The following is a 72,089-nucleotide window of genomic DNA, read 5'->3' on the forward strand; positions in this document are numbered from 1 at the left end:
CCGAACACTGTGTGCACAGAAGTTATATTATGGGTGAGACTGGTAGTAATGCCTATAGTTAAGGTTGACTGATATTTTCCATTATAAGATCCTATTTTTAGTTGATTAGTTGATTAGAAATTTTAACTGGTCTTAAATTTCCCATGCTGGGTGTCTGCCTCAGGCTGAATCTTTTTTGGAAAGTTTCAGCTAAAACAGTTCAGCCGTTTCTGAGAACAAATGTAGAGAAAGTACATTGCTTTCAACATTTAAAAAAAAATTCTTATGCTTTGTTGAGAACTTTCTCTAGTACCTCCATGCTTTGGGCCAGGCCCTTGAAATTTGGCAGGGGATAGCATTGGTTCCAGGGAGGAGCCTGTAACAATCTTATCCCACCACCAACACCATGTAACGATTGTGAGGGTTCATTAAAGACTAAACTTTTTGAATGAGTAAGGAATAAAACTTTTATAACACTAACAGGAGTGATTCCCAGGTGTGCAGCTGGGAGCAGCCATGTTAGATCTGATGTAAGGCACATCTCCCAATTTACCCAACACTGTCCTATGCTAGAGAGCGTCTCTAAATCACAATCTTCTACAGGCATATCTGTACAGAGCATTTGGCCATCCCTGTGAAAAGCCATTCAGTCTTAGCCAAATTATAAACCTCCCCAAAATCTCAGTTCACACATGCTCAGTAGAGAGCTGGTAGAGTTTGGGAGCTAAATTCTCTGAAGATCCCATCTGCACTGAGCATGCTCCATCCCAGGGATGCAGGGCTCAGCTGAACCTTGCCTGTAATTGCTGTGCCTGCATCAGGCAACCGCTTTGGTGCCAGAACTGAGACTAGGGAGCCTGTCTCTCCTGTGCTCTCAATGCCCCCTCTGGCAGAGAGGAGGCAGAGGAAGCAGCCTGATTCAAATTCAGAGGTCTGAGGATCAGGGGGTGGCGGAGAGTCAAGAGCTATAGTGAGAGGGGACAGAGACTTGAGCAGGGAGGAAGAAACATAGGTGCCAGTGCGTGATTGGTTAAATTTTGTTACCTAGGGGTATTGGATAATGTAATGGATTTAGAAGAGTTAAAGGAAATCGCTAGTTTTACCTATATAATATAAATGAAAAACAATGCTCTTTGGGAACCATCTCACCTGTTCTGCCAGAACTTGTACTCCTCTGCACAATGGCGATGTGCAGAGACATCACCGGCACCCCCAGATAAGTGGATCCTGACTGGCCATTGCGTGAAATTTGGAAGTGGGGAGTTTAACAGATTTGCTTGGCATATGTATAACTCTGTGTGTGGCTAATAAATAGATGTTTGGAGCACAGCTGTGTATGACTCTTTCACTGGGAAAAGGTCCCACGGACTGGTAGATCCCTGAGCCCCACAGGTAAGGGCAGCTACTTAAACTGACCAGGTTTCTCCCTGAGCCACGTGGGTTAGGGTAGATTCCTTACATCCAAGCCCTCGGAAGGGAAAGAGTGTGTGTGTGTGGGGGGGGTACCTAAATTAACCGGATCATGCCTTGATCCCCTGGTAGGGTATATGCAGGGTGCCCTAAATTTTTGCTGATAACAATACTATATCAGTGTTTTTCAACTGGGGTTCACGAACCCCAAGAGAGTTATGGGATGGGCTTATCAGGGTCGCAAGGGTAGGGCCGGTGTTAGGGCGGGAAAGCAGGGCAAATGTCTGGGGCCCCACACCACAGGGGGCCCCATAAAGCTAAGTTACACGCCCCAGCACTGAGCGGCAGGTCTCCAGCTTTCGCTTCAGCAGAAGTTAGAGGGTGTGTAGTGAATGAGGCAGAGGGCTGCAGGAAGAGAAAAGATGGCCTCCTGGTTAAGGCAGTTGCCAGTGAGTTCCTGTGTAATGCTGGGCAAATGGTTTAAAGCCAGCTTTTCAGAGGTGGCCACTAATTGTATGTTCCTCGTTTTCTGAGTGCCTGGCTTGAGACCCCGGGGATTGGTTTGCAGAAGTGCTGTGCACTCACAGTGGCAGCTGAAGTCACTGGGGGCTCTGCTTTGAATATAGAAAGTGCTATATAATGCTAAGTACTCTGGAAAGCCAGGCCCTAGGGGTCTAAAATCGGGCACCCAACATTAGTAGACATTTCTGGCAATTTGGTTTGAATATGTTTTGCCTCAGTTCCCCATGTGTAAAACAGCTATAGTCATGCTACATCACCTCACAGAGGTGTTATGAGGATAAATTCATTAATGTTTGAGAAGGGCTCATATACTACAGTGAGGATCACAATAGAAAAGTCCATGAGGAAATTAATAATTTTGTATTCAGAGCAGGGTTTGAAGGATGTGCAGTGAATAAGGCCTGGGGCAACACACTGCATAAGGAGAATAAAACAAAATATTAAATACCCATTCCATGGGAATCATCCTTCCTGTGCACTGATTGAGGCAAGGATCCTGTTGAAAACATAGGATGAGATTATGTAATTAAAGGCTGTACTATAATGCATACACACAATGTGGCAATTTAGGATGTACAGGAAACCTTAATTCTGGCATTTTCTAACTTGGAGTGCTTGACTATGCAAACTTAACATTCTTTAAGCAGAGCCTTTTGTGTGTGCGTACACACACACACACACACACATCTCCGCCACAGTTGAGGTTGTGTTACAGATTTCAGCATCACGGTATATTAATTTTTATTATGTAGAAATCTCACTGAAATGGCAAAAACCAAAATATAGAATGTAAACTCTGGATGCTATTTGAATTTTCCATGGCGGTGGGATGAAAATTGGATTGACATAGAGAACAGGAAGAGTTAAAATAACTGCCCTTTGGACATTTTTCACTTAATTGTTTCATTTTTCTTTGTACCCCTTTTGCAATAATCTAAAGCATTCTACGATCTGTCCTTTGACTACTCGGTTGTTCCTCATGTGCAGATTTTTAGAATACCAATTATACATAGGTAGTTGTTTGTTTAGATAGCATTTTACAACTGTTTGGTCATAAGCATAATATGTGCCCGAAGCCAAACTTTTGCATTGGATGATGTATCTGCCATGGCATGAGTGCAATCACTGACTCAGTTTCTACCCCACACCTAAAAGCATGAAATAAGAAGCTACGGGAAAGACTCATGCATTCCTTGCCACCTTCGTATTGCCCGCAACCCTGGACAATAAACTCCGGCACTCTATAGGGCTTTCACGTTCATTTCAAACCATGCTGAAAAGCAATACATAACCAATTCCAACAAACTTGCATTCTAATCTACAGCCTTAACAGTGACCTCAGCAGTGTTAAGACAAAGAAGTGTTCAGAGAAGAGTTATGGGAATGATTAAAAGCTTATAAACCTGCCTTATTGTGATAGATTCAAAGAGCTCAATATATTTATCTTAACAAAGAGAAAGTCAAGGGGTGATTTGATGACAGTCTATATGTAACTACATGGTATTTAATAAGTATTTAATAATGGGCTCTTCAATCTAGCAGAGAAAGGTCTAACGTGATCCAATGGTTGGAAGTTGAAGCTAGACAAATTCAGACTGGAAATAAGGCATATATTTTTGACAGTGAGAGTAATTAACCATTGGAATCATTTACAACGGGTTGTAGCTCTTCATCACTGCCAATTTTTAAATCTAAATCAGATATTTTTCTGCCTGGGATGTGGAGAGTAAATGAAGAATATATGTATTCCTGTGCTGGCAATTTATTTTATTCAAATTTCTATCTATCTATAGAAGAATCGTAGAATATTAGAAGATTAGAGTTGGAAGGGACCTCAGGAGGCCATCTAGTCCAACCCCCTGCTCAAAGATGGACTAATCTCAGCTAAATCATCCCAGCCAGGGCTTTGTCTGTCTATCTGTCTGTCTGTCTATCACATTGCTATTGTAATTTAATCAGTGTGCGCCTTTAAAGGAATTGGAAGGCTCTAACTGTATTTCCCAATCAGCTGCCCCAAACCATCATTTCCCCAAGAAAGTGTAAAGAGTTCCAGAGTTGTTAGAAGGAATATGTGCAGAATTGTCCTTCGCCAACATATACATCAGGAAAAAGTGTAGTTAATGTAGAGAAGATAGAGCCCAGAGTTATCCATCACTGCTGCTTGGAACAAAATAAAGGCTCCGATTGATTTTGTGTTACAAAGTAATTAATTGTTGTGCAAAGAATGGTTTCGAGTTTAAAGGCCACATTACTACAACTGGAACCTCTGGCTGTGTCAGCAGCATCTGGCAACTGTGAAATGTTAAGATCATCACAGAGAGTGCCGTGGGCCAGTGGGTGCTCAGAAAACAGACATAATTTGCAATAAGATGATAAAAGATGTAGTGAGTTAGATGTGAGAATTGGGAAGAAGTTGCACAAGGCATAAAGCAATAAGAATTAGGGAATTAAGAACATAAGAGCTGCCATACTGAGTGAGACCATGTTCCCTCTTGCCCAGTATCCTGTCTCCAAGAGTGGTCCATACCAATGTTTCAAGGGGATTGTACAGAACAGGGCAGTGGGAGTGATCTACCCATCTTCCACTCCCGCCTTCTGGTAGACAGAGATTTAGACTCACGCATGGCTTTGTGTCTCTAACCATCTTGGCTAATAGCCATTGATGGACCTGTTCTCCATGAACTTATTTAATTCTTTTCTGAACGCAGTTATACTTTTGGCCATCATAACATCCCACGGCAATGAGTTCCACAGGTTAACTGTGCATGATGTGAAAAAGAACTTCTTCTTTGTTTTAAACCTGCTGCCTATTAATTTCATTGGGTAGCCCCTAGTTTTTGTATTGTGTGAAAGGGCAAATAACACTTCTCTAGTCACTTTTTCCACACCGTTCATGATTTACTAGACCTGTATCATATCCCCCTTTCGTCGTCTTTTTTCTAAGATAAATAGTCCAAATCTTTTTAGTCTCTTCTTGTATGGAAGTCATTCCATACCCATGATCCTCTTTGTTGCCTTTCTCTGAATCTTTTCCAGTTCCACTATGATTTTTGGGTTTTTTTTAATGGGACTGCCAGAACTTCCTCACCAATCTATTGGATTAAAATATTCAAGATGCGGGTACATCAGGAATTTATGTAGTGGCATTATGGTATTTTTGTGATATTATCTATCCCTTTCCTAATAGTTCCTAACATACAGTTAGCTTTTTTGGCCAGTGCTGTGTATTATGCAGAAGTTTTCAGAGAACTGTCCATGGTGATTCTTTCTTGGGTAGTGACAGCTAATTTATAACCAATCATTTTGTATGTGTAGTTGGGATTATGTTTACCAATGTGCATTACTTTACACTTATCAACATTGAATTCCGTCTGCCATTTTGTTGCCCAGTCATTCAGTTTTGTGAGATCCCTCTGTAACTCCTCACAGGCTGCTCTGGACTTAACTATCTTGAATAAGTTTGTATCATTTGCAAACTTTGTCACTTCACTGTTCACCCCCTTTTCCAACTCATTGCTGAATATGTTGAACGGCACTGGTCCCAACAGAGATCCATGGAGGACCTTGCTGTTCACCTCTCTCCATTGTGAAAACTGATGATTTATTCCTACCCTTTGTTTCCTATCTTTCAACCAGTTACTGATCCATAAGAGGACCTTCCCTCTTATCCCATGGCTACTTTGAAAAATTCCCTCACTAAAGGCTCTCAAGGAAACAAAGACTTTCTGAAAATCCAAGTACATTATATTGACTGGATCATCCTTATCCGTATGCTTGTTAACTCCCTTCAAGAATTCTAATAGATTGGTGAGGCATGACTTCCCTTTGCAAAAGCCGTGTTGACTCTTCCCCAACAAATCATGTTTATCTCTGTGTCTGATAAATTCTGTTCTTCACTATAGTTTCTACCGATCTGCCCAGTGCCAAAGTTAGTTTCCCCATTCTATAATTGCCAGGATCTCATCTGGAGCCATTTTTAAAAATTAACATTACATTAGTTATCTTCCAGTCATTTGGTATGGAGGCGGATTTAAGTGATAGGTTACATACCACAGTTAACTCTGAATTCTTGGGTGAATATCATCTCCTCTCACATGCGCGAGCTGGGGACCTATTTAGTAATTTTGTGATAATGGGGCACTGACTCTGCAAGGGTTATTCTTGAGAGTTGTCCTTAGTTATGCAAGTCGTCACAGAGCCATTGAATTCAGTGAGCCTGCTCTCACAGTTCAGGATCAGAGAGGAGGGGTGGAAAGATTTGTCCCTGTATTTGTCATGGAGGCTCATAAAAGTGTGTGATGAGTAGCTGAGCATAGTGAAGGAGGAGAGATAAGGCGGAATTTCCTATTGGTTATAGCTCAACATGTCTTCAGCAAGAAGAATCTGCGCCTTTTCCCATTATTTTCTGCCTTTCTCCTATGCCCTCCACTCAGCCACTACCTGGCCAAGGAATTATTCAGATCTGCATGGAAAGCTAGGAGAAGAAAGCAGCACCGAAAATATGAAAATAAGGAACAGCTTCCTGGGTAGAGCAGAAGAATGTCAGCTGTTGTCTGTAAGATGCTAGTCCTGTAAATTAAAAGCACAGATGACAATTCAGAAGACAGTGAAGTTGGAATCAGGTTAATAATGATGCAAAAGATAGCTGGTGTCATAGACCTCTGATGGAAATGAGCTTATGGCTGAATGTCAGAATCTTTACAAGGCAATTAAAAAAGTTGAGAGTGTGACTTGTAAGACATCCCGAAATTTCTGGCATTTCTAAACACCACAGTTAATATATTCAAGTGATGGCATAACCCCAAAGAGTGCACAAGAGATGAGAAGATCTTTAGATGAAGTATCTTTCCTCCTACTGTGACTTTTAAATTAACCAGATTTTGGCCTCAAAGTCTAAATAAGACTTTTCTGAGTTCTCTGTTTTCTATTTGTACAATGTCTCTCATTAAAGTACCAGCCACCAAACACATGCTGTCACATACTGCACCACTTGGAAAGATTGATTTCAAATTATCATATGCAAGAGACATTGTCTGCTGTACGGCCATTAGTAAGTTTCACTTTCAAAATGGATCGAGATGGGCTGTTAACTTCAATTCAGGTGGTTTGCGCTTTTTTTTTTTTTTTAAGGATACTATAAAACTGTCTCCTCTATTCCCTGGTTTGGATGAAATACGGTGCAAATTTCAGGAGAAGACTTTCTCTGTCATACGTTGATGAGAATTTGTCAGTTTATCGTTTGATTAAATAATGAAGTATGTGGCGTGAGTGATTCCCAAGCATTCTAGTTGCCTGAACAAGTTACTTTATAAACCATTGTAATGTGGGAGGAATCTCTCACATTGCGATGAGGATGTAAAACTGACCACCTAGGATCTATAAAGTTCCCGGGACACCTTTTGGAGGAATGAGCTCCTTTGCCAAATTCCAGTTTTGGTCGTTACATTTTGCTTGCATAAATTTCCTCTGTAGTTCAACTGGATAAGTTCTTCTTCACCACCCACCACCTCCCCAAAGAAAAACTGCTAGGGAGTGGAACGGTTGCCAGTTTCCAGAAGTGGCTGCATTTTGGTGATAAGTGAGTGTCGATCCCTGTGTACCAAAGTGATTTAGGATCCATCATTCAGAATGCAAGTTAATCTCGTAAGAGTTTTTCCTGTGTGCATGTACTGTAGGGCTACCTCTGTAGTCACTAGTATTGTCAGGTTTTAGTAGTATTAGCTAAGAAAATGAGTTCATGTTTGGCCATTTCTGAACTGGAACATTTGGACATATGCACAAAACTAAGGAGGAAGCGAAATGAAATGCAGATACTTCACAGGAAAGAATCGGGGTCAGAGATGCTCAACTGACCAAAACAATGATCTCCAAATAGAGAACTTGTTCTATTAACAGAAACGCTAGTCCCTTAAACCATGTTATTTCACTGGTTAGGTTAAATTAGGATATATCATATTCATTGCATGTGTTAGAAGCGATCACCTGTTTAATGGGGAGCATTTGAGTTGGGGTAACGTATCTTTTTCCTTTGTTGGCCAACTCCTTCAATAATCTTATGGGCCTATTTATGAGAATGGTCTCAGCAAACCTCCCTTTTTGCACCACCACTACTAATTTAATTTTATAATGTGATTTATTAATGCACTGTTTGTTTGTTTGCTTGTTTATTCCCACATGGATTCAACTCTGCCCCTGCAAATCAGGCTCTTGGATTTCTAATTTGCATCCATTGAACCCATAAGTAGCTGCAGACAATGAATTACCTCTTGATGGACATGTCCAAGGTTCAAGAAGAGCTGAGGCTCAGTTAGCACAAGAGGGGACTTTTCTGCCCTCAGTTTCAGGACACTGGATTTGAAGGTTATGCTCCAGGTCCCACCAACAGTTACCAGCACAGAAGTGATGGTTGTGCTCCAATCACTCATTAAATAGTGAGGCTTCCCAGACTACGGACGTCCCGTTCCCTGCAGCAGGATCTGCAGAAGTAATGTCATGCAGGTCAAGGAAACATTATTCGCCAGCAACTAAAGGCTAGTCTGGACTAGGATAAAAGTTGCATTTGTAAAATGTGTTAGCTACAACTTTGTAACCAACATGCTCAACTCCTAGCATAGGCAGGGCAAACTGGGTTTGGACGTATTTTGACTGTCAGAGGTGAACAGTAGATCTGCTAGGGTGGTCTTGCCTGGCAAAATAGAGGTTTAAAAGGTGTTAACATTGGGAAAATGTCAAGTTTGCACATGGCCAACAATTATTATTATGCTCAATAATCAGTAATCAGGCCTCTAAAGTGCCTCAACGTTGATTTTAAGCTGATCTCATTATTTTTATTTGCCTTCACCTTTCTGAGCTGTTAGGTCAAACTCACCTCAGGTTTTCATAGTTTTCTGGAAACTGCTTGTTGAATCAAACAGTGAGATTTCTTGTAAAGAGTTAAAAGCAGGAGCTGGGGATTTAAGAAAAATACCACAGATTGCAAAACTCAAGATAATATCTTGAGAGTCGGGAGCTGTGATGTTAACCTGCAGTGTTAGGAACTACATTGCTGCATGATGAAAGCCATTTGCACTGAGCCGTAACAACTTCTACCGGTCCTAGAAAAACTGGGTACAACACTGTGTATTCTTGGGAGCTGCCTACTGGCACCTTGTCTGCTAACTAGGTTCCTATTTACAGACATCTCCTTTGTAGGGCATTTTTGTAACAGGGGGTGGATAATATGTGTTAGCTAACGCCAACCTATCCTCAACCACTTCTCTAGTCTAGATGAACCCTAGGCTTCATCTTGCCAGCTCACACATGGGAAAATACGAGGGTTTTAAAATATGTTAGTTAAAATGTTGAAGCTAACAGAGTTGGAAACTACCCTTTTTATGCTCGTATAGATAAGTCCTAGAGAAGAACTGAAGGTTGGTCGGGGGAGCTCATGTTCCTGCCCTGAGATGAAATTCAAGCATAGAGTTTAAGGACAGAAGGGACCACAATATCATCTAGTTTAACCTCCTGTGTATCACAGGCCACCAACCCCACCCAACACCCACCCTACACCCAACAAGCAAAATGAGATCTAAGTATTACAGCCAGGGCACAGGAGCACCAGTGCCTGAGGATCCTGCAGTGATTGAGAGAGAAGTGACCTGCACGCCACACTGCAGAGGAAGGTGAAAATCGCCAAGGGTCATGGCCAATCTGACCTAGGGGAAAATTCCTTCCCAACTGCACATAGGGTGAGCAGTTAGACCCTGAGCATGTGGGCAAGAACCAGCCAGTCCAGGACCTGAGAGAGAGAACACTTGGTTCCATCTCTGAGCCCTGGCCCTTCCTGTCCTAAGTCCCATCCTAGGATCACGTTTGCTTTTCTCACAGCCGCATTACATTGGTGGCTCAGAGTCATCCTGTGATCGACCCACATACCCGGATCTCTCTCCTCCTCCGTTGTTGCCAGCTGATGAGTTCCCAGCTTGCAGCAGAAATTCTTCTTATTCGACCCAAAGTGCGTGACCTTGACCTTTGTACTATTGAATTTCATCCCACCCTCTCCTGGGATCTCCTGGGTGATGCGTGTGCAAGAGACGCCCTGAATATGCAGTCTGGGGGAGGGTCAACTGACAACTTGTGTGACAGCAGTTGGCTGTCTAGCCTAGGGGGAACCTGCAGTAAGAAATTAAAAGGGAGTGAGGGGGCAGGAGCTGTAGTGTGATTCAAATGCTTTGGAGGTGTTAAAACTAAAAATAGTCTCAAAAGCCCTGAGGCCTGTAAAGTGACAGAAAATACCATGTCCATCCTGCAGCTGCTATTCTTCTTCTGACAAATCCTCCCCCCTCCTCCCCCACACACACTCAAGCTCTCACACACACTAAGGGATCCATTATAGATTTGTGTCAGAGTCTGCGTAAGGGCATGTGACTCTGTGCGTGTACAGGCATGCACATGCGTGTGTATACACTGGCATGCAGAGCTCTCTGTGTGTTTGTGTGCGCACAGGCAAGCCAGGCTCGTTGTGTTTGTGTGTGTACAGGAATGCTGGGCTGTGTGTGTGTGTGTGTTTGTACACAGGCACGCTGGTCTAGCAGCGATGCCTACGAGCCTTTGTCCTGCCAACCATGTGTGAGTTGTCCTTCAAATTGCTTTGAAAACTCTCTTTTGTTGTGGTGCTGCAGTGGCTAGGCAGCTGGTGAGCTGTGACTGCTACTTATCTCCCTCTCGTGCTCGCCACCTCTACTGGCTGTATCGACCTGGCGTCTCTTACCTGCCCTTAGACTGCAAACTCTTTGGGATACGGCCTGTGTCTTTGTTATGTTTGTACAGCGCTTAGCACAGTGGGATCCTGGCCACTTCATGTTACACTTGAATGATAATCAGAATAATAAACATAATTGAATCCTAGAACTATCGGGTTAATAGGGTCGCAAGGGTCATCTAGTCTAACCTCCTACCAAGATGCAGGATTTGTTGGGTCCAAACCATCCAAGACAGGTGGCCATCCAGCCTCCTTTGGAAAACCTCCACTGAAGGAACTTCCACAACCTCCCGAGGCTGTCTGTTCCATTGGCCTGCTGTTCTCACAGTTAGGAAGATTTTCCTGAGATTTAATCCAAATCTGCTGTGCTGTTGTTTGAACCCATGGCCTCTTGTCCTGCCTTCTGTGGCAAGAGAGAACAACTTTTCCTCATCTTTTTTATGGCAGCCTTTCAAGTATTTGAAGGCCGCTATCATGTCCCTCCTTAATCTTCTCTTTTCCAAACTAAACATCCTCAGCCTATGCTCACATGGCTGCATTCCATCCCTTTGATCATCTTTGTCACTTGCCTCTGGATCCTTTCCAGTTTCTCTACATCCATTCTATACACTGGTGACCAAACCTGGACACGGTACTTCAGCTGGAGTCTAATCAGCACCTAATGTATCACCGCTTGTGACTTGCATGTCATGCCTCTGTTGATGCAACCCAAAATTGCATTTGGTTTTTTGCAACAGCATTGTGTTGCTGACTCATGTTGAGACTGTGATCCACCACAACTCCCAGATCCTTCTCAGCAGTGTTGCTGCCAAGTCAGTTATCCTGTATTTGTGCATTTGGTTTTTCTTCCTTAAGTCTAGCATCTTACATTTGTCTTTGTTGACTTTCATTTTGTCGTCCACAGAAGTGTTTCTCAACCTTTTTGATACCAGGGACCAATCTCCTATTCTGTGTCAGGGAGATCTTAGGGACCAGTGATGGTCCATGGACCAGTCATAGAGAAACACTGTTCTATAGCCCAGTTCTCCAATTTATCAAGATCCCTCTGAATTTTAGCTCTATCCTCCAAAGTGTTGGCTTTGTGTCATCTGCAAACCTCCTCAGTGTGCTCTCTATTCTTACATCCAGGTCATTAATAAAGATGTTAAATTACACCAGACCCAGAACAGATCTCTGTGGAACCCTACTTGAGACTTCCCCCCATCTGACATCAGTCCATTCATAGTTACTCATTGTTTGCAGTTTTTAACCAATTATATATCTACTTAATGGTAGTTCCACTGAACCCACGTTTCTCCAGCTTACCTATCAGAAAGTTGTGTGGGACTGTGTCAAAAAACTTGCTGAAGCCCAGATATGTTATGTCCACCGCCTTATCCCCATCCACCAAACCAGTTACCCGGTCAAAGAAGGAAATCAAGCTGGTTTGGCAGGATTTGTTCCTGATAAATCCATGCTGGCTGCTAGTGATCACCCCTTCACCCTCCAGACATTCACAAATTGATTGTTTAATACATGGCTCTAGCAGGTTCCTAGGTATGGAAGTCAGGCTGACGGGCCTATAGTCCTCCGGCTCCTCCTTTCTCCCCTCTGTAAAGACAGGCACTACGTTAGTCCTTCTCCAGTCTTCCAGGACCTCTCCTGTCTTCCATGAGTTCGCAAATATTATTGACAGTGGCTCCGAGATTTCTTCAACTAATTCCTCAAGCACCCTGGGCTGAATAGCATCCGGCCCCACTGACTTGAATTCAATCAAACTAGTAAGAAGATCTCTTTACTTATCCCGATCTGCATCCTTTTCCCTTTATTGTCTACTAATTTCACTAGTTATCCGGTCACTTGCTATTTTTTGCAAGAAGACTGAAGCAAAGTAGGCATTGAGCATCTCTGTCTTCCAATCATCTTCCATTCCCAGCTCACCTTCTCCATTGAGCAGCGGACCCACACTGTGCCGGACCTTTCTCTTTTGTGTGACATATTTATAGAACCCCTTCTTGTTCTCTCTAAAATTCCCTGCCAGCTGTAACTCATTCTTTGCCTTGGCATTCCTGACGTTGTCCCTACACACTTGCGCTATTCCCATGTATGATATGCCCCTCCTTCCATTCCCTGGATGTATCCCTTTTGAGATAGGTAAAAAACTCCTTATGCAGCCCACGTTGGCCTCCACAATGCAGTGAAGCAAATGGGCAGAGGGCGAGCAGCTGGGGCTTTGCGTCAGTACTGGTGCCTGTTTTGTTTTCTTTGGCAGACCAAACGGCACCGGGCCGGCAGGCAAGCAGCTGTTGGCTTATATCTGAGTCTCTGCTGTATGTCTCATGCTGGGTCCAGCCTGGTCATTGTCCATGTGCCACTGCTCCTGGCCCCACGGGGATTCGTTCACAGCCCTTGAAGTGGCCACTTAGTCTGTAGGGAATGGCTAGTGCGGCATAAGGCAGGACCCGGGATAGCTTGGCTGCAGCAGACTGGTGCATGCTGCTTGGAGCACGGGTGAGATGAGAGAAGCCGGCAGCTGCCCGGGAATGAGCAATGGGAGTGTAGGCTGAGCTCTGCAGTGTGGTTCTCTTGAATCCGGGTTCCTTTGGGTCTGACGGCTCGGCGAGAACGCTCCGCGCGATGGTCCGGATTCGCTCTTCTTCTTTGACAAAAACCACAGCCATTGTGACCGCAAACCAGGAGCTGAGCCCGAAACCCTCTGCTGCCGGGCAGAGAGCATGCACGCCACAGCCGCTCTTTGCTGCAGGCGCTGTGTTTATCGGATGGGCCCATCAGAATGCGGCAGGCAGGCTGCTCTCTGGCAGCACATTGCTGGGCAGCTCGGATATGTGAAAGGCTTGCACGGTGCTGTAAACACGGGGTAACATTAGCTCGGCGGGAACAGGTTCCGCAGTTCATCTCGTCGGCACTGCAACTATGTGCAAAGGGTTTGCTCCGCTGAAAGCAGAAATCCCGGGAGGAGGGGCCATTGTGCAACACGGCAGGCACATTCCTTCTCTGCAGAGGGCCAGGCCCATGCACCACTCCGGTCACACTTTCAGGGCTGCAGAGGAACTTGGGTGGTGCTGGCTCTGTAGAGGGGGAATGCTTCTGTAGCAAGGGGGGGGTCAGCCCTACACACTCAGCTGGTTGGCATCCCAATTGCTAATTATCTGACCCGGAATCACTAAGCAGATCCCTTCCTCAAATCTTGCTTGATGTGTAGCCCACCTGCGAGCAATTTGTTGTGAGTATTCGACACTCCACAGCACGGCTCCTTCCGTCCATCTCCAGCTCGCTCTGACTGGTTCTATAGCCTATACGTTGTGTGCCAAGACGGGTGTAGTTCTTAGAAACAGGTTTGGGGGATTCTCATGCTGATGAATTTCCAGTTTGCTCTTCCTCGCTCTCCTGCAAGATTGCTGTCCCCACAAACCTTCCTGCCAGTACGCTTGTTCCTTAGATTATTTACGGCGAGTGAAATCCAGCCTTGTGCCGGGTCAGGATCAAAGTCTTTGCATGGCTTACGCCCCACTTCTGCCCTTTTGTCCCCTGAGCGCTGGAGACCCACCGTACACCACAGGCCCGAGTGCAATCAAAGCAAACTCCCCAACAAAACCCAAACGGCCATTGAGGGTGATTGTTTTGCAGGCTTCTCCTGTTCTCAGGAAGCAAAACAGAGGGAGGTTCTTAGCCACCTTCACAGCTTCTGGACAGGAAAATGAGCAGACGGGTGAAGGGTACAGCCCACCAAGGAGAGTGTCCTCTGCAGTTAAGTTCAGCACTCACAAGTTAGGAGCAGCTAGTACATGATTGTGTTGTTATAGACTGTATCAAAATGCAGCTGGATGGAGGAGTGTGGCAGGTGGGGATTGGGAATTTAGGTTGCATAGGCCGTCTGGCATTTCCTAACTTTGGGTGCTGGACTTCACCATCTTAATAACATTCTTTTACCATAGTTCTTTGTGTGTAATCTCCACGGTGTTCAAAAAAGCAAACTGAAAAACCAGAATTTCCTTCATGTGGGAACCATAACAACCCCACATGTGTCATCACAGTATTCTTATCAGCAAGTTAAAGAAGTATGGGTTGGATGAATGGACTATAAAATGGATAGAGAGCTGGCTAGATCATCGGGCTCAATGGGTAATGATCAATGGCTCCATGTCTAGCTGGCAGCCAGTCACAAGCGGAGTGCCCCAGGGGTTGGTCCTGGGGCCATTTTGTTCAACATCTTCATTAATGATCTAGAGGATGGCGTAGATTACACTCTCAGCAAGTTTGCAGGTGACACTAAGCTAGGGGGAGTGGTAGATACACTGAAGGGCAGGGATAGGATACAGAGTGACCTAGACAAATTGGAGGATTGGGCCAAAAGAAATCTGATGAGGTTCAACAAGGACAAATGCAGAGACCTTCGCTTAGGACGGAAGAATCCCATGCACAGCTATAGACTGGGGACCGACGAGCTAGGCAGCAGTTCTGCAGAAAAGGACCTAGGGGTTACAGTGGATAAGAAGCTGGAGATGAGTCAGCAGTGTGCCCTGGTTACCAAGAAGGCTAATAGCATATTGGGCTGCATTAGTAGGAGCATTGCCAGCAGATCGAGGGAAGTGATTATTCCCCTCTATTTGGCACTGGTGAGGCTGCATTTGGAATATTGTGTCCAGTTTTGAGCCTCCCACTACAGAAAGGATGTGGACAAGTTGGAGAGAGTCCAGCAGAGGGCAACAAAAATGATTAGGTGGCTGGAGCACAAGACTTATGAGGAGAGGCTGAGGGAACTAGGCTTGTTTAGCCTGCAGAAGAGAAGAATGAGGGGGGATTTGATAGCAGCCTTTAACTACCTGAAAGGGGGTTCCAGGGAGGATGGAGCTAGGCTGTTCTCAGTGGTGGTAGATGACAGAACAAGGAGCAACGGTCTCAAGTTGCAGTGGGGGAGGTCTAGGTTGGATATTAGGAAAACGTTTTTCACTAGGAGGGTGGTGAAGCACTGGAATGGGTTAACTAGGGAGGTGGTGGAATCTCCATCTTTAGAGGTTTTTAAGCTGAGGCTTGACAAAGCCCTGACTGGGATGATTTAGCTGAGGTTAGTCCTGCTTTGAGCAGGGGGTTGGAGTAGATACCTCCTGAGGTCCCTTCCAACTCTAATATTCTATGATTCTATCAGCAGGGTTGGACCCTGAATTTGAACCAATGGAGTAGCTGATGAGTTACTGTGACTGGTAACAGTAGTAGGTTGTCACCCTCTATGTGGATCAGTGAGTGACTAGAGGGAGATGAGGATAACCCTAAGGTAACTGGTCTTCAGGGCTGTTGCGGGGGAGCCAGGTGGTGAAGGTCCAGGTCTCACATTATATAAAACAGAAGTACTCCTGAAATGGCTGGCATGCCCTGATTGCAGTTCCACCTGCTTCTCAGCCCCCGTGGGACAGACCAGTGATGCTGCGTGAGTGAGTGATTTTTCTTTAGCAGGGGAGAACAGAGAAGGAATGAAAGGAAAGCAAACTTATGCCTCTCTTTAAAGGATGAACTTGAGTTGTAGGCTCTTATCTTGTCTCTCTTGATGTCACGTTAAGAATGTGCTCTGCTGTGAGACATCGATGAGGCTTTGGAGTCTTTCTAGCACCCTTTAAGGAACGGAGAACACATGTTTGAGTTGCTAATTAAAGCCTGAACCAAGGTCTTTTGTAGAAATCCTGATCATTCTCATGTCATGAGCTACGAAAACCAAAGCAGCCTCCTCCTCTGAATGCTGAGTGGCTCCGGGCTTCTTCGCAGGTCTCCGGAGAGAGCATCTGTTCAGCTGTGATGATAAAGTTGCATGGGGAATATTTCCCCTCTACCGCAGCGAAATGGAATGAGAAAGGTACCGTCCGGGGGAATGCAGTAAACTGTCCACAAACACAGTCAGCTGGCCCCCAGATAGGAAGGAGTGAGCTGGCTCTGGGTTTTGCTGACCTGAAGCAGATTTTCTGCCCCCGTGTGCCTCCCTGCTAGTTCAGACTTCTGCCCCCGTCAGTAATAAGACAGTGCCACAAGATGCGTGCCCAGGGGAGCACTCTAGCTGCTGCTTTGTTCAGAGAGTAAGCACCTCCCGGGAGGAGCCAGAGCTCTGCAGAGACCTTCTCCTTATTACCATGACATTGTAGACTCTTGGGAGCCAGGATTGTCTACTAGTCTGTGTGCAGCACCCAGCACAACGGCGCCCTGATCTCGACTAGCCCCTGGGCGTGGCTGTACCGAAGACAACTCAGCAGCAGCATCCTAGGAAACTTCCTGAAATGTAAAAACAAAACAAAAAACCACGTGTTCAGGTTTAGATCTGAAACCTCTGCCGCACACGTGTCATGTGTCCATTGGTCCGGACTGGGACTCCAGAGAGCTGAGCTCTCTCTTCTTAACCTCTGCCAGAGACATCCTGTGTGAACGTGGATGCAGTGCACAAAAGCTTGTCTCTTGCATCAGCAGGAGCTGGTCTAAAAAACAGTATCACCTCACCCACCTTGTCTGTGTGGGCAGATCAGAGCCTCTCTGTGCCTCAGTTTCCCCTTCTGTACAATGGAGATGGCGTCTTTCAACTTTTCAAAACCGCCAGACAACTGGAAATTCAGTTATTCACCCAGCTCTTGTCCTCTGCAGCAGTCAGCAACCAGAGTCCCTCTCACTGGGCCTAGAAAGAGATTGTAATGCCAGGATGTTTTATGGGGGTGGAAAAATGGGAGACATGACAAGGCCGGGAAATACGTATGCTGTGTCTGTGAGGTTCAGAAAAGAGACAGACGTCCTTAGGAGACCAGGCGCCTGTCTGACTCATCTGGGCAGCTCCCATGGGGCTGATATGCATGCGTGTGGGGGGCAGAATGAGATCTAGGCCCCTCAGCCCTATGTGGGACTGAAATGGTGCCGATGGCTTGTTCTGGGCATCTGTGCAGGGCTCCTGCTGTCCCTGTCTGAGCTACTGTCTTGTTTCTCAAAGCAGGGTTCCCCTTTCCAGGCAGAAAGAACTTCGGGGCCTTTTCCAAAATTCTCAAGCCCAGACTTCCAAGAGTTTAGCATCCACAGAGGGGGTATTGAGGGACTCAGGCCTACTGCTGGGGCAAGAGGAGAAATGGGCCTGAACTCACCCTGCCTCAGCTTGGAAGGAGTGTCGGAGGCTCCCACACAAAGCCAACAATTGCCAAGAGCCCCACACGTTTTGAAACAAAATGAACGTGTTGGTTTTATTTGCTCTTAAAACTGAAAAACATTGTGAACCTTCATGTTTGTGGTTTTTTCCTCTCATTTTTCCAGTCTTCTTTTCGGTCCTTCATGCAATAGCACGAAAGACGACAGGGGGAAGAGGGGTTCTGTGCTTTTCCCATTTCCTGCTTTTCATTTGTCCTTTTGTCACTCCATTGCTTTTCCAAAATTGGAGATGTTTGCAAAGAAAGAAAGATACCTGGAATTAGTCCTGCCATCACATTTCAGGAACAAAAAGGAACAATTATGGTGGAAAAGAAAACCCCTAAATATTTTTTTTTTTAAATTGACATTTTAAGAACTGAAAGAAAACAAAAATTTCAATTCCAAACAAAGCTAAGCAGATATTTTAGTTTGTTTCATTTCAAAATTTCTGAATGAAAATTTAAAAAAATATTAATTGAAAATGGCATTTTCCTGAGAGAGCTTCGTTTTTCTTAAAACCCCATGTTTCAAGGGGAATAGTTTTCATTTAAAAAAACGCCAAACATCTCTCGTCCCCGGCATTAGATGGAATGGTCTCTGATGGGTCTGCCTGTGCAGCAACAGGGCCCTGAACTACACCGACCTCACCCCTCACTGAATTGTCGGACAAGGCGGGGTAGGAAGGCTCAAACACCTGCTGTCACAGTTAATCCCATGGTCCAGATGCCAGTGGCCTTGGTCAAGATCCAGCTCCCGCTGCCCTGGAAGGGGAAGCACTTTTGCTACACTTCATAGCTCAGACTTTCAAATGCTTAGCACCGGCCTTAGGGCCAGATTTGCACGTTGGATCGTGATGGGAGCTGCTGGCTGCTGGACACTTGGGAAAATTTAGCCCTGAAATAAATAAAAGGTGACCTGCAAAGGAGTCTCAAAATACTGGCTCTGTGCCCTTTTTGCTTCTTCATGGTGCATGAGAAAGGCCTGAGGAGGGGGGGTGGTTCTGCTTGTTTGATTAGCTTAGAAGTATCAGGAAAGTCCACCTTCTTCGCCCCTGTTTTCCTGCAAGGGTTGCAGCAGAAGGGAATATCCCCCTTTAACCGGAAAGGCAGGGCATATTTAATCTCCAACAAAGACTGCCTTTCTCCCGAGTGCCATTGGTCATTGCAGTTGTAGGGTGTTAACAAAATAAATAAAAAAGAGCTTTGAACAGTCCCTAATGAAAGGCCTGGCTGGGCGTGATTTGCTTTTCACAGTATTTGGTGGGCTGTGAATTCTGAAGTCAGGTGTCAGGTGAAACTCAGGTGTCCCCTCAGAGGGGACAGGTTGCAATTTCATCACCACAAAACAATGGAGCAATGGTCTCAAGTTGTGGTGGGGGAGGTCTAGGCTGGATATTAGGAAAAACTTTGTCACTAGGCAGGTGGTGAAGCACTGGAATGGGTTACCTAGGGAGGTGGTGGAATTTCCATCCTTAGAGGTTTTTAAGGCCCGGCTTGACAAAGCCCTGGCTGGGATGATTTGGTTGGAGTTGGTCCTGCTTTGAGCAGGGGTTGGACTAGATGACTTCCTTTTGGTCCCTTCTATCCCTAATCTTCGATGATTCTATGAAAACACTAGTTCAATGTTTCCTGGGGGAGGTGAAGTCAGATTTCTGCACAGCCTGTTTTCTCTCTGTCTCACTCCCCCAACTCAGCTATTAACACTAATAGATTAGGGAAAACTTGAGCTGGATCAGATAAATATATTAGCACATCATCTGCATATGGCATTAGCGTAAAGCTCTTTGATCCCACATAATGCCAGGGATATTTTTGTTTTGGCACTTACCTGATGCCAGCAGTTCAGATGCTAAATCGAACTATCCAGGGAGCGACGATGCTGTTCTGGTGGGGAGGTCGCTGGGGTGTGAGGCCACGTGTTGTTGCTCCAGAGAAAGTAACCGAAATAAATCTGTTTGCAAAGCCACACAGCATGCGGCTGCTCATGAAGCTCGGGCACTGTCAGCATCGCACTGCCAGCATCAAAGGGGGATCAGCATCACGGAGAAATACTCATCAGGATGCGCGGTGACGGTTGTCTAGCTCGAGGGCAAAGAGGGTAAAGCGAGGACAGCCAGAGGGTCCATCACGACGCACATTGATAAGTGAGTGTGTGGCCAGGGCTATGATGATGCAGAGCGCAACACGGGCCAGACTGGCCACAGTGCTCAGCACCCAGCAGGATGCTTACATCCAGACTTTCACATGGTCACAGCTGCTCAAACGCGCGGTTCTTCTGGAAATCCAAACAAAGGGGTGTTGTTAGTACCTGCCTTTGTCTGTTTCCACTGCCATCCACCTGGAGCTGATCCATTCACCTACCTTCATTATCTAATAGGCTAGAGTGGAAACATCATCTGATTGGCGAAGAACTGGTCTGGGATCCAGGACTCCTGGGTTCTATTCCTGCCTGTGCCATCACTCACTCTGTGGATAAATCCCTCCCCTTTTCTGTGCCCCAGTTTCCCCATCTGTAGCGAGGGGTAAGGAGCCCAGCTGACCTTCCTCCATGCGAAAGCTTCATTTACTGCACTTGCCTTGTGTTCTCAGACCCTTGCATGGAAGCGGCACAGCCTGACACACTGGGGGTTACGGGAGGCTTACAGTCCAAGGGTCGGCATGTCAGTAGCAGGGCCTGATGGGATTTGTGTAGCTGGAGCATGCTGGCTCCTTCCACTGGGGAAAATGAACCAATACAATCATACCCACAATGTCCCCGTTCCTGAGCCTCATGGGCTCCTCTGGTCTACCCCTGAGCTCTCCTACCTGACTCCTGAACTCCCCCAGGGCCAACCCTCCTCCCCAACCTGGTCCCCTGGCTGTTTGTGCAGGATTGTTCGGAGATGTGCTATTACAGGAGAAAGATCTTTGTATATTTTTGCACTTCCGCGTGACTTCCAGACTCCTTGATATGGCACCTCATTGGATGGGGTGCTCTGTGATGTCAGAGTTTACTGAGCCAATCAGCATTACGTACAAAGAGAATTTAAAATTGTTGGACACAGAAATTCTACTGGTCAAAATAACATGATTGTTCTGACATTTCCCTGCCCTTTAACTAACTGCTGTCCTATTTGGATGAGTTCCCAGTCCACATGTACCACATGGTCACTTTTCAGAATGGAGAGCACTAATCAGTGGCGTCCCTCAAAGATCTGAACTGCGACCACTGCTGTTCAACATATTCAGAAATGATCTGGAAAAAGGGGTAAACAGTGAAGTGGCAAAGTTTGTAGATGATAAAAAAAAATTGCAGCTGGATTTGGACTTCCCTATCTTGAGTAAAGGATTGCAAAAGGGGTCTCAGCAAAACCAGGGGCCTGGGTAACACGATGGCAGATGAACATCAGCGTTGATAAATGCTAAGTCATGCACGTTGGAAAACATAATCCCAACTACACATACACAATGACGGAGTCTAAATTACCTGGAGCCATTGTGGACTGTTCTCTGAAAACATCCGCTCAATGTGCAGCAGCAGGAAAAACCTAACAGTGTTAGGAACTATAAGGAAGGGGGAAGATAATAAGACAGAAGATATCATAAGGCCATTATATAAAGCTATGATATGCCCACACCTGGAATAGTGTGTGCAGTTCTGGTTGCCCCATCTCAAAAAAGATATATTAGAACTGGAAAAGGTTCAGAGAAGGTCAACAAAAAGGATTAAGGGCATGGAACAGCTTCCATATGAGGAAACATTAAAAAGACTGGGTCTATTCAGCTTGGAAAAGACACGACTGAGTGGGGATATGAAAAAGGTCTATAAAATCATGAATGGTGTGGAGAAGGAGAAAGTGAATAAGGAATTTACCTCTTCATGTAACACAAGAACCCAAGAACCAGGAGTCACCTGATTAAATTAATAGACAGCAGGTTTAAAACAAACCAAAGGAAGTACTTTTTCACACAATGCACAGTCAACCTGTGGAACTCATTGCCAGGGGATGTTCTGAAGACCAAAAGTATAACTGGATTAAAAAAAGAATGAGAGAAGTTCATAGATGATAGGTCCCCCAATGACAATTAGCCAAGACAGTCAGGGATGCAACCCTATGCCCTGAGTATTCCTAGGCCTCTGATTGCCAGATGCTGGGACTGGATGACAGGGGATGGGTCACTCAATAATTGCCATGCTCTGTTCAGTTCATCTGAAGCATCTGGCATTGGCCACCGTCCGAAGACAGGACACTGGGCTAGAAGGACCATTGTTCTGACCCAGTATGACCGTTCTTATGTATGTACTTGTCCCCCACAACTTCCTAGCCAGTCAATCAGCCTGTTTGGGAATGGTCAGAAAACAATGTGCTCACACCACCCAGGGCAGTTCAGTATTGATTCACTCCACCAGTTGTTCAGTCTTATAGGCTCAGGATCATCCTGAATGTCCTGTTTTTTTGGACCTCAGAAATAGCGATGCTAGTGTAGGTCAGTCCCCATTCTGCAGTGGGCAGGGACAGAAAACCAGAGTCTGAGAGCTGTACAGAGCAGACTAGACAAGGAACCAGGTTGGTGTTGGGAGGCGGGGGAGACTGTCCATAGGGGACAATCCTGCCCTGATAACGAGGGCAAGCACCAGAATGGACTCTATATACTCCCCACAGAACGAGAGTCGGGTTTAGACACCAGACTGCTGGGTCCAGTGCTCTGTTTGCTGGTGACAGGCACCTCCCTGATGTCCCAGAAGCCGAAGTGATCTGTGTGTTGGCAGCCCCGATGGGGCAATCAGACAGGATTGCTCTAAATGAAGTCAGAAGAGTCCATGGCCTTTCAGTATCTGCTAGTTAATTATTTCTTCTCCTTCCCTTAGATTAACTGTTTTACTCTGGCTGGAAGCACAGATGAAGTTGTCCTTCTGCATCAGGCTAATCTGAGTTGAACTCTGTTGTCACAAGTCAATTACCTGCCATGCTGCGTAAAGCAAGCCTGGAGTGTTTACTATGGATGAATCCTCATTTGGAAGAAATCATCTTGTCAGACCTGCCCCGCGTCTGCCTCCTTGTTATGCCTTCAGCTTAATCCAGCAAGTAAAAGGGACGGAGCTGCTGAAAAGCAAAGCTGGACATGTCCAATAAGAACACTGATTGCAGCAGCCTGTCTGGAGTTACCCTAAAGCCATGAGGGAGGGGGACTCTGGAGATCACCCCAAAGCCATGGGGGCTGAGGAACTGTTGCAATAACTGGGGCCTAGCAGTCCCACTCCAATTGTGAGTTTAGCTGGGGAATAGGGCTGCATCTGTTTAGCTTTTCCTAGGATATTCCCTCTTTTGGAGGTATCTGTCCTGGGAAACCAACAGGATGCTCAGCCATACTGCCAGCTGTTCAGTTGTATGGGCTCAGAATCGTTCCAGCTGTCCCGGTTTTTTGTACCTCGGAGGTGGCGACCCTACTGGTGGAAAGTGGGGAAAAGTTCATGAATGTGCCCTGTTACATAAAATTGTTTAAGAAAAGACGTCAGAAAGAGACTGAAAGTCTGAATTAATTTAAACAGAAAGGGTCTACTAATGCCCCCCCCTCCCCCGAAGAACTGTGTTAAAATTATGTCTGGTAAGCAAAAGGAGTCCGGGACCAGAAATCAATGGACCAGAATCCAGAATTAGTGCTTTAGAAATTAGGCCTAATTGGTGGACAAAATAATGAGAGGATGGGCAATTCTGCCCAGCACCCCTTCTGGGGGCCCTTAAAAAGAAACTTGGGGGCACTGAGCAAGACAGAACTACCACTGCTGCACCTGTTGATTTTTCCAAGTGATACCCAACCTTGGCAAAAGGCAGAAATGTTCAATAAATATTTCTATTCTGTGTTTGGGGGGGCAGGGGGAACCATGATGTAGTCTGATCATATGATAATACTCTTTCCATTCCATTGGTATTTGAGGAGAATGTTAAACAGCAGCTACTAAAGTAGATATTTTTAAATCAGCAGATTCAGGTAATGTGCAGGTAAGAGTTTAAAAATAGCTGGCTTGGAGTTGACAGGACCAATAGTTCTGATTTTCAATAAGTCTCAGAACACTGGGAAAGTCCTGGAAAACTGGAAGGAAGCGAATGTTGTGCCAATATTTTAAAAGGGGAAGCAGGATGTCCCCCCATAATTATAGGCCTGTCAGTCTGAAATTGATCCTGGGCAAGTTAATGGAACAACTGATATAGGACTCAGTTAATAAAGAATTAAAAGAGAGTAATATAATTAATGCCAATCAACATGAGATTATGGAAAATAGATCCTGTCAAACTGTTATATTTTTTCTGAGATTACAAGTTTGTTTGATAAAGGTAATAGTGCTGATGTACTAGACTTAGATTTCTGTAAAGCATTTCACTTGGTACCACCTGACATTTTGATTACAAAACTAGAAAGATATGAAATGAACATGGATTAAAAGATGACTAACTGATAGGTCTCAAAATGTAACTGTAAACAAGGAAAATCAACATTGAATGGGTGTGTTTCTAGTGGGTCCCGCAGGGATCAGTTCTTGGCCCTATGCTATTTAACATTTTTATTAATAGTTAAAATCATCACTGATAAAGCTTCCAGATGACACCAAAGTCAGGGCAATGGTAATTAATGAAGAGGACAGGTCACTGGTGCAGAGAGATCTGGGTCGGTTGGTAAACTGGGCACAAACAAACAATATGTGTTTTAATATGGCTTAAACATCTAGGAGCAAAGAACGTAGGCCATACGTACAGGTTGGAGGACTCTCCTGGGAAGTAGTGACTCCAGAAAAAAAGTGGGGGAGTGGTGGATAATCAGCTGAATGTGAGATCCCAGTGCGATGCTGTGGCCAAAAGGGCTAATGCAATCTTTGGATGCATACGCAGGGGAATCCTGAGTAAGAATAGAGAGATTATTTTATCTTGGTATTTGGCACTGATGCCCACAGTTCAAGAAGGATGTTGATAAATTGGAGAGGGTGCAGAGAAGAGCCACAAGGCTGATTAAAGGATTGGAAAACATGCTTCATAATGGTAGACTCAAGGAACTCAATTTATTTACTTAACAAAGAGATTAATCGGTGACTTGATTGCAGTCTCTAAGCACGTATATGGGGACAAATATTTAATAATGGGCTCTTCAGTCTAGTGGAGGAAGGTCTAACATGATCCAATGGCTGGAAGTTGAAACTAGACAAATTCAGACAGGAGATAAGGTGTAAATTTTTAACAGTGAGAGTAATTAACCATTAGAGCAACTTATCAAGGGTCGTGGTGGATTTTTCATCACTGACCATTTATAAAGCAAGATTAGATGTTTTCTCTAGGTCTAGGTCTAAAAGATCTGCTGTAGGAATTACTCTGGAGAAGGTTTATGGCCGGTGCTATACAGGAGGCCAGACTAAATGATCAGAATGGTCTATTCAGGCCTTGGAATCCAGGAATCTGAAAAAACCAACCCTACTATTCTCAATCCATTCTGCAGTTTTTGTGGCTTACAGTAACCAACACAGCACACGTCTCTGATTGCACATTCCATTGTAAATTTGCAGCTCACCATTTGCATGTGTTGGCTGGTGACGTCCAATCAAGAAGCGGAAACAATACCATCTGGGGTATGTCACTCACCAACACTGCCCACAGGGTCAATTCTGCAGTCAAAAACATTATTTAAAACGAGCTTTAAAGGTAACATTTTCCTTTTCATTTTTATCACAGTAGCAAGCCCAAGATCTTGAATGTCAGTGAACAGCGAACAGGAAAAACTTGTGAACAGGGCCAAAATAACATTTGTTTTTGAATCCCAATGACTGTTATAACCTGCTCCCAGTGTCCCCTCAGCTCCAGTATAACGTCAGAAATGCTGCATCCACGTTTTCCTGCTCTGGTGTTCAAGCCTCAGGCGCAGACTCCATCCCCCCGCTCCCCCAAATCACATCTGTTCCGGCCTCACCAATGCACTATTCGAGCTGTCTCTTTATTGCAAGGAGCTCTCTCTGTGGGCTGCAGCAGTTGAAAAGACATCTGCAGGAACTGATTTGTGGGGTTTCTCTGGACTAGCACGGGAGCTGGACAGACAGATGTTTTGCTGACTCAGCTCCTTAGTTCCTAAAGTTTCTCAGGCTATAATGGGCAGGCTGCTTCCACGGAGCTTGAATCTTTGATGAAGAGCTGGCCCCCGCACTAACAGGCTGTAAAAGCCTGTATCACGCACGGTGGCACGCTCACGGTGTCCGGACCACTTGTGTTGTGCACATAAAACCCAGAGTGCAGTAAAGGCGCCAAGATTTCAAAAGTTGGAGTGTCTGAAAGAAGAAGTGTGAAAGACAGGGCAAGTCAGTCTGGGGGCAATCCTGATTCCTTCAATGGGAGGCTAATTGTGGGACTCAGCATTCAGATCTATCATTGCACTGGGCCGTGCGGTCTCCCGAGGGATGTTAATATCTCTGCTGACTACTTGGAAGCAGGCTGCAAGGTTCACCTGCGTTATTTGGGGGGATAAGGGGGGACTGGGCCCTGGGAGTGGAGGTGTTTGGCTCTGCTGTGGCGCTGGGGTGCTGTATTTATATCACAGTCGCACCCAGAACCCTCAGCTGGGATGGGCTCCATTGTGCCGGGTGTGGACAAACACATAGGAAGATACAGGTCCCCGCTCCCAATAACCAATTAACTAAACGAAGCGCTGACCTAGGAAACAGAAATGGTGGGCTCTGCTACCAAAGTCAGCCACAAAGGGATACTCAAAGGCATGGCGCCCTGGATCATTCTGCTAGTCCCGCCGCGCTCAGCTACCTGCCAGGCTGTGACCCTGTGTCTCTTCTAAGCCTCTGCCCGCGTCAGTGAGAATACGACACCCGCTCCCAACCGCTACGCCAGCATCTCCGCCACGTCTGCGGAGTTTTCTCCACGGATGTTTGTGATCATTAAATGTATTATGATAAAGAGGCTGGAGAAGAAAGGAAAGAACAGAGCCCAGGTATTTCCCAGCGCCAGCTCCGTGCCCGTGCCGAGGAGCTGCCATCTGCTGCTTTGAGGCCTGTTTCATTTACAGCATCTGCCTCTCATTCGATCAGAAAAGCTTCACAATGACAAAGAACGCCCCCTCTCTTGGTCTCTCATTGAAAGCCCTGAGCATCAGCGCTCGGCATGCCCTCCCCGCCGCCATTGAAGCAAAGGGCCCCAGGAAGGAGGGTTTGGAAACAGAACTGGAGAATCACAGCTGGGTCTCAGCACAGGGGAGCAGCCTGGGAGCTGTGATTCTCACCTCTGGGCTGCGGAGGCCCTGCCTGTGGTCCGTCCAGCAGCAGCTGTCCAGCACTCAGCCCGTTAACCTTTGCCGGGCACTGAGGGCTTTGCTTCAGTTTTTCAGCAGTGGGGTTGAATCCCAGCTGAGGAGTAAAAGCAGGCGAGCCCGGAGCTTATGGAGCAAATCGATTCCTGCCCGTCACCTTCGGTTTTCACTTTCACTTCTTTCCTCACCTGTGTTTCTTGTCTCTGTCATGTTGAGTTGTCGCCTCTGGGTGCCAGCCCCATCCTGCTCCTGCTTTGGGTTTGGCTCCTGGCTTTGAGCAGGGGGTTGGACTAGATACTTCCTGAGGTCCCTTCCAACCCTAATATTCTATGATTCCAAGGAACCTCCTCAGTTTTAGTGGCTGAGCTTTGTCTGCAATTTCTGCTGCCCCTTTCTCTTGTGTTTAGATGTTGTGGTTTGTATTGCAGTCTGGGATAACGCTGGGACAGGAGGGGGCTGGTTAGTCTGTGTGATCGTGAAACCCTAAGAGGCCACTTAGTCCATGTGGGACACCTGGCACAGTTGTTTTGTTCTTTACTTGTTTATTGGTGCTCATTTAGTCACTTTCGTTGGTTTTTGTGTGACCAACCGGGGGGGACTTCCCTTTGTGTTTTCAATGCTCGGGTGTTATATACAAGAGCTAGCTGTATAGGCATCATCAGCCCCACCATTTTCTTCTTCTTCTTTTGTCTTATGCATTGGGCTCTGGTTCAGCCGTCCAGCCTTTTTCAGCCAAGCAAGTGCTTCGCATTGGGCAAATGCTGGAATCCATTGAATTGAAGTCAGTCACTGCTTTCCTGAATCAAGATGGCCCGAAGCATGTGCTTAAAAGCTTTGCTGCAGAGGGCCCTTAGAGACCTCAGCGAGCCCTGCCGGGAAATTGTTCTTCAAAACTGAACACGTGCGGTTTGATGTTTGACTCTGGCCAATGCGGAAACGAAAAAATCACCAACGAAACCCTCAGGAAATTTCCAAACGTGAACAAAAATCAGCCTGGCTCAAAAATATATCAAATGAAAACACTGGGGAGAATTTGGAAACAGTCACGCTGTTTTAAACTGTGCTAATTTATAAATGAGAAAATGCCAGAGCCAGATGATATCGGTGCATATGTCAATCTGGAGCCATTCCTGGTGTCACCTTGGATTCTCATTTGCTCATCCATTCTTCCTGGGCTAGTCTCTGGACATGTATATTTGGGAGGAGTCAAGAACGAGTCCACCATAAGATTGGTGTTGGGGTTTGCCCTTTAAAGTATGATTAGATTCATGGAATCATAGAAGATTAGGGTTGCAAGGAACCCCAGGAGACCATCTAGTTTTAGTCCAACCCCCTGCTCAAAGCAGGACCAACCCCAACTAAATCAAGCTGGGCCTTAAAAACCTCTAAGGATGGAGATTCCACCACCTCCCTAGGTAACCCATTCCAGTGCTTCACCACCCACCTAGTGACAAAGTTTTTCCTGGTATCTAACCTAGGCCTCTGCCACTGCAAGACATCTCACTTGCCTTGCCGACCATCACTGCTGCACTGTTAGCTGCTCCGTCAGCTGCCCTGCTGGTGGCTCATGCTCCGCCAGCCGCTCCGCTACCACCTGCTTCTGCTCTGACCTCGGCGGGACGGCCTCTCAAGGTTCCCACCAGCTCTCAGTGATGTCAGCTCTTAGTGGTTGTCAGCTAGCGGTGGAGAAACCTCCCTGCTGAAGCAGGCAGGTGCGCTGTCCCACAGTAGAAGACGTCAGCTCCAGCGAGGTCTTAACAAAACAAAAGACTCCCAATGTCATCTAAATTAGCTCCATCTTTGAACAGTGGGTGCGGGAGGTTAAACCAGGTCTGCGGCTCATAGGCAGAGCCCATGCTCCCAGGCAGGAATATGTGTTCCCACTCCCTATCCATCTTCCCAGGCCTCTGGCACCCGAGCCCCTGGCTTAGCCAGTTCTGTTCAGATGAGAGCGACTCTTCCATCAGACCAGGCAATGCACAATTCTGCTGCCATTTCTTCATACGATGTGTCCCTGCGGACCGAGTGCGAGTTATCTGGAGTGCGCGTGAGAGGAGCTAAAACTGCCACCTGTGACACGAAGGCCATGTGGGTGAATATGTCTGGGGCCTTCAGTCAGTTTCAGGAACTATCTCCCCCTCTCCTGGAATCCAGCCAGCCGAGAGGTAAATCCACACTCCAGGCAGACCCAGTGGAGTGTGGGCATCCAAGCAGGGCTGGCTGAGAGCCTGGGCCGCAAGCACTGAGCACCCAGCAAATTTCAGAAACCAGCCTCCCAGTGACTCATGCCTCCCGCAAGTGTCACCAAGTCCCATGAGTTTATCACGAGTCCCACGATATTTGGGGTTTCCTCCCCAGCCCCATCTCCTGGAGGCAGGATTATGCAGCAATCAGCTTGCACGTGAAAAGAAAAGCATCTAGCCCTCGCAGGTGCAGAGAAGAGCTGGAAATCATGCCCTTGTGGTTGGGTGCCTACCCCCATTCAGGCGATGAAAAGGTTAAAGTGACTTGACAGGGTAATTAACCTACCAGGCTGCACCTGATAAGGGGGTAGGCATAACTGGGCTCAGAGAAGCCTAGGAGGCTGAGGCCTGAGCTGGAAACCTAGCTGGAGCCAGGGGACAGTCAGGACTGCCGCCTGCCTGCAACCCAGGGTAGAGGGAGAGCGTGGCAGCCCCCAGGCAGTGGGAGTGTGTCTCAGGAATTGAGGTCGGCATTGGGAGAGTTTGGGCCCTGCCTGCCAAGCAGGTCACCAGCTGAGTGCAATGGGTCCGAATGATTCAGTTGTTTTGCTGTTTCTCTTGGCCTCTAAGTGAAGGGCTTTGAGGGCCTGCAAAAGGTGGGACTCTGTTACCTGGCTTGGCTTCACACCAACACTGAAATAGGCCAAAGAAGGCACAGGGGAAACTGAGGCAAGCTGTCACAATGTCATATCCGGCCACTAGGGGGCATGGTGCAGCAGCACATTTGCCACAGACCCTGAAAGGCTCCAGCCAACACTTAGTATTTTAAAACTCCCGGCATGTTCAAGCCAATTGGGTGATTTTTCAGGGACTGGCCTGTGGTTTTGTGGGCCTGGGCCTGGCTACCCGGCTCTCCCCCTGGCCAAATGTCTCTCTTCTCCCACGGGTGTCCAGGAGTCACCCTAGCAGGACGGCGCTAGTGTCCAGGAAGCTGCCGTGGCGTAGTGGCTCGGGTACGTTGTTGCGGCCCCCAGCCCCTGTTCATGGGGAGCCGCTCTTGCCACCTGGTGCTGCCACAAAGGATGTGTAGCCCTGAGCGATGAGCGTTTGCATGGCAGATTAATCGGCCTGTGCCTTTAGATGCCAGAGGCTGTAGGCCCAGTCCTGTTCCCGTTGAAACCACTGGCCCAGCTCCCATGGAGAGCAGTGCTGTAGGATCAACCCCTAGGCACCCCCAAGGCAGGAAACCCTTAGTTCTGGGCCATGCACCCTCTCCTTTGCCTCTGCCATTGTCACGTCAGCTTCATGCCAGCTCTTTGTTTCACCCACACAGCTCTCTGAGCGTGGCACGAGGAGCCCTGGCAGGGGCAGCTTCCCACGGGGCTGTGATTGTGCTATTAGCCAGGATCATTAATCCTGGCCTCCACCTGGGCGTTGCATTTGACCTTTCCTCGTGCGGCGCCTCCTGCCAACATCAAGACGGAGCGGCCATCGTTAAGCGGAGAAAGCAGCTCAAGAGCCTGTCTGCTGGCTGTGCAGGGTGCAGGGCTGCTCCCCGCACGTCAGCACGCTGATTGCACGGCTTCCACGGAGCCACCCCAGTGCCTGGCGCTGCCCTCACAGTCCCCGCAGCACTCTGGCCTCTCGTTAAGTGGGTGCAGAGCAGGACCGGGCTAGTTGAGGCTGCTGCCAACTAATAGCACTCCATGCCCAGGGGGACGGCTCTGCTGGGCGCTGTGCTGAGCTCAGAGAAGGGAACACCCTGTGGGGACGCAGGGTGGAGAAAGGCCAGGCCAGGAAATTCAGGCAGGCTCTGAGCTGAGATGCTCCGGAGGACTGCATGGGTGTGAGACAGTCCATGGTGTGTGACCTTGGAGAGGAAGAGTCCCGGAGGTGGGAGAAAAGCCAGCCAGCCCCTGTGACACGCTGTACCCCATGTACACCCTTAGAGTGTGATTTGTGTAGCATTCACGTTCACCTTACAGTGTAACTGTGTATGGTCTGAGGCAAAATAGGTGTTTTTGGCACGCTCATGGCATGCTGAACACTAATGTCATGGTAGCATGTTTCCTGCAATGTCACACATATGCACAGATATGAAACTCTGCTATGTCATATCCCCCAATGTGTGTCTCACGTGGCTTGAACAGATGCAGACAAACACAAAGCTGTGTTTCCACGCCCAGCAGAGGCATGCATACAGGAACCACAGACTGGCCTATGCCTCTGTGAGCACTTTGGCTCAAGTGGAAGAAATCATGTTCATTGCCGGACAGGGCTGATCACCTGACCCCAGGGGGTGTGGGGGAAACTTGTTCAAAGCTGAGGCGTCTTTGTCTCAGGGCTCTCCCCTGGAATCCATCTTCTAAGCAACATCAAAGACTGAGACTCTACCCACGGGGGGGGGGCCCTGGGCTGCAAGACGCATCACAGCCAGCTGAGGGTAAGCTGACATCACAGAAGCTACTGAAATATTTATTAATCTTAGTTTAGGATGCAAATTTCCTTTTAGTTGATTGTGACAAACTCCTTGACTTGTTATTAATCCCTTGATTTATAGTAATCTGACTTAGAATCACTTAAAATCTTGCTGTAGTCAATAAATGTATTTGTTTGTTTTATCTAAAACAGTGCATGTGGCTTGAGTGTGTGCAGAGACCTCACTTAAATTGATATGCACCAGCTCTGTCACTCTATTTGATAAATTCACAGAGAAATGTAAATGAGCTTGCAGGGTGCAGTGTACAGCTCTGAACCCTGCAAGATGGCAGTTCCCGGGTTTGCATCTGGGACTGGGGGTGTTCAGTAGGTCAGGGACCGATTACTCGCAGGAGGCTGGGCGTGAGCTGACCCAGGAGTGGGTGGTTCACACAGCAAAGTGAAGTAAGTCAGAGCCCAGGAGTGAGGAATTGGGGTGACCTAACTGCATGCCAGTCCAGATTGCAGGGGGGAAATGCCACACCCCCTCACACAAACATATACAGAGAGAGACTAACACACACAGCTACACAGAGACACCCAGCATTGCCAGCCACGAGAGGGCAAGGAACATGAGTCTGACCCCAAAAAGCCATGAGATTCCCCCCCCAATATATATATATATATATTTTAAAAACAGCTCCTGTTTTAACCTGTCTTTTGACTTATTAACGCCCCTTTATCCTCCTATAGACCCATAGACCTTAAGGTCAGAAGGGACCAGTGGGTGGATGAGGACATCAGGGTGGATGAAGACTCCCTTTACCCTCCCCTCATCCCAAGGCAGGGAACTGCCTTCTGCTTCTGGGGTCTGCCCTGACCCAGAGTACCATGGCTCTACCTCCTGCTGCCCCCCGACTTCACACCAGCTCTCCTGCAGTGCCAAAATCCCCCAAATCACCATCTTATCAGTGGCACACTCCTCATTGCACAGCAGTACACACTCCCCCCACCCCTGCAGGCTGGTGACACACGTGGCCCTGGCAGCCTGCCCTGGACAGTACAGATGCGAGTTCTGCTGTTCGATAGAGAAGGTGATTCCTGGATTCCAGGAATCTCCACTGAGACCATGTCACCAGCTGCTTTCCCGGGGGTTGCTAGACCACCCCTTGAGTGGATATCTGCACACTGCCAGGGGTATCTCAGGGATATTGCTGTGAATTCACACATTGGTGAATCAGACTAATACCATGGAGAGCATGGCACAGTTTTGGGGTGACAGGGGCTTCAGATAACTGATGCCATCTGCTCCTTCTGGCATGGCACAGGGGGCTCCTGGCACCAACGTTGCTGAGTGTGTGAGCTGCTGCATTTGGAATCATCTAGGACTTTTTAAACATCCGTGCTTTCATTCCATGCACTACTCGGTAGCAAACGCGCTGCTGACCAGGGCAAGCCAGAATCCAACATGGCAAAGCAAGGCCCCCTCGTAACCACAGAGATCCTGGGTACCCAGCGCCACGGCCAGCCAGTGAGACTGGGGAAAGGTCAGGCCCCATTGCTGTCAATTGCTGACCCCATCCCTGAATGAGAGAGGTGCAAAGAGTACAAAGGGTTTCACGTACAACTCAGATGTGAAATTGCAGAACTACTGACTGTGGTATGTAACCTGTCATTTAAATCAGCTTCTGTACCAGATGACTGGAGGATAGTTAATGTGACGCCATTTTTTAAAAAAGGTTCCAGAGGCGATCCTGGCAATTACAGGCCAGTAAGCCTAACTTCAGTACCAGGCAAACTGGTTGAAACTACAATAAATAACAGAATGATCAGATGCATAGATGAACATGACGTTTTGGGGAAGAGTCAACATGGCTTTTGTAAAGGGAAATCCTGCCTTACCAAACTATCTGAATTCTCTGAGGGGGTCAACAAACATGTGGACAAGCGTTATCCAATGGATATAGTGTACTTGGACTTTCAGAAAGCCTTTGACAAGGTCCCTCACCAGAGGCTTTTAAGCAAAGTAAGCAGTCACGGGATAAGAGGGAAGGTTCCCTCGTGGATCAGTAACTGCTTAAAACAGAAAACAAAGGGTTGAAATAAATAAATGGTCACTTTTCAGAATGGAGAGAGGTAAATAGCGTGGTCCCCCAAGGATCTGGGCGGGAACCTGTGCTGTTCAACCTGTTCATAAATAATTCAGACAAAAAGGGAAAACAGTGATCTTGCAAAATTTGCAGATGATACAAAATTACTCAAGATAGGTAAGTCCAAAGCAGACTGTGAAGAGTTACAAAAGGATGTCGCAAAACTGGGTGAGGGGGCAACAAAATGACTGATGAACGTCAGTGTTGATAAATGAAAAGTAATGCACATTGGAAAACATAATCCCATCTATACATGCAAAATGGTGGAGTCTAAATTACCTGTTATCACTCAAGAAAGAGATCTTGGAGTCGTGGATAGTACTCTGAAAACATCTGCTCTATGTGCAGCGGCAGTCAAAAAAGCTAACAGAATGTAGAGAACCATTAGGAAAAGGATAGACACTAAGACAGAAAATATATCATCATCATCATCATAATGCCACTATATAAATCCATAGTACGCCCATACCTTGAATACTGCATGCAGATTTTGTTGCCCTGTATCAAAAAAGATATATTAGAATTGCAAAAGGTACAGAAGGTAAAGGTAAAAAGAGGCAACAATAATGATTAGGGGTATGGAACAGCTTCCTTATGAGGAGAGATTAAAAAGACTGGGACTTTTCAGCTTGGGAAAGAGAGGACTAAGTGAGGATATTATAGAGGTCTATAAAATCATGACTAGTGTGGAGAAAGTGAAAAACGAAGTGTTATTTATACCTTCACATAACACAAGAACCTGGGGTCACCTGATGAAATTAATAGGCAGCATGTTGAAAACACACATAAGGAAGTTCTGCACACAATGCACAGCCAACCTATGGAACTTATTGCCAGGGGATTTTGTGAAGGCCAAAACTATAACGGGGTTAAAAAAAACCTAAATAATTTCCTGGAGGATAGGTCCATTGGTGGCTATTAGTCAAGATGGTCAGGGATACAACCCTATTCTCTGACTGCCAGAAGTTGGGAGGGGATGACAGGGGATGGATCACTCGATGATTGCCTGCTCTGTTCATTCTTTCTGAATATCCTGGTATTGGCCACTGTCGGAAGACAGGATACTGGGCTAGATGGACCATTGGTCTGACCCAAAATGACTATTTTTATGTTCAAGAGTCTGTGACTCAGCTCTGGTTGAGCAGCTGTGCATGAACAGCTCTGTGCACGCCTCGCTATACAATCTCAGGCATCACTTTCTTCACAGGACACAGACTGTATCACCATTTAACAGCTGCATTATTTAGAAAAATTAACATCTTGAAATGGGAAATGCCTTGTAATTACAGGGCCCTGCAGACTGCTGGGTAATTATATCTGCATTTCTAAAGTAATTGTGAAATTAACGAGAGAGCAGCTACCTCATGGAGTCTAATAACAGTTTAGTTGGGAAAACAGAAATGCCCAGCTAGTTACCCTGTGATTACAGTGTGTTGTAGGCACTTCAGCTAATCACAAGGTCTGCCATGCCCATGCTGCCAGACTGGGAAAGACAGGGCTCATGAATCAGCAGAATTTCCCAGTCAATCAGTTGCATGTCTGCTCCAGCAGCCCCATTCATTCCCACAAAGCCAGTGGGTCACGCTCTGCTTATTTCTTTTTCATAAACAAACACAGATAGAAATCTGGCTTAGAGGGTGCAGAAGAAAATGCTTCTGACAACACCCGTGGGCTCTGACCAATCATCTGGGCCTGAGATGTTCTTTTAAAACAGCTATGCCACAGCCAGTAATGTCGACAAATATTGGCAGAGCATTCGGCTGAAGGAGCAAGAGAGATTGCACAGGTCCCGATCCAATGCTCGTCGAAGTCAGGGGAAGGCTCCCATTGACTTCAATGGACATTGGCCCAGTCTTGGTGTGGTGGAAGGAGGAGGAGGTGTGTCATGGGGTGCACCACTCACCGCTCTCTGGTGTCCCTGCCTCATCACTTATGGGATTAGCCTGAGGTAGAGGCCATCCATCCTTCCATGGTTGCTTTCCCCTGTCTTGACTCAATCTGCTGCTCTGCTCACTCCTGGATTTGCAGCTCTCTCCTCATGGCTCGGCCCTCTGGCCAGGTCACTGACGTCCTCCTCTTCTGGGGAATCACAAACTATTCAAACCCTGCTGCCTAGTTGGCATCTTCCCTGCCTTTAACTACTAGCCAATGGCTGGGCCGAAGAGACCCAGGCCCACCCACTGCTCTGAGTCCTGGTCCAGGGACCCTCTGAACCACAGTCACTTATTGCATTCCTTTGTCTGGACTATTGCTGCATTTCTCTGGGCCACTTCTCCACGGCCACAGCACCCTGCTCAGTCCCAGCAGCCCGTCCATAGCTCTGTCTGTACTCCCTGGGTCCCTGCCTGCTCTGCTTTGTCCAAGGTGCTACAGAGTTGCAGCCTTCTAGGGGACTCAGTCTACTCTTCTCAAGCTCCTAGCAGCCACTCGTCCACTCTGGCCCTGCATCTCCTTTTATGTGAGCCTGCTGGACCTGGGTTGGTAGTTCCTTGCAACAATGGTCTGTCTCTCCCTTAGCCGCCCTAGCCTTTTTAACCCCTTACTTGCCAGTGTGGGGCGGAACACCCCATCACGAGGTGACTAAGAGGAATGGGAGGAAATTAAGGAAGGGAAAATTGCAGATTAACATCAGAAAAGTCATCTGTGCTGACACTGGGCTGGGGGAGGGTCTCCCACGGGGAGGAAGAAAGGGCTGTAATATGGGAATTGAAGTTGATATTGCGCTGCATGACCCTGGGAAGTAGATAGAGTAGGGTGAGGTTCATCCAGCTACGAAATGATCTAATGGGATCTGCGGATCGGTGATCCCATTGCAAAGACAAGGTGATTGATTTACCCTCGCTGAGCATCCAACCCAGATGTGAATGGAGAAGAAACTAGGAAGTGAAACCTAAAGAGCCTTCCTTGTGATCCCTGGATTTGAAAGAACAGTTCTCGACAAACTCACCAACACGCCAGGAAATGCTCTTTTGCCTCAGGTACCACGGGAAAGGGCGGAGGAGCTGAGCTCACACCGCACGTGCCTCGAAGCCCTTCCCAGCGACAGACCTTCCATCCTAACAGCACAGCAGCTGTGTTCCGAAAGGCAGCAGCTATTCCGCTTCATTCACATAGCTGGAGATCCCGGATCTCCTAACTAACAGGTTTAGGAAGCTGCAGCCCACATCCCTGGGGATGACCCTGGTCCAAATGCCCCGACCATGGTCCCCGCTGTCTCTGAGATGCTATGGTTTAGAAGCTCTGGGTGGTCATTCTGGGCTTTGCCAGATCGCTGGATGGTGTCTAGCGGGAAATGCAAATGTCTTGCTTTCCTCTCCGCTGGCCTGCTTCCATGTCAGTCGCATACTGCTCAGCGTGGACACGGGGTTTCCTCTTCTCTGGCTCTTTATCAACCCTGTTCAGCAGGTGAAGGCATTTCTAGAACGGCTGCTCCTTTTCCAGGGGTGTTTCTCACGGCTCAGTGGCACATTCGGCCAATATTTGCTTATGCTGACGAGACAATTTATAGAGCTGTGAATGTGTCACTTCTCAGCTTTCGGATGCGCTAGAGCTGAGCGGAATTGACTGGGTCTCGCTTGCACGGCCTATTTCTCAGCCAGAAGGACTTGAATTGGCATTAACCCTTGGGTGCTCGCGTGTGAGCATGCTCATCTTCTCACTAATAGCCCCGAGACACCAAGGGCTAGTCATTGTGGACACCTAGGAGCCCCCACACAGGGCCTGTGCTCCATTCAATACAATCCTTCCTCTCTTCAAAAGGAGTCCTGCCCCACCACCGCAGCCCTTGCTGAGTCCCAGCTGTGGAGGTCTGACAGCTGCTGCTGTCCTTGCCATCTGTTCTCAGCACTAGGCTCCTCTCCGGCATGGACCTACTCAGCTCACACCAGGAAATCCTTGGCCTACTTTCTGCTACAGACACAGGCCACCTGGACCCTGCTTGTTACTGGGTTGAAGCAGCAGATAGGGAGAGGACAGGCTGCTGGGGTGGGGTGGGAATCTCACCGCAGGCAGAGGTCCAACCCAGTCCCCTCTCCGTCCAGACAAAACCATGCCAATGGCTTCACCAAAGCCCTAGAAATTAGCCAAGTGACTAGCCAGGTTCTTAACTCTTAAGGGAACCAGACATGGAGCTTTACGAACAGAGTGAGATTCGCCATCCTGCAGAATACCCTAGAAATTTTCCCACGACTGTTCTCCATGGAATATCTGGTGTCTGCTGCACCCTGGCAAAATCCATGTCAGCAGCTCGCCAAGGGGAAGCTGTGACCACGAGAGTGGGTGAGACATCCTTTCTGGGTTGAAGATCAGTAAAACTGGGCAAAACTTTTTGACATTTGACCATTTATTGGAGCAGGAATCACCTGTAGGAAGTTGCCACAATTACCAACCTTTTCTGTTGTTTACAATAGTTGCATGACTCTTCTTACTGAAAAGTTCTCCAATGGATTAACCCTTTCAGTAACCATGGTGAGAATTTTTCCATAATGTTTTTTATTTAAAAAAATCACAAAAAATGTTTGTGACAAACAAAACAAGAGAGCGTTTGGAATCCTGGGGAACCACAAGGATGGTAACGTTCTGAATTCCTTTGGGAACATTAGCACAGGGTAGGGATTCCTCTACTGGCTGGACAGCTACCTTTGCCAGTGACAAAGCCTGCAGGGCCAGGCAGCAACAACAATGGCCATCTTGTCCTTAAATCCTTCTCAAAAAAGGAGAATCATATCAAAAGCAGGAGCAGCTGGGTCTCCAGAACAGATTGGACCACCCAGCCCACACCAGAACAGACCAATAAATATTTCTATTCTGTATTTTGGGGAAAAAACAGTAGTCATATCATGTGATAACACTCTGTCCATATGCTGTAGTCATATCATCTGATAGTAGTCCCCTACACTCCTGTTTCAGGAGAATGTTAAAGAGCAGCTACTCAAGTTACATATTTTTAAATCAGCAGGTCCAGTTAACTTGCATCCAAGAGTTTTAAAAGAGCTGGCTGAGGAATTCGCTGAGCCATTAATGTTGATTTTCAATAAGACATGGAGCACTGGGAAAGTTCCAGAACAGTGGAAGAAAGCAAAAGTTATGCCAATATTTGAAAAGGGCAGATGGGATGATCTGAGTAATTATAGGCTTGTCAGTCTGACATCCATCCTGGGAAGATAATGAAGCAGGACTCAATTAATAAAGAATTACTAGAGGGTAATATAATTCAGGGGTTCCCAATCTTTTTCTTTCTGACCTCCCCCCCCAAAATGCTATAAAACTCCACAGTCCACCTGTGCCACACATGTTTTTCTACATATCCAGGAGATTAAAAACTGTATTAAATAGATAGTTATACAGTTAAACATACACACATATATTATATAAAAAAAGAAAAGGGTAATATAGGTACAAAAATTTTAAAAACTGCTTTTTTTTTTAATTTACTCAGTGTGAAACCTGTTGCTGGGGCTGATCAAGAGTTCTGTAAAAGACGTGGGGTATCTTTGATGAGTATGCACGCAAGTCATGGGCAATGTTCAACTTAATTCGGTACTTAGTTTTCATGGATGTCATGGCTGAAAATCCAGCTTTGCATAAGGAAATGGTATTAAACAAGATCAAAGCGTTCAGTGCTGCAGAAGTAGCAGTGGTGTATTCATCGGAACACTCACACCAAAATGTCTCCAGCGGCACTTCGTTTAACCCGGTTCTGACGGTCTGTCTGTTGAAATATCAGTGAGCTCTTCTAACAGTTTTGATGGGATAGTGGGTGGAAGCGTAGTGTCAGCATTCTCACTGAAGGGGTTTGTAGTCCACGTGTGTGTAGCGGCTTGTTCTGGTGAGTGCAGGAAAACAAGCAATACATTTGTTAAGCAGACCAGCCAGATACTCTGCTAGCTTAGGTTTAATGACGTCAAAGTCACTGTTTTGTTCCTGAATCAGACATATCAGTAGTGTCCACACAGACACAATATTTCCAGAGTTGTAGTTTTCTTTTGAATGCTTCAATTCTTTCACGCTGGGCAATAAAATGAATGCTTCCACCTTGCATGGGTTTATTCAGCTTATTCATTTCACTGAATATGTCTGTGAGGTCCCCAGTTTTGCCAGCCACACGTCATCTTTCAGCACTTTGGCAAGTTCAGGTATCTTATCGGCTAAGAAAGTACATAACTCTTCCTTGAGATTAAATATATGGGTAGGCATTCCGCCTCTAACTAGCCGTCTCACCTCTGTATGAATGAGCAAGGAATGGAGCTCTGTACCCACCTTCTCACAAGGTTCAGCAAAAGACTTGGAGTTTGATGCTCTGGATTTAATAAAATTAACAAGTGTTACCGCTGTGTTCAGAACATTGTGAAGACTTGCTTTAACATCTTTTGCAGCAAGCACTTCTAGGTATAAAAAGCAGTGTGTCCACGTAATGTGCAGTGCAACGGCTTTTATTGTTGCACACCAGAATGCTTTCTGGTCATCCCTGCAGCTCCGTCAGTGCAATCAGTCTAGCTGATTTCTGCTGAAATCATAAAATCCTCTAACAGTTTGAAAATGTCATCTGACTTGGTTGTCATCTTGTGTTCTTTGCAAAACAATTTTTTTTCCTTTATTTCCTTATTCCGCACATCCCAAACATAGGTAAGTAATTGGGGCATTTTCGAATGTCTGTGGATTCGTCTAGTTGTATAGCAAAATCATTGTCAGGCAGCCAATCAATACACTGCAAAATGATGTCTTCTGACATAGAAGTGATTCACTGTTTGACAGTGTCATTTGACATCAGTATTTTTGCCAGTACCTTGGCCTTCTCCTCTCCAAATATTTCCTTTGCGATTTCAATGGCACACAAAGTCTCAGCAGTCGTCTGTGATTTTTTTGCTTTAGCAATTTTCTGAACCACTGTGTAGGATGACTTTACAAGCTTTTTATCCGCTGTAGTTGTGGATTTCATTATTGCTTTAATACCAAGCACTTCCTTGGCCTTTCACACAAAAAAAATGAATGTTGCTTGTCCTTGTAGATTTCCTGCTTTGTAATTAAACGTCTCTGTAATTTGGCGGGTTTCAAACATCCGTTGGACAGTTCTTGTGCCCAAATTACACACTGTGGTGGAAGTATCTCGCCATTTCCAGAACAAATAAAACCAAAATTCAAATAGCTGCCTTTGTATTTCCTAAACTAAGAAGTGGGCCCCCCCGGAAGATGCAGGCGATGGTCCCTGGAGGCGGAGCCAGCGCTGGGGGCGGGAAGGCATGGAGGCTGAGCCACAGGTTGGATGGCCTGCGGAGGCGAGTCAGGGGATAGAGGGGTTGCTCTCTCCCCAAACCGCTCCCTCAGGTTTGGGCGTTAGTCCCGGGCTGCAGGGCTCGGCTTCAATCCTCTCCCAGGATTCAGTCTCTCCCAGCCTGGGCTAGGTGGGCACATGCACCTGGCACAGCTCTGTGTACTAGAGCAGCAGAGCTAAGGCCTGAGCTCTGGGCCTTGGCAGACCCCCTGAAACCTACTTGCGCCACCCTCAGGGGACCACGGACCCCCGGTTGAGAAGCAGTGAGATAATTAATGCCCATCACCGCTGGTTTAGGGAAAATAGATCCCGTCAAACTAGCATGATACATTTTTTTGTGCTGAAATTACAAGTTTGGCTTATAAAAGCAGTAGCGCTGATGTAATATACTTAGATGTCTGCAAGGCCTTTGACTTGGTACAGCGTGACATTTTGATTCAACCTAAAAAGATTCGACAATTAACATGGCACACATTAAATGGATTGAAATCCCGCTGATAGGTCTCAAAATGTATCTGCAAAGGGGGAAATCATCACTGCATGGATGTGTTTCTAGTGGGATCCCTGGGGCCTTGGTTCCTGGCCTTACACTATTAAACATTTTTATTAATGACTGGAAGAAAACATAAAATCATCACTGATAAAGTTTGCCGGTGACACAAAAATCGGGGAATGGTAAATAATGAAGATGAGAAGTAACTGTAAACTGGGCTCCAGCAAGCAATACTCATTTTATTATGGCTAAATATAATTGTATACATCTGGGAACAGAGAATGTCAACCATACTTACCGAATGGGAGACTCTATCCTAGGAAGCCAGGAGACTGATTATAGGATTAGAAAACATGCCTCATAGTGAGAGACTCAAGTAATTCAATCTAATTAGCAAAACAAAGAGAAGGTGAAGGGGTGACTTGATTACAGTCTGTAAGTACCCAGGCTGGGAACAAATAGTTAAGCAGAGAAATGTGTAACATGATCCAATGGCTGGAAGCTGAACAAATTCAAACTAGAAATAAGACATCCGTTTTTAACAATGAGAGTAATTAACCATTGAAGCCATTTACCCATTGTTGTGATGGATTCTTTATTGCTGGCAATTTTTAAATCAAGATTGGATGTTTTTCTAAAAGATCTGCTCTAGGAATGAATTATGACAGGGCAGTTCTCTGGCCTGGGCTATACCACAGGTCAGGCTAGATGATCACAGTTGTCCCTTCTGGACTTGGAATCTATGAACCCGACCAGCCCAGCCCAGATCAGACCATCCAACCCAGTCTCTGACAGTGGCCCATGATGGAGGTTTCAGAGGAAGGTGTAAGCCCCAGAGAGTTTGTGACGCAGACTGGACGTTTCAGGGCCATGCTATGCCCTGGACAAGGGGTGGCAGCGGAGCAGCCCGCCCTACGGGCACTGGGTCCTGTAGATACCTGTCCTGTCCCTGGGTCCTGCCATGCAACCGGTCACCCCGATGACTCACAAACGTGATCAAATTCACCAGTGCTCACCCCACCATGCAGGAAGGGGAGGGGGAGATTTATATGCTGTTGGCTCAGACCACTCACGGGGGTGAGGAGGTAGTTATGCGTTGCTGGCCTATAACATTCGGGAGGGGGGGCGGAATTATGCGCTCCTGGCCCATACCATTCCGGGGCTGGGATCCTTTAGGTGCAGCTGGTCTATACCAGCAACAGATTATGACAACCCCTGTTCTGGCTCAGGGACCCACTTGCGTGATAGGGGAAAAGCGAAGGTGCTGCCCACTTCATAACCTCTCTGCCCCCCATGCTCCAGCAAGAGGCCCACCTTGACTCCTGCAGGCCAGGCCCTGAGGTCTGGTCTGCCCGCACAGGGGTGGCAGAGGCTCTGCTCTCCCTTAGCCCCCGATGGTTGCACAGCCGAGTCACAATCCCGCCCTCCGAGTGGGTGCAACGTGCGGTCTGCCCAGCGCGCCCCCTTCACTGAGGCTTTTCCTGATGCCGCTGTTTTCTTCCTAGCCCAAGCGCAGCATCCCCACCCCCACCCCCGGCCAGTGTGTGCTGGAGCTACAAATACCCCTAGGCGTGCTAGCTAGACACAGTGCCAGGTGCTCTCACTGTTGGCGGGGTGCTTAAAAGCATGCTGCAAAACTGCAGCACAAGCTAATTGTGCCAGCAGGGTGCATTTTGTTCAGCATCAGCCTGTCAGCATGGCAGCCCGAGACAGGCACCCTGTGGGGGAGAATCCCTGGCTCGGGCCTTTACTCCCCAAGAGAGGGAGAGTTTAAAAGAACCCAGCTGCAGCACATTTCCCTAATGCACCTGGGGATGCTTCTGATTTATTATAAAGTCTTAAACTATAAATATGTAATCCCCCATCTAGGGCTGTTTCCCAGAGGCACCACACATCTGTTTTCTAGGAAGGCTGAGGTTGTGCCTGAACCTGGCAAAGGATGCAGACCCCTGTTGTCGGACAAGCCAGGTCCCTCTCCTAGAAGAGTGGTGCAGCCAGCACATGGGCTGCCCTGTGGTGCCATGAGCTGGTACTGCAGGTGTCACAGTTCAGGGCAACTGCACCTGTAATCCTCCTCCACGGTCCACTGAAGGCACATGCTATGGGCTCCCAGCACCTCCCCTGTCACCTCTCTTGGGCAGAGACCTGTGTTTCTCTTCCTCTTGACCAAGGTATTTCCAGGCTGCACAGTTCCCTGCCTACACAGAGATATTGCCAGCAGGCAGACTGCCTAGACAGGCCAGCATCTGCACTTTGCTTTCTTGATGAAAGCTTATGCACAGTGCAATTGCCTCCGTTACAAGTATTGTGCAGCTTTTTCTAATCAGGCACATGGATATTTAAGGGGAAAGCATGACAGAGGAAACATGTTCAAAGCAGTAAAAAGAACCTACATGTGTACTAATAAGCTTCCCAGTGGTCACCCCAACTCCAGCCTCAGGCTCTGGCTGGTGTGAGTCCCTCCAACCCTCCCCTAAGCTGTGTATCCAAAAGCCCTTTCTTTGTCTCTTGCTCTCTGGAGAATCTAGTTTGAAGAAGTACATGGGAGCCTCTCCAAGTGCTGCTACCTCTCAGGGGGTGTTACAACCTGAGGGAATTTGCCTACTCCCAACCCCTAGTGGTCTTCGTTTCTGGAGGAGCTGTGGTTACTCTGCCCCATGAGCTACATGCAATCCCTGACCCACGATGCTACAGAAACACAATGCCTTGAGATCTCCCGCAGATATTGCTGGCAATTGCCATGTCTGTCACGGCTGCTGCTAGGGCAGCCGGGGACTGGCCTACAGTTGCACTGGGGCTGCTACGGTTGGGCAGAAATTGTCCATCACATCTAGTTTTTTTGATGGGCATTTGGGGTTTCAATGATGCAATGTTAGTTATGGAATGTGTCTGTTTTCTGTGGAGTGCTGCCTTATTTTGTTTGCCAACCTGAAAACCTGAAAAGCAGAATATTGTGATTCAGAAATAGTCTCTACCATGCCTGCTGCTCTTTTCCAATCACACACTCAGCCCTGGCTGGCCTTTTCTCTCCCACCAGCCTCCAACTGGCCCCGATTCCTTCAAGGCAAGAAACTCCTCAGTCTCAAGACACTAAGGGTCTCCAGACCCATGGAAACTGCCTGAATAACAGCCGAGGTGTCTGACCTCTGACACCTCTGTGACTGGGACAAGACCTGCCTGCATGCCAGGGTGGGTACCCTGTCCGTTATGGTCCACACGGCTCCCTCCAGGACAGTCCATCCAGACACTCAGGGCGGCATGGTGCAGGATCGCTCAGCTCCTGCCCTCAGGCCAGGAGAGATGTCACAGCTGGGCAGGCTCATCTCACCAGGGGTCTCAAGCCAGAGCTGGAGAAGAAACCTCCATATCCGAAGGGTTGTCCCTGCCCCTCCCTCTCCTGCTGTCTGTATCCATACATGGACCACCCATTTGCCTTTCCAGGACGTAACTGGGGCCACAGGCATGCCACAAAGAGGTGCTGTCAGAGGCCAAGGCGGGTGCACTGAGCCACTCTGCATGACATTGTTTGAAGGCATGGCTGGTGACCTCAGAGAGGTCTAGAGGAGGCTTGTTTCTGTGCTGTACCTGGGTCACTGGGCAACCCTGCATGGATCATCAAGCCGGGACATCCTTGAAGCTGTGACTGTGGGGCTGAGGGCAGGCACTCATGTCCCTGAATGCCTCCGGGACAGTCTGCAGCCCTGATGCCCTGACACGCAGTCCCTCCAGTTCCCACTCTGGGAACGCATTGACAACAGATTCAATAGCAGGAATATTCACGCCGAGGGAGAGTGGTGCAGAGAGCTCGGCTAGTTCCGATCCACACCCCCGTTCCCATTGCAGACTTGGGGGCTCTTTGTGGGGATGGCAGCCACCCAGTCCCGGAGAAGAAACAATGTGCCGGGTGAGTCCCAGGTGCAGAAACGTAGCACCGACAGCATGCCTTGATTTCCAATTTCAGGCCTCAAAGAACCTCGAACAGTGCAGAGAATCCTGGCCTGCTCAGCAATCATCAGCAAATAGAGAAGGGGCTGGAATCCCCTGAGTGGATTGTTCCCTGTGTATGATTCACCCAGCTCCCCAGGGAAAGAAGTGATGGTCCTCTTCACCTCTTCAATGGTGTCGCTGCCACGCCCTGCTCCCAGGATTAGCGCTTCAGTGATGTCATCCCGCCACGCCCCCTGGGATTAGCGCTTCAGTGATGTCAGCCTGCCACTCCCCCCATGGAATTAGCACTTCAGTGATGTAAGCCTGCCACGCCCCCCATGGAATTAGCGCTTCAGTGCTGTCAGCCTGCCACGCCCCCCTGGGATTAGCGCTTCAGTGATGTCAGCCTGCTATGCTCCCCATGGGATTAGCTCTTGGTTCTGAGGAGTTTAATTTTAGTCCCTTGAATTTCTGCAGTCAATGCTAGGCGTGGTGCCATCAAAGGGGCAAAGGTGCCAAGAGGTGCCATGCCTCTTCCTTTCAAATGACCCACCACCCCACGAGCAGGGGAGGAATCTCCCCGTCGGTGGGGCAGCATAAAGGCTGGAACGTACTGTGCCCACAGCTTTACTCCTTGGCGTTGTGCTGCGTGGAGTGTTTCATTCAGCCACAAAATTAAACCCAGTGGAATAAAAACTTCCATTAATAGTTCCCTGTAGGGCTGGAGATGTCCTCACTTTGTCCTTGGAGCCATCAAACAAACATTTTTTGTTCCTTGTGGTATAAAACCGAAAATGAATGTGCCACAAGGAATGTTTTTGTTTCCAACCCATAGTGTGTATATGTGTGTGTGTATATATGTGGGGGTTAATAACACATCAGCGGCTTGTGCAGGGGCATGAAGTCCTGGGGACACTGGGGATGAGTTTCCCTTAGTGCTGGGGTCAGGGAGTACATGGAGCATGCTGGGTAAGTGGGTCATGTCCCCCTGCAGCAGCTGGTGCACCTTGAGGAAATAAGAGCCTACTACTTCTACCAGCTAATGGAGTTATTTCTTCAGCTTCAGTGTCAGAGGCCTGGTGCAGAATTTCCTGGGTTACCCCTGGGGTGGGGAGAGGACTCCGAGATGACCTTGACCCAGAATGACCGAGTAAAACACAATGACACGTTAGGGCTCCTCAGCCCCTCCAGCAAGCGGGTGCCAGTCCTGCAGTGGGAGGTGTATCGACCTGTCCTGCACGGCAGTGACTTTGCAAATGCATCCTGGAGCCAGGCCTCTCCACCGGAAGCCTGGTGGGCTTGATTTGTCCACATCGCCCGCGAGTCCACGCTTGGCTTTGCCAATCTGAGGCAGATCCATTCAGCCTATCTCCATGCCCTGCTCTGGGTTAATGGAGTTGCCTCTGGCTGATCCTTGCAGCCCAGCACCAGGACAGGGGGCTGTGTCAATTTTCCTCTGTATGGCACCTCTTGCAGTAATTTGCACCCGTGCAAAGTGGGTGCGAAAGTTGATGTCAAGGGTTACCACGTGTAAATGATGCCAAGGAGTAAGGTAGGGGGCAATCAGGGCCAGAGAGCTGAACCTCCCCGGTGGTCCCACCAGAGATCGAATCAACTTGGGTACAATAAGAACTGAGCCAAGCTGACGTGAACCTCTCTGGGTTCAGCTACTCCCTCTCTTGAGATCTGGCTGCCCTCTGCCAGCCCAGGAAGGTTTGGCACTGCAGCGCAGAATGACATCGACTTGAAAGAAAATTAAAGCAGGGAATGGACACCTGGGATATATCCTCATCTCCACCAGTGTTTGGGATTCTTACACTGAGAGCTTGTTTCCAAGGCCCCGCTGGAGAAACACCAGCGTGATTAAACTGTTACATCCAGACTTGAATCATAAGCTCCTGGCTGGCGTCTGGTGCAGCCGCTGCAGCATAGCTGCGTGGCCCTGTGATCCTGCACAGAAGAGACACGCGGGGACACATGTCCTGAGCCATAGAGTCATTCACAGCTGCTCAGCGCAGGCAGCGATTCCTGCTCTGGGGTGGGGCGGCTGCGGGACCTGGCTTGTTCTAACCACGAGGCTCTTTCCTTGCCCTCAGGGCACTCCTGGGACAGGGGAGCATTGCAGGCATGCAACTGCCTTTGCACAACGCATTTTTCAGCCCGCTGGTGTTGTCTCTCTCTCGCCCTGCCATTGCAGACGCTGATCTAGCTATTGATTCTGGCTTTGGACTTGGCTCGCTTCCAAACACCTTCTTCCCAAGGATGCCTTTCCCCGGTTCTGCTTCATTGCCCCGGCAGTTTTCCAAGGGGCGCTCGGCAGCACAGGGAAGGGGCTGGAGCAGCAAAGGGAAGGTGGGACTGAGGTAGAGCGTTCATGGCCAGGAAAGGAGCCTATGTGCAAATGAAAATGTGGAAACTGCTGAGCCAAGCGGGGGATGCTTTGCCCCCAGGGCGTAGTCGAGCTGCGTTTCACTAGGAGCAGGGAGGGGGCTGCATCTATTGAAGGCTTTTCTATAGCCCCCACCCCCACAGTACGGGAGCAGTGCACAGGCGTTAATGTTGTTAGCCTCATGCAGCACGGTGCAGCAGGGCAGGGCTGTTGTCCCCCCTTGGAGAGAGGAGAACTGAGGCGCCGAGAAGACTGAGTGACTTGACCAAGGCTACACCGGGCCGCTGGGTCGGACCCAGAGACAGAACCCAGCTTTCCCACGGCCCATCTGGTGTCCAAACCACTTGCCCATCCTTCCTCCATATCAGCTACCAATCTTCCTCTGCTTCCTGCTTTTCTCCAGCTCATCGAGTACTGGCAGGCCTTTCTCTGTAACCCCCACACTGGTAGCTTCAGGGAAGCCTCTACAAGTCCATATGTATAGTCTGACTCCAGGCTTATGACACACAATGAATGATATGACCCATTCGAGCTTATTTATTAATTGATTTTGTTTTATTAAAAGTCTCTCTCAAGCTCAGGCAAATCTATAATATTTATAAATAATTCTGTTCTGCTCAGGCGCTAATCCTGAGCCCAACGCCACAGTCTCTGATATATCCGTGATGTGTCATATTCTCAGTGCTGCCTTTAGCATGGAGCACGTTCATGGTACTGGAAATTACCAGAGAATCAGTGCCCAACGCGTTAGCCCATCGCATTGTGGGACTCATTCCATTGGCTTTATACACCTGAAAACTTGCCAGGCCAGATTCAGACCTCGGTTCAGGCGGAGGGGCGTAAGGGGGAGGGGAGCGCGTCACGCCATGAATTCTTTCACACCAAATCTGTGTTTGCTCCATAGTTTTTAAAATTTTGGAAACACGTTTTTCAAAGGGCACGCGCAAAAGTGTGCTACCGTGCAAAAGTGTGCTACCAGACAATGTGCAGCCCCAGTTTACAGCTCAGGTGTGAGCACAAATAGTAAGACCCTTTTGCACAATTTTTTTTTTTTTAATTGTCGGCCTTCCTGTTGTCAGCAGACCTTCTTCCCCTTCACACTGACTCGTCTCTCCTTTCGGGGTCACTCAGGATGGCTTTTTTCTTGAACACCCAAAAGCCTTTATGTTAATGAATGGATAATGAATGTTTTAAATACACTGAACAGGCCCCCACATCCCTGAGAAAGACACAAACTCTACTGCAGAGCTTCAGGATACAGCTGAAAGACAAAGTATCTGTCATGTCCTGTTTGAAGGAATGCCTGTGCCTCTCATTATCCCGGATTCATAGAGTCACAAGGGACTTTTATAATGATCTAATCTGTTCTCCCGCAGAACAGATCATTTCATCCTGTGATTCCTGCGTCCAACCCCACAGCATGTTGATGAGCCAGATTTTTTAGGAAAACTTAAATCTGCCTTGATTTAAAGATTGTGAGCAATGGAGAAGCCACCACACCCCTTGGCAATCCATTCCCATGGTGAATTACCCATGGTAATTCATAAAAATTAACTGGTAAAAAGGCATGCCTCGTTTCCAGTCTGAATTTGTCGATCTTCAGCTTTCAGATCTTGCTCTACGTTTGTCTGCTAGATGAAGGAGCCCTCTAGTATCAGAGATCTCGCCTCAACTAGTTTCTTATAGACCATCCTCAAGTCACCTCTTAACCATCTCTTGGGTAAACTAAATTGATTGGGCTCCGTCAGAGCCTTATTACAAGACCCATTTTTTCAGAACTTGATTCGTTCTTCTGGCTCATTTCTGAACCCAACGTCCTTTCAAAAGAACTGGACAAAAAGTATCCACTATCGACCTCGCCAGTGCTATATACAGAGGTCAGACCACTTCCCTACTCTGGTATGATACTCACTTCCCCTGTTGCAAAGGTCATAGGAATGTAGGGCTGGAAGGGACCTCAAGAGGTCCAGTGCCTGGCGCTAAGCCACAACCAAGTAAACCTAGACCATCTCTGACAAGTGTTCATCCAGCCTGTTTTCAATCCTTTCAATGATGGGGAATCCATACCTTCTCTTGGAAGCCTGTTCCAGAGCTAAACGATTCATAGAGTTAGAAGACTTCCCTAACATCTATCCTAAATTGCCTTTGCTGCAGATTAAGCCCATTACTTCTTGTCCTGCCTTCAGTGGGCAGGGTCCCCTAATCAGCAGACCTGTAAAGGCAGGCATCCAGAACCACAGGAGCTAGCAAATAGAGCTGAAAACAGGAGAGTTTCATTGGGGGCTTGTAAGGGGAGTTTGGGGGAGAAAGGAGTGGTGTTTTTGTGGTTTGTTTTTTCCTTCTTGACAGGAATTTAGACAGGAAGGCTATGACAGTTACAGAGGCAGAGGTGGTCGTGACCCGAGGGATGGAACAGACAATAAAAATGACTGGATGTGGAAGCTGCAAGATGTGCCTTTTTCTGGAGCCGGTACCTGAAAGGTGCCTCGTTCATTTGAAGTGCTGCTGGAGAGAGCTAATGGAACCAAGCCAACAAGCGGTGATGCCATTTTAGATTTGGTATTGGTGAGTAGCGAGGACCTCACAGAAGAGCTGGTTGTAGGGGACAAGCTTGGTTCAAGGGATCATGAGCTAATTCAGTCTAAACTAAATGGAAGAATAAAGAAAAACAGGTCTTCACCTAGGAGCCTTGATTTCAAAAAGGCAAACTTGAAAAAAAGTAAGGGAATTAGCCAGACTAAAGAACTCCAAGATCTGAATGTGGAGGAGGCTGAGAATTACTGTAAGTCAAAGTTGCAAAGGCTGTCTGAAGCCTGCAACCCAAGAGGGGGGAAAAATTCATAGGGAAGAGTCGCAGACCAACCTGGATGAATTATCATCTCAAACAGGTTATTAAAAGAAAGCAAAAAGCCTGCAAGGAATGAGAGAAGGAATGGATCAGTAAAGAAAGCTACCTCTTAGAGGTCAGAAAATATAGGGGGGAAAGTGAGAACTAACAAAAGCCAAGCAGAATTGGACCTAGCAAAGGAAATTAAGAGCAGTAGTAAAAAGATCTTTAGCCACATAAATAAAAAGAAAACAAGAAATGAAGAAGTGAGACCACAAAACCTGAGGGTCGTACCCTATCACTGGAGAATTGCACATACAGTACTTCTATTTATGAAAGGAAAAAAGTGATCAGGGGAACTGCAGGCCTAATTGTATGCAAAGTCTTAGAACAAATTTTGAAAGAGAGAGTAATTAAAGAAATAGAGGTAAATGGTAATTGGGATAAAATGCAACATGCTTTTACAAAAAGTAGATCATGCCAGACCAACGTGATCTCTTTCTTTGAGAAGATAACTGATTTTTTAGACATAGGAAATGCAGTAGACCTAATCTACGTGGATTTCAGCAAAGCACTTGATACAGTTCCATATAGGAAATTATTAGTTAAATTGGAAAAGATGGGGATTAATATGAGAATTGAAAGGTGGGTAAGGAACTGGTTAAAGGGGAGACTAATGGGTCATGCTGAAGGGTGAACTGTCAGGCTGGAGGGAGATTATTAGTGGAGTTCCTCAAGGATCGATCTTTGGACCAATCTTATTTAACATTTTCATTAATGACCTTGGCAGAAAAAGTAGGAGTGCAGTAATAAAATGTGCAGATAACACGTAGTTGGGAGGTATTGCCAATTTGGAGGAGGATCATACAAGAAGATTTGGACAACCTTGTAAACCAGAGTAATAGAAATGGGATGCAATTTAACAGTGCAAAGTCAAGGTCATGCATTTAGGAAAACAGCAAGAATTTTTGCTATAAACTGAGGGCATATCCATTGAAAGTGACAGAAGAGGAGAAAAATCTGAGTGTATTGGTTGATCATAGGATGACTAGCTGTGTATAAGCTGCTAGTGTGATGCTGCCATATATATATAATCAGAGGATGCATCAGGTGAGGTATTACCAGTGGAGATAGGAAAGTGCTTTTACCATTAGACTAGACATTGGAATACTGTGTGCAGTTCTGGTCTCCCATGTGTAAGAAAGATGAATTCAGACCTGAAAAGATGCAGAGAAGGACTGCAAGGATGACCAGAAGAATGGAAAACCTACCTTACGGGAGAAGAGCTTGGAGCTCAAGGAGCTTGGCTTGTTTAATATATGGGGCGTTATGATTGCTCTCTCTATACACACATCAAAGGGATAAACACCAGGCGGGGAGAGGAGTTATTTTAGTTAAGAGCCCACGGTTGGCACAAGAACAAATGGATATAAATTGGCCATCAATAAGTTTAGGCTGGAAATTCGATGAATTTCTAACCATCAGCGGAGTGAAGTTCTTGAACAGTCTTCCAAAGGGCAAAAATATCAAGACAACGCCTGATCAGTTTGTGGAGGCGATGGTATGATGAAACTCAGTGCTTAATTTGTAATGAAAGGTGCCGGGGCTCAATTTTTTTACTTTCATAACAATGCGGCAACCCAGAGGTGCCAGGGCTACGCACTGCCAAGTTTAGCGGTGCCGGGGCTCAGCCCTGCAAGCCCTCGCACAAATGAAGCACTGATGAGAAGACCTACAATGCTATTAGCAAATATCTCCAGTGGCCAGAGATGGGACGGTAGATGGGAAGGGCTCTGAGTTACTACTGAGAATTCTTTCCCAGGTGTCTATCTGGTGGGTCTCACCCACATGCTCAGGGTCTAGCTGATCACCATATTTGTGGTCAGGAAGGAATTTTCCCAAAGGTCAAAATGGCAGAGACCCTAAGGGGTTTTCGCCTTCCTCTGAAGCATGGAGCACAAGTCACTTGCTGGTTTGAACTAGAGTAAATTATGATCAAAGGGATGGAGTCTACAGCCAGGAGTCGAGAGTCAGCTGTGTCAGGATACCAGAAGCAGGAGACAAACTGGAGATCAGAACTACATGTCAGAGGTCAGAAGCCAAGCCAGGTCAGGGCACTGGGAAGTCAAGCCGCAGAAGCAGGAAGCACAAGGAACACAGTCCAGAGCAGGGTAGATCCCAGTTGCTGGCACAGCTTCCTATTCCTGTTGCTGGCTTAAGCAGTGCCAGCGGGCCAGTCAGCTGCTCTAGGACTCCAGCAATAGGGGGTCAGGGTGAAGCCTCAGACTGGGGTGGGGCTTCCTGGGTCTGCAGTTGTCAGCAGGCTGCCCAGGATAGGTGGAGGAGAGGCTGCTCTTGTGGACCTGGGTTTGAGGCCTGTGAGCCATGATGCAATCCCACAGTAAGACATACATTGTGCATTGGTTATATAACAGCCTCCAAAGTTACTTAAACTTAATTCAATAAGAGATTGCAGGAAACTGGTATCTCCATCCCAGTCATTCTTAGCCATTTGTCCAGGTTTCCACTTTTTGTAGGTTTCCTGTTTGATCTGCGGCTCATTAAAGATTTTTCTGATGAAGCCATATTGACCTCTTACTATTCTTCCTCTCTTTCCTTTGCATCAGGATAGTTTGCTGTTGTGCCTTTATTATTTTCTCTGAAAAACTGCCTGTCGTCCTGAACTCTACTTTCCCCTAGATTTTCTTCCCAATGCACTTCAGCTGCCAGTTCTCTGAGTGTGTTAAAGTCTGGGGATTTTTTAAGTCCATTGTCCTTATTCTGCTGCTCTCTCTCCTTCCTTTCTGAAGAATCATGAAATCTGCCATTTCATGATCACTTTCATCCAAGCTGCCTTCCACCCTCCAATTCACAACCAATTCCTCCCTGCTAGTCAGAATGAAATCGACAATGGCTGTCTCCTTAGTTAACTCTTTTTAGCCACAGCACCACACTGGTTGCTCATAGCCTGTTGCTTTCCAGGATACAGTCCCCCATCCTGTCAGGTTGACCTGCGTTCTTGGTTCCTAGAAATTTGGCCGTGCAGTGGGCTGTGTGAAAAAGCAGATTGTCTGATGTGCCTGGCTCACCACCAGATGCAGCTTGCTCTCTGTTGGTGATTTGTCTTCACTGTTTTTTACCATCCTCCTGCTCTGAGTGTCACCTGCAAATTTTACCAGCAATGATTTTATATTTTCTGCCACATCATTGATACAGATATTGAATGGAACGGGGCCCATAATTGATCCCTGTGGGACCCCACTAGAAACACCACCACTGGCAGCTGAGAGAACAGAGCACTGTGAATACACCTAATGACTTACTGTTACCAGACAAAAATTTAAGCCTGATTCATAACACTTTTGTGATCAGCAAATGTCTGTGAGACAAGCTGAAGCAAACTTCCTAGTAATTTGTCTGCAAACCTGAACTGGATTATCAGAAAACATGCACAGCCCATGATGTAGGACCATTGATGCTTCTTGGCCACATGGGGAACCCTGACATTTGGAAATTAGCAATTAATCCCCTATCTGTGTCTAATCAACACTCTGCAGTAGGCCAGCACTGCTCTGGAAAGCTGCCTTATCTTGCTGAGTAGAGTAGTAGGTCAAACTGATTACTTAACAGTTACATTCTATCTTTACCGAGTCAGAATTTGAGCATGGATTATCTGAGGGTCATAGCATCTTGGAAATACATTATTCCAATATTTGCCTCCACATTTCAACATCAGAGTTCATGTCTAAGCTTGCATTTTAAGGCATCCGCTTTGCAAGTGGCTGCTTCTTAAGCATATGATAAGTGCGTACGAGAGGTGGAATACTCATCATGCAAGATGGCAGGCATACTCACTTCGTGCTGGGAGAAAAGCATGGTGTCAATCATCCCACCTGCTGCTTTGTGTTTGTGATACACTGAGGCTCAAGGAGACATACACCGATGAGGCAAGGGCATGCCATACTATGTGTGCTATGCCCCGGGTGTGCATACACACCATGCTTTACTGCCACTGAAATAGCCTCTTTGTACAATTAATTGGGTTACCCAGCGTCCCCAACAAACACCAAAAGAACATTAAATTAATGCAGAGGGAGGGCTTTAAATGCAGCCAGAGATTACCACTGGAGCAAGTGCATTTGTGTCACTCATGGGGGAGGAAACAGAAAAGGCCATCAATGGGCTGGATGTGTTTGGAACAGCATCAGAACAATTTGGGAGCTCATCTGTTCCAAACCTTCTGAGCTTCACCTAACCCCAGAACTGATGTTTAACTCCAGGCAGAGATTGGGCTCTACTCGGCTGCCAGACTCTGGCCGGTTTCTGTTAGTGACATAGGTCTGTTCACTTCCGCCGAGCATCTTCTAAAGCTCACATATTACTGGAAGGAAGTAGGGAGAGCACTGGGAAATGAAAGGCATGGAAACGGGATAACCCATGATCAGTCACTGAGGAATTAGCAGGCCGGAGTGTAGAGTGCCGGTTATTAGAAGGTCTGTGATGGCCACTTGGGCTCAGATTGACTCCTTGATTAGTGCAGTGTGTTCTCATCAGGAGAGGCGCGGTCTGAACAAAAGGAGATGCCCTCCAAAAAGCCAGGGGGAGTTTGATTACAGGTGCTCTAAGAAGGTGAAGTAACTTAATTCACCCTGCTTACAGCTCAGCTCATTCCACTGGAAGACCTGACCTCTTCTCCTGCACATTCACCCGTTCTGTGCCATCACCTAGGGGCAGCGAGAAGTCATGGATTCCAGAGGGACTGGGGGGACCCGTTACTGACCAGCGAATCAAACCAGAGTGCAGGAGACTTACCCCTGAAGCACCTGTCTGTGATGTGTGCGGAAAGGAGGATTGTGTTGTTCCGGGGCACTTCACTTTGGAGCACGTGTGCTGGCGGGCATTATTAAAAACAACCGATGATTTCCTAGCCCAACACGAGGGCAGGGGAGTCTGGACCTCCTGCTGGTGACTAAAGATAAACTGCTCACCGGACTGGAAGCTGGTTGTTCCCTGGGGAGCAACAATCGTAACCTCATGCCGTTCATGGCGGGCAAACAGGGGAGAGTCCCAACCAGTACTCTGTAGACTCGGTGCTTTTAAAGGGCCAGTTTGCCAAAGCTGAGGAAAATGATGAGCAAAATGGACTGGGGGGAAATGTAGACAGAGAGCTGTGAATGAACATCCTTTCAGAGGAGTTTGCAGTGTGGAATCATGGCTTTTTAGCCCTCACTAGACAGCTTTGGCCAAAAACCCATCCTGGTTCAGTGGCAGGCGAAGGCAGCAGTTAGAAATAAAAAGCAACCGCGTGGGCTGAGAAGGGCAGAGAGTGGTTGCTCCCTTCCCAGGAGGGGAGTGGGAAGTCAGGGAGCAGAGCAGCTGGGTGCGCCCCAGAATGAGCCAGGAGTAGTGGAGGAAGCAGTATCTGAGGAGTGAGGTGGGAAGGACAGCCCAGTATTGATGGACTGATTTGGGGCGGGAGGGGTCGGCCTTGCTCGTATTGAGGGGATCACTAAAGATGAGTGAGTGTAAACCCAGCCCCAGCCCAGATCCTTGCCCGCAGCTGCCATGGCTAGATCCGGATTTTTTTCCTGGAGAGGCTGGATGAAGTGCCATCTCTGCTCTAACCCCTGCTCCGGTCTCCCCTGCCTTTATAACAAACTCGCCCTCTTTGTCTATGGGATGCTCCTTCCATGAACATTGGCTTCCACCATCAGCCCCCCTGGGTCCCTGGTATCAGATTGGCACTTTCTGTGTCCCTGGATGTGACTACCTAAGGGACCATGGCCCACTGGACTTGGGGGAGGGAAGCTGGTGTATGCCTATGGCTCCTGGCCTCATTGCCGCCGAGCACAGGTACAACGCTGCCTAGAGCTGCTCCATTCCCACATGGGAATTCCTGGGGGCCTGCCCTCCTGCTGCAGGGTGGGAGTGGTTCCCCTTCAAGTCAGTGGGGTTCTTCATCTCCTGGAGCCCGCCAGTGCTTAATGCAAATTCTCCTGGCCACCCCTGCGAGCTCTGGGGCTTCACAAGGCAGGCCACATCTCAGAGCAACAGTCTTAGAAGGAAAACAAAGGGCATTATTCATGACCTTGATGGCTTGAGCCAACATTTCCTTCCCCTCCGCCAGCTGCAGTGTGGGTTCTGCTGCCAACCCTGGGCACAGGCCCCAGCTCAGCCACACCGAGCCAAGTCACTTCTAGCAATTGCAGGAGGAGACAGGCAGTAACTTGGCTGGAGGGTGGAAAGCAGCGAAATGCTCATTGGAAATGGATGGGCCAAGTGTTCCCTGCTTCCTGCTACACCGGCTTGTGCGGAAGGGGTGGGGAGAGCGGCCAATCACAGTGCGGACCCCCACCCCCAGCTCATTAGCTTATTGCACTGACCTGATGGCATTTGGCAGGAAATGCTGATCCTGGCTGCTTCACGGACAACTTGTAACCAGAGTCCCCTGTTGCTTCCTGTTGGGATCTCAGCAGTCTGGGCTTTTCTTGGATAGGCTAGTGCCTTGGACACAGGTCATGTACGTAACAAGAATCCAGCCTGTTTGATGCAGCTTGGAAGGATCTGACAGCCCAGCCTCCAAATCTACTCTGGGATGGTGTGTTTGGACAATCAATTCGACACCAAGGGATTCACGGTTCGCAGCGGACACTCCAGTCCGCTCTCGGCCTGCTGTTTTCACTTTACAGTTCAGGGGCCTGGCTCGCCCGAGGAGCTGAGACTCAAGAGTGAATTGGGACTGATCCTCAAAGTCACCCGATTGCCATCTGCCACTGAGAGCTTATCAAAGCCCCTGGCTAAACAGGAGCAGATACGGGAGTGTCTCTGGCAGTTCTGCAATATTGCCTGAGTCCATAGCCTACAGGATGCTGCTAGGTGGCTGCAAATTATCCATGGCAAGTTAATGTGTACATCCAAAAATAAGGGGCTGCCTCATTCTACAAGCAAGCTAAGTAGGCAACACCCATGCCCTGCAGAGAGCCACATATGCCAGAATGATGTGCGAGTCACAGGCAGGGAGACCTGGGAGATGGGGGTCAGGAGGAGGGCAGGCTGTAGCGAGGAGCCATTTAATGCCCCTTTGTGGGGCCTATTACGTGCTCTGCTCTGCTACGTGGCCTATTAACGGTGATGGGAGACCCACACACACATCTGCCCTTTACACCTTGGGTCCCATGGATCATGGATTTTCGGGCGTGGAATGTGTAGAGCATCTGTTGGGTCAATGTGCACATCTGTTTCGTTATCCACACTCGAGGTACACAGTGGAGAGGGCTCAACCCACGGCTGTTCTCTTCAGACACTGCCAGGAAAGGCAGCAGAACCGGTGACACACTGCATGACAGTTTCCCTGCCTGTAACATTGCAAGGAAAGGTCTGGAGAAGCTCGGACCAGATTCCCTGCACTCCAGCTCTGCGTGTTCAATGCACCCGCTAGCCAGGCATTTCCCAGGGCTTAGGAAGGACGCTTAGCCCAGCAGCACAGAGATCAGAGAGACAGAGCTCCGTGCTGAGATCTCCTCTGGTCCATTTCCCTGAGTGAGGCAGAGAATGACGGGGAAGGCTTAGATTCCTGTTGCAAATGTCAAATGCTCATAGTTTAAAGAAAACCCCGAGTCTGGCATGGCTGGAGCTGCAGAGTGAAGGGATCCCGCCCACTCCACCCGCTCTCCTGGCCACTCCATCACCCGCTGTCAGCCTGGAGCATTGCACTGAGCCACCCCCTCCCCAAGGGACCTTCAGTCTTGCAGCTTCCAGCCTTTGCCATTTCTGTGCTGCCCTGACACAGGGCGCTCTCTGCCTCCTGGGCGATTCCCACTGAAACCCCTTCCATTCTCCTGCCCCAAGGGCCAATACATAAGGCTCATGGAGGTGCAGAGAGAGGCCGATGGTATCACTCCTGGGTCAGAGAAGAAATAGCCAGGAGCTATGCCTCCCTCTTTGCCAAGGGCTGACTCCATGCCCAAGCACCATGTGTCTGGTGGCCTTGTCTGGTCTTGAGCCTGTGTGGATGGTTTGGGTTGAGGGGCAACAAGGGAGACATTTTCTTTGCTGGCTGACTGTCCGCACCAAGGAGTCCTGCTGCCTGTGTCTCTGCACTGAGCCCAGGGTGCTAGGTAGGCCCATGCTAGTGCAGTGTGATTGCAACACCAGCGGCTCCATTGCGTGTTCACGGCGGATCCAGGGCCTCCTTTTGTGAGAGATGGGAGTGAGTCCTGGTGTCCTAGGCAGATCCCCACTCAAGCCATTACATCGTGCCTCCGCTGGCACCCGAACTCCACCTCAGCTACACTGAGCTCAAGGCAGAAGGGGCAGGTGTGACCCGTCCATGCCTGGGGTAGCCACCTGAAAATGCCAAGGTCAGGGCAGGCTGCAAATGGAGAGCAGATTCTCCCAGCACTGGTGGGTGACACGGAAGTCAGACTCCCCAACCAGCCACAAACAGTGCTTCTGATTCCCCACACTGGTTATCAAGAAGCTAACACACAAATACACACAGTCCCCTTTACTGCATTTCAGTCTTTGGCTCCCAATCAGCCGCTAGGTTCAGTAAAGAGACCAGTTATTTAAAACTCTCTGCTCTTTACCAAAAAGGTTCTCCTGACCCCAAAGGGTCAGCCACAGCACCGGATCATTATAAGTTTGGATCTTACCCAAAATCCCACGCTGCCAGCCAATCCTTTAGTAACTAAAATTAAAGGTTTATTATAAAAGGAAAGAAACAAGCTATAAGAGAAATGTTAAAGGATTAAAGCAATCAGACACATACAATTGATTTGGAAGTCCATATATATCAGGTTTCTAGTAGAATTGTGGAGTTTGCAGGCTTGTATAGTTCCCCTGGTGTACATCCAGTGCCTGGATGGGTCTCAGTCCTTTGTTTTACAGCTTCAGTTGTAGAAGAGTAGTTGACCCAGAGGTAGGTTAAGACCAATGACTGAAAACAAAAATGGATGTGGTGCAGCTGCCTTTTATGTCCTTTTCCATGCTGCTTGTGGAAATTTCCACATATAAGATGGAGTCCATGGTTACATGAGTAAGTCTTGGTGACTCATCAGATGTATTTCTTGCTTTCCCCCCTGGGCCCATTGTACCTGTGAGTTTCCTTAATAAGCCATTAAGCAGGGTAGTGCTGCAGCCCTCCTGTCTGGGGTGTCGCCCAGAAACGCAGCACAAGTTGAAATACAGATTCATCAAACATACCCCTAACTTCCAACATAAATATAACACGTGCACATAAACAATATCATCATACTTAGCAAACTACAACCTTTCTAACGGTACCTGACATGGCATAGCTCATATGAATTACTGTAATTTTGAAATATTAAAGTTAAACAACATCACAAATGGTTCCCCTAATCCAGCCAGCATCACAGAGGGCAGCACAAAAGCCATGTACACCACTGTTGCTTCTCCCAGATTCTGGGGCCACCCAAAACTGGAGTGGTCCATGTGTAAATTAGAGCAGTCCCAGGGCTGCTCTTATAGTCAAGTGGCCATAATGGGGCTAAGTAGGTTACCCAGAGTATTATGGGACAGAGCCATGCTCCACCCCTCCCTTCCTGCTTTGTTCAACCACATAACCGGGGGATGTGGGGGGCACACCCCCTTACAAAGGCTCCCAGCCTGCAGTCCTGGGAAGAGAGAGATTTTGGTCACACTCAGTGGTCCCTTTACAAAAGCTGTAACCTACATTGCTCTGCAAGGGCCCCCTATGACCTGCTGCAGCAAACCAGGACAGCCAGAGTGCAATGTACTCCTACCACACTCCTCTCTCCACTGGCCACGACCCAGCTAGTTCCCGTGCCCAGGTCTGAGAGATGGGCAGTGCCAGTGTAGGACATTCTGCTGGCCCAGTGCCACTAAGGACTCACCCCTATAGCACTGGGTGTCTTTATTGAATGCCCTCTTGTTGATTTCAGACCAGTTCTCCAGTTTGTCAAGGTCATTTTGAATTTCAAAGCTGACCTCCAAAGTGCTTGCAATCCCTCCCAGATTGGGGTCATCTGCAAATTTTATAACCACTCCATTATCCAAGTCATTAATGAAAATATTGACTAGTACTATAAGAGTAATATTGTTTAATATGGTGGGAAAGTCATTCTCCTTTTAGAATCCAACTAATCAATTTGTCTCACTGACATCCAGAGCGTACCACAGGGTAATTATTAATCAGCCATTGTTTAAAAAACGAGTCACAGTAAAGTCTCTCGCGTTTTTCTTTTGTTTTGGTTTTTCTTTTGGTTGAATTTTAGGTTGGCTGAATTCTCCAAGCTCTAAATTCAAACTATTGTGGAAGGTACTATTCCACACCCACATCCCCTACCTCCCTCGCTCCCCCCCTCTCTGGTATCGAGATAAATAATAGATTTTCACTGCATCCACCATATTTCTACGTTAGCAGCAGAAAGAAGCTCCTATTGAATAGGAATGGCGCTCAACTCTCAGATGAGCTATGGTCTTCGCACCGATGAAAATGCGGCTGGCAGCCCCGTCGCACAGGCTTTGAGAGACATCTAAGCTGCGCCAGAGTACAGGGGCTTTTGTTTCTGAACTGCAGATTACAAAAGAGTCCTGGGAAGGTTTAGTGGATATACTTTCTCTAAAGCTTTTGTATTCTGCTCGAACGGCACTTTTCTCAGCACAGAGAAATCTCCCAAAAAAGAAAAGGTCAGGCCAAATCTCTGTGCAAGTAGAATCCCTGAAAGAGACGGGCTTCATTGTTTGATTCAGATGCTGTATTTGCCTGACTAAGACACCGTCTCTAATGCTCTCCCTTTGTGCCACATCCAGAAGTCACAATGGGCTGCCTTTAATGACAGGTGCAGTAATATAGCCCAGTGACCTTGACGGGAACATTTAACTAGGGCTAAAATCTAATGGACACCTCCTCTGTCTTAATTGTTTAATTAATACTCTGCACAGGCATTCAGCAGCATGAAAGAAAGCAGGTGTGAGGCTGTGAGCAGCCCTGCAGAGCAACTTCCCATTAACATTCACTTGGCTTTCTGCAGCGGGAAGCGAAAGAGCAAGGCAGATAAAGCGTAATTAAAGGGCCATTCATTCAAATGTTACATTTACATCAAGGTCTGGTGCCATCAGGAACGCTCCGGCCTGGCAAGGGTCTCCCAGCAATTTGATTAGGATTTCAGCCATGCCCATTTGGAAACACCAAAGCTGTTCTAGGCTGTGCTATCCCATCTCAGCCGGCATCTGGGGGCGTGCATTTTTAGGAGAGCTGCCTGGGCAGACAGAGCATTACTGCGAGGGACCCGGGGACAGGGGTCCGGTTTTGTGGCCTTCACGTGCACTGGGGCACACCCAGACGAGCCAGAGAGGGAGGTTTAGGGAGCTTGGAACGGGAATGTTTGTTCAGAGGGGGAGTTTTAATGGGACATCATTAATTCTGGGCAGAGCCAGGAACGGGGTTGGTTTCTGATAAGAGAGGCCGGCATGGCAGCCTTGCTCGGGGCTGGAGTCCTCTACTCAGCAGTCGTCGCTTTGGCAGGGGCAGGGCGAGTTTGCCGCATGCACAGCCCTTTGCTGACGGGAATCATCAGCAGGGCCCCTCCGGGGGTGGGGAGTTGCATCTGTGCTTAGACTGACAAAGATGGGCCCAGCATGCCCGTGTGTTCGGTAACACACACACCTGTCTGTAACAGCCGCCCCCACCCCGGCGTCAGGGTAAGGCGGCCCAGGGCTAGCAGAACAGATGGCCAGTCTTCGCTTTGTTAGTCCCCCCCACCCCCCCAGTGTGCTGGCACCGGTCAGCACGGTCATCTTACAGGTGAGGGCACTGAATGGCTCATCCCCCCTCAAGCTGTCCTGTGGAGAATTTGGGGAACTGGAGACCACCCTATCTGGCCAAGTCCGGTCTCTCCATAACCCTGCAGAGGCCAATGCAATGCTGACTAGAGCAGCAGACCCGAGACACGTCTGCTGCATCCCTGGGTCTCTGTGATTCTCTAGCCCGCGGCGCGCCTGGGAGGAGCGGTCTCAATCGAGAGCGGAGCAAAGGCCCAGTGTAGAACGGATGTTTGTGCGGTGATGCTCACACCCTGCAAGCCCAGTCCAAGAACATTGGCTGGTAGGAGGGAACCCTCTCTCCAGTCCTGGTCCTCGCTCACGTGGTGCTCTGGGATCAGGGTCTCACAGCTTGCCCCACGCTGCCTGTCACACCCTCCCCCCGCCATGCCTGCCGTCACGGCCTAGGGGTTCCTTCCCCCTCCCCACTCTCCAGGCCTGGCAGCCTGGTCCCAAGTGCCAGGCGCGTTTCTAAGACCTCGCCTCTCAAACGTAGAGCAACCCGTGTGTGGGTACTACAGCAAGAATTGCAGCCCACGCTTCTCCCCGAGGAGAGCAGAGGAGAACAAACAGAGGACAGCTACCATTTGATGCAGGAAGGTGCTGAGCCACTCCGGTGAGAAGCACAGTATAAGACCCTGCCTGGAAGAGAAGAGACCTGATTATTTCTGTTCATCTTCACAGCTTCAGTCACCTCCGGCTTTCACAGCGGAGCAGAGACCGGCAGAACAACAAGCGTTTGTTTAGGAAACGTAGGGAACAATTCCATCTTTCTCCCAGTGCAGGCTCATTAGCATGAGGCCAGGGCTAAGGCAGACTTCACAGCTCTTTGTCAAAGGGAGGAATGAAACAAGCAGCCATTGCCTGAAATCCAGGCTCCCAGCCCAACGCAGCAGGGGGGTCTCTACAGGTGTCAGCAGCTCCATAGGGAACATCTCCCTCCCCTCCCGAGGCTGCCAGGCATGGAGGAGTTCAACTGCTCCCAGAGACCCGGCAGGCAGCCCTGCAGGCTCCTTCAGCGACATCTCGGACCGGGATTCCCAGTGACCGACAAACAAGAAAAGCCAAATCAAAGGCCTCCGTGCAGCTTGGGGGAGGGCGGGCTGGCAGCGCAGTCTGCCCAGATGGAGGGGTGGGGCCTCTATCATGTCCTGGGTCCCAGAACAGCCCCTTGTCGCTTGCAAAGCAAACGCCTGGGGTTTGCTGTTCCTTAAGGAGCCGGGGAGAGGGACGTCACTGGGGCCAATTGTGATCAATCTTTTATCACCCCATTGATTAATGATCATTCCCGTGGCGCTCACCTTGTCGTGTGGATCAGAGAGCCTACGGACTCCATACGTGCCTTGGGTTAAGCCCTTCTTCATTTACTGAGAGCTGACACCGTCCAAAGCCCTCGCCCCTCATCCAGGTACGGCCCAGCCAGCGGACTAGACAGCAGAGGAAATGGAGCCAGCCGCTATCAAGATGCCTGGATGAATGGACATGCCTGGTGCATGGAGGAAGGCGACTCTCCGGTGATAGCGAGCCCAGAGGGAAGGCCTGCTGCTGGGAGGGCCCTGGATTCGTGTTTTAATATACATGACACTCGTGTCCAGAGGTTCCAGCTGAATCGGGGCCCCACTGTGCGAAGTGCTGTGCCAATCCCTGCCCCACTCCCAGTAGGCAAGGTACACGAAGAGAGGTGCAGAGGTGAAGGGTAAATGTAACAGGGCGGCACCCACCTTTCGTGCGCATCCCATTGTGCGGGTGTGTGTCTGCACCTCTTTCAGTCTGTGGTGACTCCCTTCTGGGGGTTCGAGTGACTCAGCCCTCCGGCTGAGTCACACCCAGTCTGTATGGAACACAGACCCCAGCCGGGGTGTTAGTCCAACAAAGTCTTTAAGCGCTCCTGGCCCTGGGAGAGGGCCATGCCCCCAGGGCTTCCTCCCACTCTGGTCTGTCCTGGCCCCAGCTCTGCCTCTGGGCCTCGTAACAGTTCAGATCCTTCTGGGGGTTATCGCTGTCCGATTGTAGGCAGCTTCTCCAGTGGCATATGCGGGGGGACCCTGGCCACCCACTGCTTTGGGTCTCAGCCCAGGGACCCTAAAAATATCAGCCATGCATCACTGTGTCCCTTTAACTAAACTGCTTTCAATTATCTGGGCCACTTCCCTGGAGGCCCAGGCTTCACCAAAGCTTCACCCTTACCTCAGGACTCTTCTATGTTCAAGCCCAGCAGCCAGCCAGGAGCTCTTCCTCACTCCCCTGGTCCTTGCCAGCACCCAGCTGTCCATGGTGCTGTAGTCCTTCAGCCCACTAGGAGCACCAGCTTCACTCTTCAGGCTCCAAGCAGCAATTAACTGCGGTTTGCGCTGCAACTCCTTTTATATTAGCCTGCAACCGTCTGGGATTGGCTAGCCCCTTGCAGCCTCCTCCTGATTGGCTGCTTCCCACACATCCACTCTAGGCTGGTTGGAGGACTTCTCTACTGCTGTTTTCTGGGATGGGGTGTGATAGGACCCTGAGGCCTCTAGCAGGGGGGCTCTGGTCCTGGTACGTCCTGTCGCAGTAACATTTCCAAAAGTGCCCAAATCCCATTGATTTAGAACATTTTACTGTAAATGACTTGTTCGAGGCCCTGCCGCAGATAGTGGCAGAGGTGGGATTATAAGAGCCCAGGTCTCTTGACTCCAAGTCTGGTGCTCTAGCCAGTAGTCATGCTGGCCACAGCTCCGTGGTTAGGTGTTTCAGGTGAACTCGGGCTGTGTGGCAGCTCTAAGGGAGAATTGGGCCTTAAGGTCCTAGATCTACTAGGGCTCTGCCAATGGCAACCAGCAGCAGCACAGTATGTGGAGCATATGGCTAATATGGGCATGGTGAGAAGCCAGGCTGCCACCTCCTGCACAAGCTGACATTCCCAGGTGGCCTTCAGGGGTAGGCTTAGGAGAGTCTAGCAGAGAGGTGACCATGGCACCGATGACACGGGGGTGGGAGGAGGGTGTGCTTCATCAGAGAGCACAAACTTCTGAGCAGATGCAAATGGGAAAAAAAATGTCTCTGGCCATTTTTGCCATTGGGGAATGTAATAATAGTGCTGGATCTGGAGATTGTAGACCACTTTGATATGGGGCACACGTCTGCCCTGAATTGAAGTAGCAGTCAGAGACTCGGATAGTTCCTCAAGATGCTTTGCCTTGCCAGTCAACACCAACTTTGTCATGTCCATCTTGTGCTTAAATCTGGCACTCTTCCAGGGCCCATCTCTGCCAAACATTGCAGGGAGTGAGAACAGCTCAATAATACACCTGCCCTCTGCCCCATGCTGATGCAGCTTTGTGGGGGAGAGATTTGACACATGCAAAGTCAGGAAGTGCACCTGTAAGGTCTCCCAGACAGTGCTATATCTCCCATTCGGCACCATCCATTGTATATCCATTAAACACAAATGCATTGGGGGACGGAGGATTCGGCACTGTGGGAGCCAGCCTCTCCTGCGTTTCCTCACTTTCAGCCTCTTTACATTCTCACGCTTTTACTTCATTTTATTTTCAAGTGGCAGCCTCCACTCAGCATGTCCAGCTCTGTGCGGGCACATACACGCCTGCTCTTCCCTATGGGAGGTGCCAACACCAGTCTGTGTCTGACCCCACTGGGCACACTTTCAATAGTCCAACATCCCTGCCCATGCCAGGCTCAGGATTTCCACCAGCTCACACAGGTGTTGGGCTACTGAGAGTGCACAAACTGGGACTGGTACACTGACAATGGGTGAGCAGCTGTTGGCGCCAGACGAGTGCAGGTACAGGTAAGCACTAGAAGGGGCGCATCAGATGCCCTTTAACAGCAAGGTCATAACCACAGTGATGGGGCTAAAAGCCAAACCAGTTCAAACCCACAAGGCCAGCGCAGCCACCATTTCTGGGGCGTTGGGTCTTTGGGCGTGTGCAGTGAAATAAAGCATCGCTAAGATGCCACCTCCAAGATGCACAGGATGAGGAAAACAGCACGTCACCAGCGATAACAGGTGCTTTCTGTGCTCAGAATGTTACGCTGAAAAGTTTCATAAAAACACAGGAGCAGCCAGATTGGATCAGACCCACGGCCCCTCCAGCCCCGTCTCTTGCTTCTGACACCAGCCAGTACCGGGTGCGTCAAACGAAAGGAAAAGAAACCCACCCCCCATAAGGATAGTTCTTTTGCATTGAATTATCTTGGGGTTTTTTAATCAACTAAATAAATACAAGAGAAAATAAAGATGATGGAAGACAACTCCTTTGTGGCTCTTCAACCACGACCTTCAACCTTCTCTTTCCACCCTGCCTTTTTATCTCTCTGCAGCCTTTCCTGTGTCCCCATCTCAATCCTCACCAGCCCTTCCCTTTGCTTCACCTCCTTCATTCCCCTATGTCAAGACCAAGTGGTACCATGTAGACATCAGCCTCTGCCATCCTAGTCAGGGCTCAGAGACGCTTTCCCTGTTCCCCAGCGATCAGCTGTTCAGTAGTGAGTGGAATTGACTGCTCCTCCAAGGGTCTGTTCTGGGTCCAATATCAGTCAATATTTCCATTAGCAGCTCAGAGGATGGAGTTGGGCTTGTGCGAATCAAATGCTTGGATGATGATAAGCTGAGGGAATGGCAGGTACTTCGCAGGAGGCTATTATTATACACAGCATGAGCTTAACAAAGGAGAGAAATGGGCTGAAATAGCATCCAAATTAATGAGGACAAAGAATGGGCTCCAGGGGCATGTGTGAGCCTGTGTATGTGAGCAGGGAGATTTGGTTTCTGGTTTCTCACTGGCACAGCTGGTTCTCTCTGATCTCATGCAAACAAGATAAAACCATATGAAAGCAAAAGATCTTCATTAGGTGGTGGTTCTTACAATCAGGACTGGCCCTAGACCAAATGGCATCCCAGGTGAGGAGGGTCTTGAGCCCCCCCCTTCCTCCCCATTTGTTAAACTTTGTAATACCTTTTTTTTTATTGTATTTGTAACCCATTTCGTGAAATTGATGCACAAGTTGAATGCATGATTTATCCCTGTCATATATGATGATAAATTTGCACACTATGATTGGTAAATCTGTATTTATTCATGCCATATATAAGAAAAAATTCATTTCCTCTAAGCTTATAGAAACTTTTTAATTTTAAGAGTAACTGAAATGTACTAATAACATCAAGAAGTTGAACTGTGCACCAACATGAGGTGGACCAGTATTAAATAGTATTACAGTAGGTGACAGCCTTAGAATGTCAACCCCTAGTCCTTTAGTTCAAAGGGTCGCTTTTCTCGCCTTTGCCCTCGCAGACAGAAGCACGGTGTCAGAGAGATCCAAAAACTGGCTAATGACATTTTCAAGCAATAAAATAGCTGGTGATGTCAGTCTCTTGTTGGCCGTTGTCAATATGTTTTAATGAGCCTGAGCTTCAAAGAGCTACACTTGGCGCTTGCACCTGTGACCGGCAGTGTGAACAGAATTTTCAAAGCTATCTACACATTAGGAAAAGTGTCTTTCAGCTCTGCAGTGTGAGTGAATTGGAGAACTTGGAGTAGAGAATGCTTCTCATGTGGCCAAATGTGACCGATGTTGTCCAATTCGACATAGAGGTCTTTATCATAGACATCTGAGCATTCCCCATGTGTCAGCATCCGGTAAAGGTCCGTACAATTGTTCGAGAGTATTTTCCTGTCCACCGGCAGCTAACTAAGGTCATTCAAAAAAACCCAGGTCTTTTCATGGTGCTTCATCTGTTTGAACCGTTCTTTGATGGACACTTGAGCAGTGTCAATGAGCAAGCAAAGAAACTCCCTCATGAATTTCTCTTCCGAGCTGCCCATCACCTCATCTCTGCCCTCGTAACCAAACTGTCTCTGCTCCAATGAATATGAGTTTTCTTGAATACAGGCTCAACTTCTACGTTTTCTTTGGCAGCAGTGATGGCACCTTCAAATCCGTTGTCTCTGTAGGCCACAATGAAATCAAGGCAGCTTCTCATCAAAGTAATAGTGGTTGCAATGTCAGTTGACTGAGTTTGTCATGCCTTGCTTACAAAGTTTACTTGGAACAGGATATTGTGACAAACCTCAAGTGAGACCAGAAATTTGAAGTCACTGATCTGGTTTAACAGGCTTTGAACCTTGTGTTGGATTCTGGCCACAGCTCTACTCAACTGCGCCGGTTTTATCAGGGCGTTGTAAACGTCAGTCGCTTGGTACCTCACTGGCCTTACACTGTCAATGTGGCACTCCCAGCAAGCGTCACTTAGTGGCTTCACGATCAGATTTGTAACATTGTCCATGAGGATCTTCCACCGGAGTGTTGATGCTGAAAACAGGACATATATCCTTTGCAATAGGCCAAAGAGAGATACTGAATCTAAAGAAGATGCTGCTGCACCTGACACAACCAGGTTGAAGGAATGGCAGTCACAAGGCATGAAGAAAGCTCTTGGACTCAGTTAAAGAACCCTTGCATGGACAACACTGTATCTTCCCTTCGTGTTTGTGCTGTTGTAGTCGTCTTGGCCAAGGCAGTCCTGAGACTTTATTTTATTCTCATTCAACATGTTCATAAAGAGTTCTGGTAGGCCTTTTCCAGTAGAGTCATCTACAGACCGGAAACAGATCAAGTGTTCCTTTACTTGGATACAGCCATCCTCATCGTCAACAAATCTTACTGTAAATTACATATTTTCACTGTGACTAATGTCAGGAGTGCAGTCCATTATCACCATGTCGTACTTCGCTTTGCCGAGCTGCATCTATATGTTATCAAGCACCTTCCTTGCCAGAAGGTCAATCTTTTGTTTTGAATTGTTTTGCTACAGTAATGGTCCATAGCTTCTTTACAAACTACTCAACGTACGTGCTCACAAATGATATTGTTGTATTTCCCAAGGAGCTTATACCACACTGAGGAATTTCCCTGTTGGCCATAACAACAAAACCATCACACCAAGACCGGCACCATACATGGTCGCCTGCCTCTAAATCCAGCCCTGTTTATAGTACTACGTTAGGGTTCCCCACCCTCTCACCTCCACCCCAGAGAGCATCAGAGAATTCAGTCCCACAGCCAGTTTGCAAGGGCACACTGTAAACAATGGCCTACACCACCATATGGCACCGAGGGAAACACCACTCTGGCTGTAGACTTCAGGAGCTTCTGTTTCTGTAGGCTCGTCCTACATCCCCCAGCAGAGGGCAGAGCTCACTATGGCTAATGACATGCAAGGGCTGCTACCCTCCCAGTGATACATACTCAGAATAGATTTCTCACATAGCAAGACCCTCCTTCAAAATGCCCCATCTCCAGGAAGAAGAGAGGGTTGGTTTGTTTTGGAACATTCTCTTTTGTTTGACAATTACAGCTACATCACACCGATGGAAATCACGACCCTTTTGCAAAGCACAGCGCTTACAATAAGCGTACACTACTCCAAGTGTAAGCTTATTCCCTGAAAGACCAAAGCTCTTAACTTGCTGAAGTGATCCCCAAACAAGAAGCAAGGCAATAATGGAATGAATGAGTTTGTGTCGGGCTCAGTCCGTTTCGTAATGAATACCCAGGGACCTGTAAGAATGCTAAACGGGTCTCATTTGTGCAGTAAGAGGTCACTGTTACATGCCCTTCGTTACAGGAAGTCTTCAGCAGGCAGCCCGCCTCTGCCTCTTATGAATGAAGGAAGCGAGAACGGACATTCATGCTGCTCACAGTCTCATCATTCGATAGCTACAGAAAAGTTCTTTGAGAAAGAAATTATGCAAAATAATGAGCAGGGGCATTTTTCCATTCTGAGTCTCACAATGAACCTCTTCCCCGGTATCAAACCTCTCTTCCATTCGCTCATCCTAACCCTCTCCCTGCTAGAGTGACCCCAACCACTCCCCCCACATGCTCATTTTAAACCACTCCTCCCCCTAGTTCCCACTCACTTGAGAGCTCATCCTGAACCATTTCCTGCTCAGTTCTCACTGCAACCACTCCCGTTCCCCCGGAGTACGCCCTGAAAATCCCCCTCGCCCCCGCGCTCACCAAAAACCACTATCCCCTTATCAAGAGCTCACTCTAAAACACACCTGAATCAGTTCTCATGTGAAACTGCTCACCAATGGCCATTCCCTTTTGAGCCGCTCTCCTCTCTGCGATGATTGTAAACCTTGTGAGTCTCAGGTTAAACACATCCCCTGTGTGTCCATCCTCACCTGCTCCCCATTGTGTACATCTCAGATATACCCAGTGCTCAACCTAAAACTGCTCACTGTGGTTTTCATAAAAACATAACATATAAAACATAAGAACGGCCATACTGGGTCAGACCAATGGTCCATCTAGTCCCGTGTCCTGTCTTCCGACAGTGGCCAATGCAAAGTGCTTCCGAGGGAACGAATAGGACAGGTAATCATCAACTGATCCATCCCGTCAGCCATTCCCAGCCCCTAGCAAACAGCAATCCCTGCCCATCCTGGCTAATAGACATTGATGAACCTATCCTCCATGAACTTATCTAGTTCTTTTTCAAACCTTGTTATAGTCTTGGCCTTCACAACATCCTCTGGCAAGGAGTTCCTCAGATTGACTGTGTGTTGTGTGAAGAAATACTTCCTTTTGTTTGTTTTAAACCTGCTGCCTATTAATTTCATTTGGTGACCCCCTAGTTCTTGTGTTAGGAGAAGGAGTAAATAACACTTCCTTTATTACTCTATCCACACCAGTCATGATTTTATAGACCGTTATCATATTGATCCTTAGTCGTCTCTTTTCCAAGCTGAAAGTCCCAGTCTTATTAATCTCCCCCCCATGTGGAAACGATTCCATACCCCTAATCATTTTAGTTGTCCTTTTCTGTGCCTTTGCCAGTTCCAATACATCTTTTTTTTTAGATGGAGCAACTGGATCTGCACACAGTATTCAAGATGTGGGCGTACTATGGATTTATAAAGAGGCAATACGATATTTTATCTCTTATTATCTATCCCTTTCCTAATGATTCCCAACATCGTGTTTGCTTTTTTGACTGCCGCTGCACACTGAGTGGATGTTTTCAGAGAACTATCCACAATGAAGCCAGGATCTCTTTCTTGAGTGCCGACAGCTAATTTAGATCCCATCGTTTTATACGTATAGTTTGAATTATATTTTCCAATGTACATTACTTTGCATTTATCAACATTGAATTTCATCTGCCATTTTGTTGCCCAGGCACCCAGTTTTATGACATCCCTTTGTAACTCTTCAGAGTCTGCTTTGGATTTAACGATCTTGAGTAGTTTTGTATCTTCTGCAAATTTTGCCATTTCACTGTTTACCCCTTTTTCCAGATCATTTATGAATATTTTGAACAGTAATGGTCCCAATACAGACCCACAGGGGACACCACTATTTACCTCTCTCCGTTCTGAAAACTGACCATTTATTCCTACCCTTTGTTTCCTATATTTTATCCAGTTTCTAATCCATGAGAGGACCTTCCCTCTTATCCCATGGCCGCTTACTTTGCTTAAGAGCCTTTAGTGAGGGACCTTGTCAAAAGCTTTCTGAAAAATCTAAGTACACGATATCCACTGGATCACCCTT

The sequence above is a fragment of the Emydura macquarii genome, unplaced genomic scaffold (genome assembly GCF_026122565.2).
Source record: "Emydura macquarii macquarii isolate MOO-44397 ecotype Brisbane River unplaced genomic scaffold, CSIRO-AGI_Emac_v2 contig_1254, whole genome shotgun sequence".
NCBI classification, from domain to species: domain Eukaryota; kingdom Metazoa; phylum Chordata; order Testudines; family Chelidae; genus Emydura; species Emydura macquarii.